The 68,919-nt window shown below is 45.4% G+C and overlaps 4 protein-coding genes across 9 annotated transcripts in view; 2 read left to right on the forward strand and 2 right to left on the reverse strand.

Moving 5' to 3' along the window:
* The first annotated feature begins 388 nt into the window (after positions 1-388).
* Positions 389-31,604, forward strand: ZDHHC23 (zinc finger DHHC-type palmitoyltransferase 23). Of its 3 annotated transcripts, none has more exons than XM_067301962.1 (4): positions 389-499; positions 1,267-1,974; positions 2,636-2,803; positions 31,520-31,604. In XM_067301962.1, exons 1-4 carry the CDS (start codon positions 393-395, stop codon positions 31,539-31,541), a joined length of 1,005 nt encoding a protein of 334 aa, XP_067158063.1. In that variant the 5' UTR covers positions 389-392; the 3' UTR covers positions 31,542-31,604. The 3 variants fall into 3 exon arrangements, with proteins under 3 accessions (XP_067158063.1, XP_067158058.1, XP_067158066.1); XM_067301957.1 differs by lacking the exon at positions 31,520-31,604 and adding an exon at positions 4,022-4,313; XM_067301965.1 differs by lacking the exon at positions 31,520-31,604 and adding an exon at positions 3,661-4,000.
* Positions 4,331-32,728, reverse strand: CCDC191 (coiled-coil domain containing 191). Of its 3 annotated transcripts, none has more exons than XM_067301886.1 (16): positions 32,652-32,728; positions 31,599-31,740; positions 29,277-29,408; positions 28,560-28,738; positions 27,831-28,054; positions 26,866-27,022; positions 24,487-24,677; positions 23,469-23,718; positions 22,049-22,524; positions 21,428-21,522; positions 19,716-19,798; positions 18,211-18,312; positions 16,187-16,330; positions 14,813-14,965; positions 14,284-14,438; positions 4,331-5,062 (listed from the first exon to the last, which is right to left on the reverse strand). In XM_067301886.1, the coding sequence occupies exons 1-16, from the start codon at positions 32,697-32,699 to the stop codon at positions 4,990-4,992; spliced, it is 2,604 nt and encodes an 867-aa protein (XP_067157987.1). In that variant the 5' UTR covers positions 32,700-32,728; the 3' UTR covers positions 4,331-4,989. The 3 variants fall into 3 exon arrangements, with proteins under 3 accessions (XP_067157987.1, XP_067157976.1, XP_067157994.1); XM_067301875.1 differs by lacking the exon at positions 4,331-5,062 and adding an exon at positions 11,655-12,740 and having other exon boundaries at positions 32,652-32,726; XM_067301893.1 differs by lacking the exons at positions 4,331-5,062; positions 14,813-14,965 and adding an exon at positions 11,655-12,740 and having other exon boundaries at positions 32,652-32,726.
* Positions 32,729-33,059: 331 nt separating this feature from the next.
* QTRT2 (queuine tRNA-ribosyltransferase accessory subunit 2) lies at positions 33,060-46,308 on the forward strand. Of its 2 annotated transcripts, none has more exons than XM_067301944.1 (9): positions 33,060-33,077; positions 34,143-34,198; positions 34,912-34,988; positions 37,783-37,992; positions 38,950-39,149; positions 41,835-41,986; positions 43,912-44,029; positions 44,970-45,227; positions 45,661-46,308. In XM_067301944.1, exons 3-9 carry the CDS (start codon positions 34,914-34,916, stop codon positions 45,701-45,703), a joined length of 1,056 nt encoding a protein of 351 aa, XP_067158045.1. In that variant the 5' UTR covers positions 33,060-33,077; positions 34,143-34,198; positions 34,912-34,913; the 3' UTR covers positions 45,704-46,308. The 2 variants fall into 2 exon arrangements, with proteins under 2 accessions (XP_067158045.1, XP_067158035.1); XM_067301934.1 differs by lacking the exon at positions 33,060-33,077 and adding an exon at positions 33,310-33,506.
* Positions 46,309-57,095: 10,787 nt separating this feature from the next.
* Positions 57,096-68,919, reverse strand: part of DRD3 (dopamine receptor D3) — a 12,545-nt gene continuing 721 nt past the window's right edge. Inside the window, 6 exon segments of the mRNA XM_067291557.1 lie at positions 57,096-57,310; positions 58,191-58,536; positions 59,423-59,619; positions 60,723-60,799; positions 60,801-60,863; positions 62,152-62,264. Coding sequence (XP_067147658.1) covers positions 57,096-57,310; positions 58,191-58,536; positions 59,423-59,619; positions 60,723-60,799; positions 60,801-60,863; positions 62,152-62,264 — 1,011 coding nt within the window.

Consider the following 68,919-nt stretch of genomic DNA (forward strand, 5'->3'; position numbering starts at 1 on the left):
TTGGGCTGTTCCGCCGTCAGGTGGATCGGGCTGGGGGGGGGGGGCGGGCTCGCCCCTTCCTCCCCCTGCACACCTCCGCGTTCGGGAGAAGCCTGGCGCGGGGGAAGGGGAGGCAGCCATTAGCGGCTGGGCTCCGCCGAGGGGCGGGGCCGCCGTGGAGGCACCTGCGGCGGCGGGCTGAGGCGCAGCCCTCGGCTCTGCCCTCGGCTCTGCCCTGCACCGGCCCGCGGCAGCCCGCGCCGGGGCAGCCTGGGCATGGGGCGCGGCGAGGGCCGGCTGCCGCGGCGGCGGTGCCGTGCGGGCGGCGTCCCGGGCCGCTGGGGCTCCCGCACCGTCCCGGTGACGGGGGCCTGAGGTAGGGGCGCGGGGAAAGGGGGTGCCGGGGGGCGGCGATGGAGGAGCCGCTGTGCTGCTGCGAGTACGTTGACCGGAAGGGGGAGAGGAACCACCTGGTGGCATGTTTCTGCGACTGTGAGGACCTGGACGAGGGCTGCGAGAGGTGAGGGCTGCGAGAGGTAACGGCTCCGCGACCCTTCTCCCAGCCGCCACTGCTGGGGCCGCCCCCCGGCCCGGCGGTTGCGGGCGGTGCCGCGGCCGCTCGCGCTGTGGAAACCGTTGGGCGCGGCAGTTACCAGCGCACCCGCGCCCGACGGCTCTAGCGCTGCCCCGTACCGCTGCGGGAAAGTCCATCTACCCTTGGTCTTTCCTCTTTTCCTAGGTTTCTGATACCTGATCAGTCCCGCTGAAGCCTGCTTCGTTTAGTAGCCTGAGAGTGCCTGTGCCTGGCTATTGCTTCAGGTGTAAAATCCTCCCAAAACTAAAGCAGAGGCTAAAAGAGAGCCTGGCTGTGTTTCTCCACAGAGCAGACTCTCGTTGCTTGTTGTCACCAAGACACCCATGCTTGAGCTGTAGCAGCTGGGTGACTTTTTTGAGGATGCCATAATATTGTAGCTAGGCTTCTGCACTGAGATGGGACTTTGTTGAAATCATATGTGGAAGGACAGAAACTAAAGGTAGAAAAGGCTTCATATTTATGGAGTAAGGACTCTTCTTAGTCTTCAGCAATTTTCCTTGGGAAACTTTCCAGCTGCCTTAGACATAAAAGAAGGAAGAGGGAAATGAGTGAGAGTTCCTGTGAGTCAGCAGGGAAATGGTTGAATTTCATGCTTTATGACAGATTTTTAAGAGTGGAGTGAGATATGGGAGGAGAAAAAATCTTGGGCGCATGATTGTCTATTAGCAAGAATCTGTGTTCTTCCCTAACAGGTGGTTGACATGCAAATCCCTGCCCCCAGGAACTTTAGAAAGAATTGCTGATACTATTGCGGACAGAGTCCGTGTCCCTTGGTTTACAGGGGCTGTAAAGATCAATATCAGCCTTGTTCCACCTCTTCTTCTGTTACCTGTCTTCCTTCATGTTGCGGCTCTGCACTTCCTGTTGGCACTTGTCATCTTGACATGTCTTCCTATGGTGGTGCTGTGGTACTACTACCTCACACACAGGAGGAAGGAGCGGACTCTCTTCTTTTTAAGCCTAGGACTGTTCTCCCTGGGCTACATGTACTATGTATTCCTCCAGGAGGTGGTTCCCCGAGGCCATGTGGGGTATTCCCAAGTGGTTGTTCTCACCTGTGGGTTAATTCTTATGCTCGCAGCCCTATCTCGAGCCAAGACAGACCCTGGCTACCTTCCCAGCGCAACAAGCAATGACAAGTCATCATGCCAGGTCATGGATTTGCCAAGCAAGAAAGTTACAGGGAGCTCTAATGGCCTCCATGGAGTTACTACATCAGGAGCTACCAGTGGCCGTGCTGTGAATGGGGAGACCAAAGGCTATTCCAGACTGTCAGCTGAGGAGCCAGAAGGGATAAAAAAGGACTGGTGCACTAAATGTCAGCTGGTCAGACCAGCCCGAGCAGGGCACTGCCGGCTCTGTGGTAGGTGTGTAAGAAGACTGGACCATCACTGTGTCTGGTAGGTTTTGCACTTCTGAGGTTATATATTTTCTTTTTTTTTCCTTTTTTTTTAAACTTCTTTTTTCCAGTTCCCGTCAGATAGGGCTGCTTTTGTGACTTGGTGACGCCCTTTTAAAAGGTAAGGTTGCTGTTCATTGCAAGTGGGATGACTTGATACCTGATAACTTGCAAGGCATATTTCAGAATTGCCTCTGGCTGTCTACTCTTTTTTGTTGGGTGTGTTTTTGTTTGTTTGTTTTTGTTTTTTTGCATTTTTTTTGGGGTGCTTAACATGAGGAATGGGAGTGTTTTGAGGAGTGTTTATTTTTTACTTGGTCTGAGCAGCAGTATTAATCCTGCAGTTAACTTGCACTGGTGCCCTCTTGGGGAAAGGGAACCCAAAGCTGCCTGTGTGCACATAGCCATGGAACCGAGGAGGAGTGGGATATGGGCATCTCAGCTAAGGACATAACACTTAAGAGTCTGGGGGACAAAAAGCCCACTACCACCACATTACTGGCATACTGACTTGTGCCTTTGTAGCTTTGTTTGAATATTAGCTTGCATCATATAGAGAGGCCTTGGAATCAGGTTTTCTGACAATTTGGGGAGGGGAGGAGGAAAGAGAAGCCATTTTTTTTTCCTTTTAAGCAAAGTAATCTTTCTCTTTCCTTTTGGAGGATTAACAGCTGCGTAGGGGAGCAGAACCACCAAGCATTCATCCTTGCCCTCTCCTTCTTCATGCTCACCTCCCTGTATGGGATTGTGTTGACTCTGGACACTGTCTGTAGGGGCCGAACTCCATTCGTGGCATTGTTCTACTGCCCCGGGGCCTATTCTGATTACAGGTGAGACATCTGTCTGGGAGAGAGCTGGGGTGGGAACCTGGGCCTGAACAGGCAGCTTAGCTCCTTACTTTTGTCTCGTTCTGTGCTCCCGGCCAGTGCTGTTGCCTGTCTAACCTGATCAAAAAGTGTTCCTTAAAGGTCTGGAAAGGCAGAGGTGCATCACTTCTTTTGCTAAGGTGGTGAGCCTGAGACCCAGAGAGATCTCACTGTATTTATCTGCAGAAAGTTGTTGGAGCTGGGATTTGAAGTCTTTTATTTACTGTGTCCTATATAGATCCACCCTTTAGATGTTTGCCTCCAGTTGCAGGTGATAAACTGACAACTTGGGATCAGTGTGCTGTCTCTCCCTTTCTTCCATCAGTGTTTATCTGGTGACTTTGTCGCTCCGTCAGTTTATCTGCTCAGAACAGACAGTGTTAATATACCTGTCTGGCTGGAAGGGTGGTGAGAAGCATGGGAGACTTGAGCTCAGAGCTTGCCTCTGCCACTGTTACACAGTGTACCTTTGTGCAAGTCACTCTACTTTCCTCTTTACTCCTTTTCCCTGTCTGTGAAGTGTGAACAACAGTTTCCTTTGTAAAGCACTGGGACCTAACCTACAATAAGAGAAGAGAGCTAGTTAGTGTGAGAGGACTGTGCAGGAGGGGCTGTGGTAGTGCTAAGAGCTGTCATTAAGCAAGCCATGAAGCTTTAATTTTGAGAAAGCTCTTTAGGATTGTCTGATGAAAGAAGCAACGTGTGTGATCACTGGCAGATGTGGACAGGGATTTGAAAGGATAGTGATTGCCAGGGGAAGTAACTGTAAAGCAGCTGCTAAACTAAATGGCTTCCTTCCCATCTTTTTCCCCTGCTGCCAGCTCTGCTCTGTCGTTCACCTGTGTGTGGTACTGTGCCATTGTAACAGCTGGCATGGGATACATCCTCCTTATCCAGCTGTTGAACATCAGCTACAACGTGACTGAGAGGGAAGCTCGTCTGGCTCTGCGTGACAACACTGGACGCAGGCTCCTGGGTGGGTTAGTGATAGACACTGGCCAGTATAACCGGGGCTTCCTATGCAACTGGGGCCATTTCTTGAGCCTGGGATCACCCCCTCCACAGCGCTCTGCTGAAGACATAGTGTGACACCCTTTTTTCTAGAAATCATATTGATTGACTTTCTTTAGCAGGGGAATGGCTCTTTCCACTAGGACTCCTTCTTCCCCCCTTCCATCCCAGGTCAGTGTATGGGCGGCCCATCCAGTCACTGGCAACGTCAGAAGCTTTCCTGGGCAGAATGGTTCTTCGCATGCTGTCAGTCAACAATAGGATGCAGAAAGCAGTAAGCCATATGCACAGAGAAGGAGCCCCCTGCCCATTTCCACCATGGGAAACTCTGTGCGGCGCAGCTCAGCAGGGCGAAGAAGGGCGCAAGGTTTTGAGAACTGGGTTTTTGTTATGTGTGAGCTCTGGCTTCAAGAGAAATCTGCTGCTGGACTTCAGAGTACCCATGGGTTTCTGCAGAAGTTAAGGAACTTCTGGCTCATACCTACATGCACTATTGGAGAGATATCAGGAGGATGACGTGAACTTTAATACAGATGACAGAGAAACTATTGTGGGAGCCTGGCTCTTTGGCTGAAAGAGCACTGTCCAGGCAGCAAGTGAGCAGCTCTCTTCTCTCTGGTGCATTTCTCTTTTCTATCTTCTGTTCCATCCGGCTGTTTACATGCTAGTGCTTGTATTAAGTGCCTTTGTGAGCAACATTTCTGTAGGGCTTTGCAAGATCCTCTCCCCCTCTTGACCCCTAAAGTTGTTGTTCCATCCCTGTCTCTCTGACTGGGTGGGAAGATGCTGCCATCTTCCATCTCATAGTTCTTTTCTGCAGGGTGACTGTGCTGGTTTGAAGGCTTGGCTCATCTCCCTCAAAATATTTCTGCTCTGATTATGGATTGTGACATGAGACAGTATGGTAAATATGCCAAGTAAAAAGGAGGTATATTTTGAAGTGACGTGGAACAATGGCTCTGAGGGGAAAATGTACTTCTGTCTGATGTTACTGTTGCTTTACAGAAACCACCTTTCTCCCTCCCTCTGAAGGAGAAGGGAGTCTGTGGGAACTACCTTCTGCTAAAGGCATTTTTAGTAGGTGGCACCTTGATCAGCTGGGTTGCTATAACATAGTGATCCAATTTCCTCTCACCCAGTCATTGTGGAGTTGCCTTGATCTCCCATGGTAGATCGCATTTCTCGAGCTGGGAAGCCCAGGAGCAGTTCAGTCTGCAGTAGAGAAATGGAGAGGAATTATTGGAGCTGGCTGCTTTTGGGGGTAACTGAACATATTAAGTGTGCCCTGCAGGATTGCCATGCACTCCACTGCAGCTGGTGACTGTCCTCTTGCCTGGACTCAAGCTTCAGCTGAAATCACAAGGTTTTGGTGGTGTGTGTGTGTGGGGGGGGGGTTGTTGTTTTTTTTCTTTTTTCTTCTTAATGCCCTTTGTGTACTTTGGCCCCACAGTAATATCATAGGCCTGGCTGGAAGAGCTTAGAACTGTGGCACAAGAGTTGTGGGTTAGGCCTAAGACGCAGAAGCAGTGGGAAGAGCCTTGTCCTAGTTGCTGATCTTTAGATGCATGTGCCACGTGCACACATCCTAGTTACCCCCAACTCCCCTCAGGTGGCAGGCAGCTGGGGCAGGTTGGCTGAGTGATACAAATTCCCTGTGGACTGCTGCACATTATCCCTGAAGAGTAGATGGATGGTGCATGGTGCCAAAAAGTAGCAGAGCTGGGGCTGTCCCTTGAGATCCCTGGAGATCTGCCATAGTTGGTGCATATGCTTCTTATTACATGTTCCAATTTAAGGTAAAAACCTTGTCCCACTTTGTACTGATCAGTTTTCTCAAGTGGCACCTGCGCTTTCTATAAACCAGCAGATAATAGAGGAGCAGCTGCACTTGGAATGCAGCTATGCAGAAACAGCTACCGACTTATTTAGTGTCCTTTCTTTCCTCCTCCCTCTTGGCTGGTGAGCAATTCTATGTGGGGAGGTAAAGGACAACTCTCTTGCCTCTTGTTTCCAACTGAACATAATCAAGAGACTTTTGACTGCTTCCCTGGCCCTGGTGTGAAGTAAAAGGCACTCAGTTGGACTGTGCTAACCTTTCCTCTTGCAGCAGAGCATGACTTTCTGACTGTTTGAAGCTGGAGCCTGACCCTAGGAGAGTAACTTCACACAAAGACCACACCTCCGCATGTATTGGCTGCAAATATTTCCATTGCACATATGTACTTTGTGGTACCTGCTGAGATGACCTGAGAGCTTGTCAACTCTGGAGACAGGGATGCTGTGGGTTGGCAGGTTTGTGATCTTCCCAGCCCTCTGTTCTGCTGGCACTTGGGAAGGTGAAGATAGAGTGACCTTCTGGGCTAAACAAACCCCTGCAGTGGCAGTAGCCAACCTTTCTGTCCCTGTGAGTTACATGCACAAAAGTTAGTCATTTGCCTATGAGCTGAGCAAGCTTTGGAAGCGTTTCACTCGTTGGAGATGCCTGTGAAGCCTGTATGTCAGTAAAGCCTTGTCCCTTGCCTTTTAGTGCGCTCTGACATGAGAGAGTTCATTTGAACTACTCGCAGCAAGACTCTCACAGTGGCATTCTCATAGGCAGCATGGACTTTGAGTGCAAATTAGGAACCAAGGATCTTGGACTAATCTAACCTGCCTATACCTTGGTCAAGCCCTCTCTAATATAGCAGGAGTAAAGTGCTGAAGTAAGTTTCATTTTTATACTCTATTCAGGCAGAACTGGAGCCAGTCAGGACATTAAAATGGCTGCAAGGCTGGGTGTCTGTAGGAGGAGAATCCAGTGCTGATTCTCCAGTAAATGGGGAGTTCACATGCCCATAACCTGCATAGCAATGTTGACTTTTTCTTTAAGGCCACTACTTTTGTTTACCATCCTGGCTTCTTCCAGAGAGGATTTACCTTGTGAATGCCTTGAGAGTTGCAAAGCACAATGTAATGGAATATGTTGGTATCTAAACGGGCAGAAGCATTCCAAGCTTCAGAGTCGCACTTCAGAGCTCTCCTTTTAATAGCCCTGAGAATTAGCCCCTGAAGGGTAGCACTTGCTTTTTTCATTTATATCGAGGGTGGGCTGTTCTTGTGACTTCTTGTGCTCCAAAGGGCAATTTCTTCCCTGAATATTTTCTCACTGGTCTTGATATTGGCCACATGGGTAGAAAAATGTTAAAATCTAGTGCAGTGTGGCAGGGCAAACAGAGTCAGTTCTCAGGCCCTTTCTCCTGTAGTGCTGAATTAGTAGCTGCCTGGTAGGTTGGAGCAACCGGGGAGGCAAAGTGCACAAGGAGCAGGCTGCCTTGGACAGATGACCTGCAGATTAGGTGTGTGGCCTTGAGGCAAGAACTAGTGTCTTACCTGTAAAGCACCATGCACACATATGACAATGAAAAAACTAGTATAATTCTGGCCCTTTAAAAGTTCTCTCTGTATGAGAAAAGAGGACCCAGAGCTAGTCAGAAGCAGGGGAGGACTTCAGTAATATCTAGCCGTGGTGTTTCTCCACACAGACTTGGAAATGAGTTCATCCTGCTTTAACCGTGACCTTTTAAAAGGGATTTGCTGTTTACTACAAATAGTATGGACTTCTGTAGAGCAAGGCAACTCCTAAAGGACCAGGGTTCTGATGTCACTGTTACTGTAGTGTTAACTGCTCTGTGTACAAATACCAGCATCCTCCTGTTTGGTGACAGTACTAAGAACTGTGCACCATTAGATGCACCCCGTGAATGGTAGCTTGGCACTCTATCTTAACTGTGTTGTCTTAAATCATGCATTTCTGTAGGCAAGTCAGTCCTCATGTAAACTGTTTCTCCACTTGTTCTCAATTAACAGAAGTTACTGGTGAGTCTGAGTCAGTGCTGACTCCTAATCACATTTCAGCCTTCATGCTATGATGGTGCTTTTTTCTTCAAAGTAGGTTGCTTTCAAGTGTCTTAAACCATTTGGTGTAAAATTTCTTCTAGAGATAAAAATGGGTACTGCCTCACTGCCTAGTGTCTTAACCATGTGCTTGATGACTTTCTTCTATATGAATGTACATTGCCTCGTTAAGGCAGGAAGTGTGTGTGATTATGGATGTGTTTTCCTATATTGCTTTTGGCGAAGAACTCTTAAGTTTTCCTAAAACTTTCTTCCACTACCAGGATGTTTGTACAGTGAATCTTGCCTGGGGACAATGAGGTTCTTTCTGAAATGTGGGAATTCAGCCTCTCAAGATCGTGTCTTTATGAAAATCTTTTTAATGATAAGAATGACAGGCTCTGGAAGAATTGTTTACCTTGGAGTGGTATGGGGTGCTTTTTTGGGGGGGAGGGGGAAGTGTTCCACACTAAACTTTAGGAAGAAAATTGGTATGAAATATATTTGTGACCTTTGAAAGGACTGGTGGGTGGGCATGTCCATTTTGCATCATATCCAGTGTTTCCAGATGAATGCAACTATCAAAATAAATTATTAGAAATGATGTGTGGAGTGGCCTGTTAATTTATGCCAGCGCACTTAGCCGGGACAAGTGACCAAAAGCTGCCATCATCTTATGGTTATTTAGCTGTGAGGTGGACGTGGGAATAAGGGAGCAACAGACTAAGGGGAAGATAGAAAACAAGAGTTCTTGCTGTTCTGCAAAGTTGACGTTTGGGTTTGTTTGTGTTGGGATGAAACTGAGACCTGTTGACAGTTCTCACTGCCCTAGAAAGTGGGGTTATTCCCTGCTAGTAGAGATTTGAACCTGGATCTTGCATCCCAAGAGCAATCTTCTATCAGATTTTGCATGCCCATGTCTGACCAGGCTCATAGACTATTTGGCCGCTGTTGTGTCTTGCTCTCCCTCATACATCTGCCCACACAATACATCCAGAACCCCAAAAAGGAACAACCTCTCCCCCCTCTTTAAACTCTATTCTAAGTCATGTTTGGGAATGACATGGATAATCTCTGTGCAGATAGTGGGAAGAGACGTATCCTTTGATGCTGTCGATATCTCAGACATCTGTTGAAAGGCAAGATGACTTTTAATGAGGAGGATTGCAGATACCTCTGACTGTTCCCAGAAGTCTGCTTTGATTCACTTGGGTGGCACTTCTGTTGTCCGTTCAGCTATTTCACCTTGAAGATGACTTTGTTTGCACTTGTTGACAACAAGGACCTTTCACCAGCAGTAAGCCAGATTTGTAGTTGGGTGAGTAGTGTGTGCAGAATGGTGCCAGACTTCTGATGCTCCAGCTGCCACCAGCTTAGTCAGCCCTGGTGCTGGTGAGGGGGACAATTGAGACTACTGTCTCTCTCCATCTTTTATTCCCTTTTCCTTGTGGCTTGCTGTGTTGCCTCCACGCAGCAGGGGCATGTCTGGAGTGGCAGCTCATGTGCTGGGGAAGGCCAGGGTGCTTGCTGTACTGCTGTTGGAGTCTAGCATACATCAGGCCTGTGAACATGTGACCTGTGGACCAGACTGCAGTGATTCATGTGCTATTAACACAAAGGTACACAGGGTCCAGGCTAACTACTGGTGTCCCTAACTAGTCTTGTTTGCTGTAAGCAGGTTGAGCCTGGGGTAAGCAAGAGGGAATGGTTTAATATGTTGGGTACTGTTTCAAACCCAGTTTGAGCAGGGCCTGGGAGATTTTAAAGGAAGAGACTAGTGTGCCAACGGGGGGAGGGGGGACATTCCAGGGGTCAAGGTTTATTGGGGAGGCATGTAAGACCTCTGCAGGACAGGTGCTGGCAGAGTATGGGGATGGAGAGTAAGGGAGTTTGCAATCATTTCACAGTGCTTAATTTGCTGTCATACCAAAGTAAAAAGTCCTCCTTTCCCTGCCACTGCAGGAGGTATGTCTGTCTACGCAGCCACCTCCCTCTTATGCTAAGATAAAGCAAGGAGCTGGCAGGCAGAAGCGAACCTGAGCTGAGAGAGCGCTGATGGCCAGCATTAATGCGTTGACATCTGCATCTAACCAGGTGCTCAAGCGGGAGGGAAGCTCTGCCACAGTTGTAAGCTGAAGCTGTTTCCTTAGTCTGACACTTGTGCATCACTCTCCTGCTGGAGCTTTAATTTGCAAAACACTAACATCATGCAAGGGATTTTAGGGGTGTCCTGTACAGTCTGCCAATGGCATCATTGGGCACAGCCTTGCTTCTGCCAAGGAGGTACAAGTTGTTTCAGCCAGGTATGAATTAATAGGAAAAGCTAAGGGGCTTCTCAACTCTCCATTGGTCCTTCCTGGGTGCAGCATGAATGTGCCTGATCACTGAATAATATCCCCATCCCACAGCTGGATCCAGCTGGGGCTTTAGCTCCATGTTAGCATGGGATTAGCAGTAGGCGGGGACAAATGAGTGTCAAAGTACAGCTCTTCCTGGATCATCTTTTGGCGTCTTGCTGCTGGAACCATCTAGCAGAAGAGCAATTCCAAGATAGTAGAAGAACCTTTATCAAAACTACTATGAATGGAAGAAAACCCTGGAATTTAAGGGTATTAGAGACAAAGACCAGTTTTCAAAAGCAAATGTTGACTTTGATTCATGTTTGAGGTAGGGAGTTGTGTTTCACATGAGGCATTATTTTCATGGATGGTGAGCGGATATTGAAGTTAGTGGGAGGTCTGGGCCTAGAGGACAAAACATGCAACTGTGGCCTTTTTTTTTTTTTGGTAAAGAGTCTGCAGTTCAGTAACTTGGATGCACCCCTGAACAGACAGTGGTTTGGGGCACTCTTAGCAGGTGGGAGAGGTAGATTCAATCCCACTTCAGCCTTGTGCCAGAGTCAAGATGACTCAGTAACCCAAGAGCGGAAGTGCCTAACTAGTTCCTGGAATGTGGGAGAGATTTCCTACGGGAGAGAACATACTAGGGGGATTGCTGCTGCTGTGCTGCCACTCCATCCTTGCTGCTATTAGCACCAAGCAAGTCTGCAAACTGCACTGCGGAATTAGTTTAGTGCCCAGTTCTGTTTCTTTTTGCATCTCTGGCTCAATCCTCTGTGGAAGATACTACCCTTCTGCAGCGCCCATTCTTCCCTGCAAGCCAAGTTACTCAGCTCCCTCTCAGCTTGTAGCTTCCTCTCACAATCTGCCTTTAATGTGGCCAGATGGTCTCCTTCTGTACTCGCCTACACTCCACACAGGCACCTTCAGCTCCCTGCACTCAGATAATGCGCTCATCTGACTTACTGGTGGTCGGGTCTGTAATCAGCTTTTGAGAGACAGTGAATGTTAATGGATGGGAGGGAGATTGTAGGAAGCAACCTGGGAGTGACAGTCTTAGTTCTTTAGTACTGCGCTAGGAGTCTGCTTGACAGCTCAGCTTGTGTGGGAGGGGAGGCTCTCTGACCAGATTGCTGTGAGCTCTCTGCAGGACCAATTCCTGAAGCTAAAGCTCTGCAGCCTGCTGCTGGTACCTGAGCATCTGAACTGTTCTGAACCACTTCATTAGCAGTGCTTAACGCCAGTCTAGGTTCCTGGCCCTGGCCTTCTGTCTAGTGCCATTCAGTCAGCTTCTAATATGCTTTCACTGACAGCTCAGTTGTGCTCATCTCAGGTTTGGGTTTATTGGGAACTTTCAGTGCACACATAGTGCATTAGATAACGGTAAACTATCTTCATCCTCGCATTACTTAAGTGCTCCCCATGCAGCCATATGCTTTTGGAGAGAACTTTACCCTTCTTGTTGTGATGGGGAAGTAATGCCAGATTCTTCCCTTATGCTATTGTTAAGAAGACAAAACATACTGCACCTTAGCTGCATTACAGTACCTGCACCGTGCTGCAAGTTAAGGTTAAACAGTGATGAGGAAGCCTTCATTTTAATCATGCCAGTTTTAACTTGTGTAAAAAGTACAATCTGCCTTTTCCTTGGATTTTTTTCCCTTTTTTTGGAGGTGTTAGATCAAGCAAAAAGGCCAAGCGTGACTTACACAATGCATTCTTAAATCCTACAGGCAGCGTGTCTAGAAAAAGTTTAAGTGACAGACAGGAAGATAGAGGATCTTAAATTTGATACTACACTTTGTCACCAAAAGTAGAGAAGCACTATGCTTGTGAGCTGGCCAGCACTGCAAATTAGACTCTCCCTCGAAAAAGCATCCAGGTTTTAGATTGTCCATGCATGGATGCTGTGACCTGGACCATTAGCAAATATGATTTGGATAAACAGCTCTTCCCTCTCCTCCTCCCATCCAAACTTCCTGGCACAGTTGGCTAGAACCTGTTCACTGTGTGGCCAAGTGTGCTGTAGGGTTTAGCAGGGGTCAGCTGACAAGGAAGTCTATTCACTCTCTGATCAAGCCTTCACCCTACAGAGGACTGGTAACAGAAAAACACCAGGTTACTGCTTAAGGAAAAAAAGTGTGTGTCAGTTCTGTGCTTCCTATGAAAAAGGCAGATTGGTGTCAGTGCCACAGCCCCATGTATGGAAGTGCACTTGGCCTTAAACACACCCCACGCTGGGCTTTGGTTACCTAGGCCCTAGTACTGTTCACTACCATGATCCAAGGCATTCCTAGGGAGACTTTGCACTGGGAGGCCTCCCTGGAGACCAAGTGCAGGGTGAAACCAACAGGCAAGTTTCCATATATCCTCAGTTTAGTCTGACCAACTTTAACAACTGCAGTGGCCACAGGGAGCTTTGCTCAGGTGTAAGGCTGCCCTTTGCATCAGACAGGGCTTCCTCTTGGGTTTGCTTCAGTCAGTAGGCAGATAGCACTGAACAGTCTATCCTTTTGTTTCCTTTCCCACTGCTTGCCATCTTCTGTCATGTTTGGAAGTCTGGGAGAATTTCAGCTACTCTTCTCCGTAGCTGGTTCTTCCTCTCCTCTTTCTCTGTTTCCTTTTTCATCAGTAATGGGTACTGCCTCCAAGCCTTGAATGTGCTCAGCATGAGTCTCCTTAGAGAAATTGGGGACACAAAGAACAAAGTGATAAGATGAAGTCCTCAGCGTGCCAGGTAATGAAAAGAGTTCTTCCATTTGGGGGGGGGTGAGGAGGATGACCTCCCCTAAAATACTTGTGGGATTTGTCCTTTCCGCTGCTAATCAGAGCTGTGACGTGTTAAACATCTGTGTGCATACTACTTCATTAATACATCAATCATCCTAGGTAAAAAATAACACTTTGCCTTTTTCTATCACTCTCCCCTGAGGATTTTGCTCCTCCCTCTGGGAGGATTCATTAGCTTTTGTTTGTTTAGCACTCTGAAGATGAAAGACGTTTCTTAAAAGCTAAATGGGGTCTCCAAAAGCAGCTGCTTTAGGAGAAGCACAAATGGAAAAAGCAGGCTTGTTCAGTCCAGACCAATCACTTGGGAGTACAGACAGATAGGTTTCGATTCTTACCTGATTTTAGGCACCCCACCAGAGGTGCCTTGCCCTGGGTTCCTATGTGGGGGAACAGTCCCTTCTAAAGAGCAGTTTACCGTGTCAAGGTCTGAACTGCCTTCTAGTAGCACCAATCAGTGGAGGAAGAGATAACGAGGAACAATAAGTGATTATGCTTCTAATGTGAAGTCCTACGTAGAATGAATCCAGTCTCCTCCTTGTCTGAATTCTCCTCAAGTCCTCCAGTTTGCTGCTGCCTTGTTGGGTTAAATCACGTACTGTTCTGATCTTACTTATTCAGCAAGCTAGAGCAGGTTCACTGTACCACATAAGAGGTGAATTTCTTTTAATTCCTCCTCTGAGGTGCTGTGGATCCTGTCTGGGCTATGCACCCATACAGCCTATACATGACTGCATGCAGCTGACATGCATTCATTAAGACAGGTAGGTGGATGGGATTCTGTTTTCTGCTGAACAGAATAGCAATTCTGCTAATTGTTTTTCCTCCTGTTAAAATGCATAGCTAATGCAGTTATGGGACAATGAGTGAACTGGGTGTGTTCAGCTCTGGTCATGATGAATAGAACTATGTGCCGTACTTCTTTCTGCAAAATCAGGCTGATGATGACAGAAACAGGAAGTTTCCCCAAGCGGAGTTTCTAGTTGGTCAACTTTGGATTTGTAAACTGAGTCATCCACTGTGGACAAAACAATGCAGTGTAATTCCTGTACAATCATTTGGCTTGTTATAATTACACTTAAAGATTTTCCTAAGGCAGCTCTTAGCAGAAGCTGCATGGCCAGATCTGCTAATCAGCTTAGAAAGTTTCAGCCACTTATCCCCTTTCACTGTATTCTCTTTCAGCAAATGTAAAAGCCCTATGAAGGGTAAGGACTAAACTCCCTTTTCCAGGCTGCATGGGAATTCTCACCATAAACATTTGCCGGTGTTTTCTGTGCATGTCACAGAAGCAAAATACCAGTAGTAGAGGACAGTGTTTCACATGTTCTTGTGGAGCAGATCATTGCTCTGTCAAAAGCAAAATCTCTGAAATATTTTATAGGGTGTATTAAACCCAAGTAAAAAGAATCACTGGCAAGGGAAGGTACTTACTTGTTACTGTGTTCAGTAGCAATCTTCAGCTTCTCCCATAATGCGCTTTTTTCCTCCACAATCAGATCAAACCATGCCCAGAAGTACTTCTTCTTGAGGTAGGCTGCACGGAGGGTATTCACTCTCTCCTCCAGTGTGGAAAGATAATCCTTGTACTAGGGAACGAGGACAGAGGAAGAAGTGAGAATGGCTTCCTTCTCCCAGGCCCCAGCTCAATAAGCACATACAGAGCAGTGTTGAGAAAATGGCAGTGAAGGATAATGGGACAAGAGTGGAGGAAAATCAGCAGGGAGCAGAGTGAGGAAGCTAAAAGGTGGAGGTGGGGAGCAGCAGGTAGGACAGGGCCCTGGGTAGAAGAGAAGGGTGGAGAGACGAAAGGTCTCTGAAGAAGGGAAGGATGGGGCTGGAAGTGGGGCAGTGTAACTCAGGCTGCGGGCACTTCACTGAGTGAAGTGGGGCTGTGGTGAGGGGGCAGTATGGCAGCAGCTGGCTGGTTTCGTATCATTTCTACTATTTGGTGCAGGCAAACCTTTAACCAGTTCCTGAAGCCCGTTCTGAGCAATGTGAGGGAACAGAAGGCCTCAGCCCGAGACACCTTCTCCATGAGGCTTTCCTGGGTGTGCTGGAGCCAAGTTATCAGGCACTTCCTCTGCAGGCCCAAGCAATGGTGCCTTTGTGCAACCTGGGCAAAGGGGGCAGATAAGGCAGCTGGAGTTACTTGGATTAGTTTTAAGCCAATTATTAAGCCCCAGTTACAGAAAATTGGATACACTGGAAAATTATCTCAGTTTCGGGGCCCCTAAAATGCAGACATCTGACAGCTGCAGTAATTTTTGGGTAGGTTGCCACAAAGAGGGCGCAGCATAAAGAACAAGACTAATCTCCCTACCACGCCTCTGCATATCCCCAGCAGTGACACTGGTCACTTCTGGAGAATATCCTTTTGAAATAGACAGTTTAACCTGTTGTGAAAGGAGCAGCAGCTGCTAACAGGAGCTAACAGGCCAGCCTGGTCCATAGTGTTGAACAGCAGGATGGACTTATGGAGCAGCTGCTATCCCTCCACTTCTTCCCAGCCAGAGGCATTGTGTATTTGGTTGCATACTTTAAGTAACTTCAGTTCTAGTGACTTAAATGGAAGCTTGCCAGCTCAACTCTGGGCTTTGGCTAAATTTTCAGGACATGGTTGAGTGTTATTATTCCACCTCTAATAAGGAATGCCAACTCAGTCGTGTAGGGAAACATTTCATTAGCAATATTTATGCATTAAATTCTCAGAAGCTACTGCTTGCTCTTCTGCACTGAAGACATGGCCACATTAGAACACACCACTGGATTATTGCCTTTGGTAGCCTGCTTCTAGCAGTGGCCAACACTGCTCCAGCAGTGACTCCGAGGAAAGCCCTTGTGATGGGCCAGTGCTAACTACTATAACTACAGTGGCTTAGCAGTATCTTACTGATTACTTTTGCTGTGGTGCAAGAGAACAGCCTCACATCATATAACTCCAAAGATTTTTTTTTTTTGAAGCATTATACTAAACTAAATACCACTGTGTTATCACTATCAAATCATTTGGCAGTTGGTACTGCAAACAAATGGAGGCCAACAAATGACAATTTCTTCTCATTAACTTGAAATCCATTCCCTTATCTGTCCTTTTGCTTTCTCTTTAAGCAGCTATAAACGGGGATGCCACTGTTGTGTTTTTTTGACCTTTCACAATTATTGTCAAATGGACTGATTTAAAGAACTAATATAGGACAAGGTGTGCAGGGTGAATTTTTGCTTTTTCCATCTCTATCTGGCTTTAGAGCCTATTAACTTTTCTTCTAACTGCTGCATCCACTCCTTTTCCCTTCCTCCTATAGCACCAGTCCTTTCCTTTGTCCTCAGCACTTACCACCAGGTTTTCCTTGGCTTCCTCCCTAAGCCTCTTCCATGGCAGCAATCCCAACTTTCTCAGCAGCACCTTCTCATAGTGATCTCTTGCCTTTTTCTGGAGCTGCTGCTCTTTCTCCAGCCTTCTCTGCTTCTCCAGTTCTTTCTATAATACAATGAGCAGTAGTTTTAATTCACATCTACTTTACAGTAGATGTTAAGCAGTGTTAACCATAAGTAGGTTGTCATATTGGAGTTGGAGGTCCTGACCTGACAGGAAATAGGAATTTGCATCATATTTAGCAATGCAGACCAGACTTGACCCAATATACTAGAACAAGTCAGCTGTGTGGTAGAAAGCAGAGCAAGCTGTCTTGCTCTGGGCTTGAAATCCTCAGGAAAGATGATGGCATTTCTAGACATTTCCATGGACCATGCATGAACACGTGGCCTTTCCTCAGTGCTGCAGTTTGGTGTTACTGTAGCAGAACATTCACATCATCTGTGGCTACCAACAATGCTGACATAACAATATCTTCTCCTGTTGGACCTTCATCAAGAGGGGAGGAGGGCAGATTTCTGTTTGTTTGTTTGTTTTTTAACTGAACTGAACATCTGTACAAAAAATGATCGAGTTTAAGCATGGACCCTACCACTTACTCCAGCCTAAACAGCAGGGAGGGATGTGAGTATTATGTAACTGTATGATATTAGTTTTGGCTGCGACTCAGCGATGAAGGTCAAACATCCTAAAACTCTCCATTTAAGTAGAACAGCACTTGTAGGTCAAATCCCTGTAGAATTTCAAGTGCAGTGCTATTTGGGTTATCAGGACAGCTCATTTCCAAGTAAGAAGAATGAAGTGAGGCTATTCCTAGGCTGCTTGTCAAGCAAGTGAAGAGTTAACAGGACTGAAGAAGTCTGCCACCTGGTATGCACAAGAACTGATATGCTCATGGCTGCAGACTGGAAGAGCTAATGGCTAAAGAATTCTGCCGCCTGACAAGGCCAAGGAATCTGCATGGACCCGCAGGGAGGGGAGAAGCAATACGGAGGTGTTGTGGTCTTGCCTGGCTAGCAGGGTCCTCCCGAGCAGACAAACAGTCCTGTGATTATGAAACTCGCAGAGGTCAGCAAAAGCAGTGTTTGCCCAGAGCCCCAGCTGTATAAAAAGAGACTTGGCAGCTAGGAGAGTTTGAGCAGGGATGGGAACATGACCTGACCATCCTCTCCGGCTGGACTGTGAGTATTTCTCCCCCCCCGCCCCCCTTTTCCTGGGATGCTGGGTTAAGGTAACTCCTCGAGGCTGAGAGCCCTCCCACTAAGAGAGTGAACAAGAAAGCTTCCAGGTAGGGATAAGCAGTGTTTCCAATTACTAGTGCAGTAACTGACAGTTTCGGGTTATCCTTTCTAAATCAGTAATTGCATTATTTCAGGCTATCCTTTCTAAATCAGTAATCGATGATTTCAGGCTATCCTTTCTAAATCAGTAATTGCATTATTTTAATGGATGTTACTAATCTAAGAGCTTGTGTGAGGAAGTAAACATAGGGTTTTTTATTACGTTACTGTCTCAGTTATTACTATCAAACCTTCGTAGCGTGACACTGCTGGATACTGCTGGTTCCAAGGAAAGGATACGCATATTCTTCAAGTGGAAAGTTGCCTTTTGATACATCTTTGTCAGGCTTGTTTACTCTTAAGCCATATGTTTGTGACTGGTATAGTTGTGTATGCTGGAGGGAGACATATGTGGAAGGAGTAACCCGAAAGAAGCAGGCCAGATATGCTGCCACTGCAGGGGCTTATGAATACACCTCAGCAGTGAACATCCACCAGCTGGGACCTGCTTATGAGACAGAGACAGTACATACTTCACAGCACATTCGGTTCACAGCCTTTCTACTAAGATGGCCAAAAAAGGGGAAGGTGGTAGGTCGATATAGCTGTGCTGTGGTATGAAACACTGCTGTTTTACATAGCAGGTAGTGGCTCTTCCTCCCTATTCCTGCTAATGTGGGGGAGATGGGTGAAGTGTTTGGTCACCAGCTTCTGCTGCCTCCTCTCCTTTTGTCTTTTTTCCCGCTGCGCTTTCTTTTCCTCAGCCTCCTTCCTCTGACGTGCTTCCTCTTTAGCCTTCAGCTGGGCCTTAAAGAAGAAAATGGATTAAAGTAAAATTGAATGCAGTGCATGTGACCTTTTGAGGAACACAGGCCTCTTAACCTATACCAGGCAAGTGGTATTCCTCTAGTACTGACCAGTATCTGAAACTTCAGAAGAAAGCAGACTTTGTCATATGCTAGATATGATCTGTGTTGGGCAATGAACTATGGAAGGGAGAGGAAGGACTGTTCCTTCTACTATCTACACATGGCCATCTTTCTTTGCCCTAAGTTATAATATTTGCCCACTTTTTTCCTGAAAAATTTAAACGGTGCTCTAAGTTATTTATTGATAACCTGACTGCTGAAGCCCATACTGAACCCCTGGAATATGTCTGTGCTGTGAAGTTTTATTTCTACAACAAAAGCAGCATTACAGGTGCTCAAATATTATATTTTCCCCCAAACACTGAAGATCAAAGAAGTTGTTTTACTTTACCAATGCTCATACTTGGCACAATATCCTTTTCTGAATGTTTACCTACTCCCACTTTCATTTTGCAAAGCTCTAGCTCTTCATGCATGCATCAAAAGCCTAAAAAACCACACCACAATGCATGATTTCTATGATCATGTGTCCTAATCTCTCAGACTGTGGCAAGTGCAGTCAAAGAAACCTACCTTCCTGCTTGCATGCCCACCCTATGGTTAAAATGTTCTCTAAAGCTTGTTTCAGCCTTCTACATAGACATATGCATCCCTCTTACTTAGAGAAGGAGGGAATATTGGTTGTTTTAGGACCTCAGTTCTGAGCTTTCTAATCTTAATGCAACTTTGTATCAATATCTCAGTGATTAATGCATTGAAACGTAGAAGGTTCCTCTGTTGGATGTATATCACAGAATTAAGTATATTAACTACACAAACATTGTCAGTATCTTTCAGCTTCAGCAGAGATTTGCTATAAACCAATATGTAGGATTTTCTACTAGGTCAGACTGCATGTCCTCAAGCTGCATATCCTGATGTGACTGAACAGGAAAGATAGGGGATGGGAAAACCCACCATTTGCCAAGTCCAATCAAACGAATCTTTGTCTGCTCTCTCACTCTTCCCATCCCTGGCAAAGAGGGTCATGGTCATGAGGTAGGTGCAAAAGAGGTGGTGGTGGATGGTAAGGGAGGCTATTTCTAGAGTTGCAATGGGAAGGAAATGAACACATGCCTGTGATATGGCAAGGCTAGTGGGGTCACTGTATGCATGTGCAGGAATAACTTCAGGGCTTGTTTTAATGTGTGCTGGACCTCTGCTTTCTCACAAGCCATAAAAATCCTCATTTTTTATAAAGGTCCTTTTCCCAGCCCCTGACTCTATTGGGTTTAAACAGCATTTCTTCCAATTTGAATGGTGTGAAAGAGACTGTTTCATTTCCCACTTTCCTTTCCTTACCAGTTTTTCCTCTTCTTTCTGTTGTTTGGCCTCTTCCAGTTTCCTCCTCCGTTCTGCCCGCTGAATTGCTCTCTCCTCCATAGCTAGAAAAATGCAAACAAAAGGATTGTAAGGCTTAGTGGAAATGTGCTATAGGATAATGGCAGAAGTTTGGTGGACAGGAAGGATGACAGCTTTTCTCTCTTGCCATGCCCCCCTTGCTGCCCCCTGGAGAGGCCAGCACTTAAGGACTCGTTTTTTGCCAGCTCTTATGGCTGGCAGTGCCATGAACAAGAAATACTCATAAAGACCCAGGACTGCCCTAACTAGATTCACCGGCCCCCCCCGCCCCCGACAGTCACAGCCACGAGGCTGGATTATGAAAGGAGCCGTTTCCAGAGCTTTTTACCCCTGCCTTCCCTGTCTGAATGCTGAGGCTCACAGCATCTGATTTAGCACCAACTGCAGTGAGGTCTCCAAGACCTCCAGTAAGCTTCCGTTGCTTATTTACAGAGGCACATCATGATAGAAGACATCCCTGCCGCAGTGACACACGAGCGCTTGGTCTCATTAGTGAGAAACTACTGCTTCTTAATGCTTCTTTTGGGAGATAAGCTGCAACGCAGCAATCTTGCTGGCTGTCAGCAAAGGTGTTACAGTGCCGACATGACCTCACAGAACAAGCAGTGGAACTGAGAACCTGGCCTCACTTGTCCTGAAGTTCCACATGAGGCACAGGCTGGTGCAACAGATAATCGGGGCCATTTCAGTCTTTTGACCACAGTAAGTTTCTTCTGGTTCTTTTCTCACCTCTCCCAGGATCCTCTGCCAAGGGAAAGTCATCCAATGATAACTTATTCACTGGGCTATCCAAACAAAAGCACTTTGGAGCTCTGAAAAACTGTTTATTGTCCCCAAGCTATACTGAGTCCAAACAAGTCAAAGTGATGGATGGCTCAGATTAGGCAGTGAGGGAGCTGAATACTTTCAGTTAATGAAAGGCAGCTATTAGTGCCCAGCCATCATGGCCAAAAAGCTTTGGTGATCCCAAGACTGTTAAAACATTACCATGATCACATTCCAGACTGCATTTCAAGCAGACTATAACCACCCCTAGGTTGATATGGAAGAACATGACTTGGGGATATAACAGAACCTGATCCCACTTTACTATGTGTGTGTGTGTGTGTGGGGGGGGGGGAAGTGTTGCATGTTTAATGTGTGCATACTGCTCCAGGATGGCCAGAGAAGGGGGGATATCTCACAGAAGGCAGGGACCTGGAGCTCCTTCCCCAGCCTAGCTACTGTTGTCTCACAAAACCTGGGGCAGGCACTTAATTCCGTTTGAAATCTCAATACCTCTGTCAAACTTGAGTGAAAATGACCAGTTGGCTGGTCCAGTTACTTGGGTGTGCAATGAAGAGAATAAGACTGACAGTAAAAAGCCCTATACAGCTTCTGTTTCTGGTGTGACAAGACTATCACAAGTGTTGGGAGTAACCACTGCCACAGCATACTGATCATGGACTTGGGGGGCTTGCAGTGCCCTAGGTTTTATAAGTGCTTAGCTTGTGCATGAAAACAGCTCTCTCAGCTCTGGTCAGGCTGTGAAAAGAGTGAAGGGTTTTACTTGCATACTGTTATCATCCCAGAAGGCTGAGGCCAAGAAAGAGTTTTCAGAGAAGCTGTTGAGGAGAGTGGTCTGGAATGGTCTTTGCTACCTAGAACGATACCTTTCAGTATGGGATGAGCTGAGGTCAGCTGGCTGGAGGGCCTCCTGCTTTGGGTCACTGCCTCTGTGTTTTCTGGCCCATGAGAAAGAGGTGAGCTGTGAAATGAAAGAGTAAAGAAACTCATCAATGAATGCAGTCAAATGATGTCTCACACCTACTACCTGTGATTAAGAAACAAGCTTTGTAGTTTCTAATCTCTACTGTGCTGCAGTTTCATTATCAGGTCCTGATACACCTTTCCTCTGTCTGAAATGGGATTGATGATGCATCCTCTAGAGGGAGAATCTAGGTCTTTTGTATTTTCTGAAGTACTGAGGATGATGATCTCTTTTTCTAACTATATAAATCTTCACTGTTCCTATGTGTAACACTCCAGTGTTGCTATTTCTAAGCAGATCCTTTATGCTTCATGTGGTACCAAGCCATTGCAAAAAAAGAGAGAAGGATGGAGAACTGGCCAGGCTGATATTACCCTTGAGACTAGGCCACAGGCAAGACCAAAGGCTGGTACCACTAATGTGACTGAGATGTTCCTGGGAGCTTCCCCCACAAATTCTGGCTGAGCTTGAGTAGGAATGAGACATTATGACTAATCAAGTTTGCTTTACCAAGGGCTTGTACCTCAAAGGGGCTGTTTTCTCGTAGTCAGACTGTGTTCTCCTCTTCAGGTTTTCCTCCCTGGTTTGTGAGACAGGGTTGTTAAGTGCTAGGGTGAGAGCTGTGGCTTGTGCTGCCTCTTCTTTAGCTCTGTTCAGTCTCTGATTTTCCTGCAGTTCAAGGATCAGCTCTTGCTGTTCCTGAAGCTGCTGCCTCTGCTTCTCAATCAGTTGTTGCTGGAAGGCATGACAGTGCTCAAAACAACTACCATAAGCAGGGGCAGTCTTTGGGCTAGGTGCCTGAAACTGCTGTGGCAGAGTGGCTATTTGATTCCTGCATCCAGCCAGGTCTTGGGCACTCAGGGTTGCATGTTTTAGGGTAATCTGCCAGGCAAATTTGGGTTTTCTGTAGGAATGAGGATGAGGTGCATGAGAGGCATCCCAAGAAGAGCGGTCTCTGGCATGGTCAGGGTCTTCCTGTATGAGGCAAGTTTCAGTTGACTGGAAAGAAAAAAAAAAAAAAAAGAGAAAGACTTGGTAGTGATTAAAACCAAGCTCTTTTCTGCCTTTGCTACACAAAAAAGTGTTTCTTCAATGAAACTTTAGTGAGAATAATCTCAGCTATGCACTCTTCATCCAGTGGCTAAGCAGGGCAGGGGGGCCCAGTTATGCACAGCAAGGGAGGATGTGGGAAAGAACTGTTAAAGAGCTGTGTGCCATCTCAGGATTTCCTTGGGAGGAGGGAATCCTGATCAGGCAAGAGCTCTGGCAGGAATATGTCCTGGCTATTTTGTTAGGGAGAGCAGCTCAGGACAACTTATTTCTCAGGGTTATCTCTCATCTAGCTCATCTCTCAAGGGTTAGCACACACTGTTTTGGACTGGGTTGTCCCTACTAAGCATTTGGGCTAAAAATAAAGGAAAAAATAGTTGTTAAAAATGAAAAATGCCAATTTAAGGAAGCAACCTCTGATTCTCCTACTTCCTTGTGATGTGCATTACTGTGAAACATACAGGGACAGCTTTTTTCCCCACACTTAAAAGCCAGAGGGCTGCACTGGCATGACAGAATCTCTTGTCATGCAGTCAAGTGTTATTCTTTCTCAGTCTAGGCAGGCATCAAAGATATAACTGTAATCTCTCAGCAAAAGTGATCTGGGGGTGGGAACTTCATTGTGGCTCACAGTACATGAAGGGTTTTCTTTGGCAGCAGTAGAGTTTATTTTAGAACTCATCTACCATCCTTCATGTTCACCTCTGATTTTTAAAGATGTCCCTCCTGAACAGTTGCAGGTGGGCATTTGGGGCTCACCCTGTGCAAGAAGTCTCCCTCTGGGGCAATGCTCTCTTTATTTGAGTGCACCAAAGCACTTCATTGGGAGAGCGCTGATCTAGCCAGTGAGAACAGAGATCCCAACAGAGAAAACTACAGGGGAAAAAAATTACCTTATCTTGCTGCAAAGGCTGATTCTGACTCATTTTTGCTGTCCCAGTCTTGCTAACCTCCAGTGGCCCGTCCTGGCCACCCTTTCCCAGTGACACTGCCTTCAGGAGCTGTGCCATCTTTCTCTTTGTCTCCCCTCTCTTGATCTGCAGCTTTTGCTTTTCTGCCTCTCCTTGGCTCCAGCACTGCCATGCCAGAAAACAGGAGCGCAAAAGCCGCCGCTGGTTATGCTCCACAGACAGTTGTTTTTTCCTGAAAGAGAAAGCACTTGTGTTATGATAGGAGCGAGGCTCCTGCCCAGGCCTGCCTGAAACAATCACACTGAGTACAGCAGTCTGGGCCATGCTGCGAGGCCCCATAACTTCCTGAGTCATTTTGCTGCTTGACTCTGGAGGTCCTCCAAAGCTGTACAGTGTTTCTGCAAAAAGGATTGGGAGGGCAGAGAGGATGCCCATTACTCTGAAATAAGCTTCCCTACTTCACATTTTGTGTTTTCCTGTGTCATCCTTGGGCTGCAGGATAGGGGTATTCTGTTCCCTTGCCAGCTGCATGGTGGGAAGGGATAGTGCCTCCCCACACAGCCTCCCACACACCTGCAAGAACAGGATTTTCTCCTGTTGTTGGAAAATTCATCCAGCAGACTCCCTGATGAAAGGCACTGGTCAAAATGATCTCTACTATAATGCTACTGAAATAGGCAGTAACGATACTCATTACAAATAAGTATGGATCCTTATATTCTCTGGGTTCTAGAGCAAGCCAGGATAAGATGTTCCAGGAAAGATACCTAGAGAGAGAGTGCAATGCAGGTTTGTTTGAAGGTACTCAATCTTGTTTATCTCTATCCTTTCATCTGCACCAAAATGTCTCTGGCAGACTGCAGGCAATGTAGCAATTTTCTCAAAAAGCTACAGTTTTCCTCCTGCTGGTTAGCTGGCAAGCCCCTTTTGCATCTCTCTGAGGGCTGCACTGTCTGAGGACTGCTGCGGGAGGAAGAATTCCACAGTGTAGGGTCACTACCTGTTTTGATCTTGGAGATGAACTTCTAATTGCTGTGTCTCCCGCTCCACTTTCTGGGCCCAGTTATAGTTTCTCCAGGCTCGCAGGGCCTTCAGTTGGCATTTCCAGTCAGCAAAGGCTCTGGCTTTTCCCATTTTAATTCTGTGTTCCAAAATGACTTTGAACCAGACAGAGAAATGTTGTTGCAGGCACTACATGGGAGAGTTTGATAAAATGAATGAGCAAGTTATAATCCATCACACAAATGCTGATCCTCTCCACCCTTCCCCTTGTCTGGCTTTCCTTTATGAGATTCTTTTTAGCATCCATGCTTTCCGTAAGTACCCTTGAGAGCAAAGAAATAATGCAGCTGGTACAGGACTTCTATGAAAAGCAGAAAGAGACTAGAAAGACAACATCATGGGACTCTGCTTTTGAATGAAACACTCTCAGTTCACCAAGTGTAAAAGGAATAAAATGGGTGAGGGATATGGGAAGAGCATTTCTAGAAACAGGGGAAATGTCTCAAAATCTAGAAAATGTCTAAGATTCTACAGGTAAGGATGCTTCTACAGAGAACACTTCTCAAATATCTCCATGGACCACTCGCTGGTTTTTGCGACTTAAACAAAAATCAAGCCACTTCCTAGTGCTAATTTATGAGATGACCTAAGCTCACCCTTGTTTTAGCAGGAAGCCAAAACATTCCCCCATCATGTAATTAGACCCACTGCCTCTGGGAGTGATTTATATTGTACAGAACAGCAATTTGCTATCTAATCTTCCCCATAATTCTAGCCCTGTCACTGCAGACACTGTTCATCTTGATCCTCCAATTGGGTCAACTCACAGGACTCAGCTGTTCCCCTTTTGTCATAATGCCTTTTATTAATTGCATTTCTCTCAGTCACGGAAATCTCCAAATGGAGACTTATGAAAAGGACAAAATGTCAATGTATTAGCTATTTCTTTCTGCTTTAAGAAAATAATCAAAGTGTCATTATTGCTTAGCTCAGCTAAGCTGTGGTTTCTCATATTATGCCAGCCATAAATTGCTCTGTGGTTTCATTTAGGCTTATCTCCTTAGCTTAGATTGTGCTGGAGAGAGAGACTGTGTACTGCTAAACAGTAGCCAAGCTCAAATCCAGTACATAAGTAGACGAATTGAGCCCTGGGGAGAACCAGCATAAAAGCTATGGGATTCTTCTGCATAAAACATTCTAGATCTAGATAAGTAGACGTTAATGATGGTGACTGCTCTATTAATTAAAAACATTATGTAGTAGCATTCACATCTGCACAATGGGAAACTTACTCCCTTTGCTGAGCCTGTTCATGTAAGATTATTCAATACAAAAAGATCTCTCTTTAATTGCAGGTATTTGATACAACTAGGTGTTTAACCCAGAATTGGTCTTGGTATCAGAAAGAGAGCAGGATAGTCTCTCTTCCTTTTGTAAACTCTCATGATGATGATATTGAGAAATGTAAAGGAAAACATGGAAAATCTCTACATTTAGGTCTCTGTCTTGGTAAAAGAGAAGTTAAAGGGGGTGCTTTCTGTCTGAAATCAACTGATCAACCAATGAAGCCACTTGCTATAGACTTTTTTCACCAAACCAGTTCCTCCAAATGTAATCTCTCAATAACAAATGAGTAGGTAGGTTCGGGATGCCAGGAGACCGTGTGTTTTTATGTCCCTTCAAAGCACCATTCCTGTGCTATTTTTCAGAACGTGGACTAAGAGGACAGCTTTGGGTCGATAATGAGGGCAAAAGTAACAGCTTCCTAGCTTTCTATTAGGAATTATTAAAATTTGCACATTTGCCTCAGAAGAGCTGTTGCACTATCACTGTCTCCCCTGCATCCTGTCGGAGGGGATCTTCCAGGAACCCATTACTGTGGATAAGATAGCAGGCTGCCACTCTTGGAGACCCAGCATAAAACTCAGCCCAGGCCTCACTGCTTCTTTTCCTCTTTCCTCTCCCTGCTCCTGCGTCAGAGCCTGCAAAGAAATCCTTAAAATGTCTTTTACAAGATCTGCAGGAAGAAAATCTTCTCATAGACAGAATAGAGGTTTTGTAGGCCCTTCTGTGCTATTTTACCCCTTTTACTTCTTTCCTCAAGGGAAAGCACATGGTTCCAAGGCTTCCTCTGTTCATCTGCTTATTTACCTATCAGGGTACACTGAGGCACAGACACCCTGGGGATGGAGGCTCTGGATTTCTTGCTCCCAGTCTCACAGCATACTACTTTCCCTGCTCCTCTACTTTCCTGATATCAGAAGAAGAGTTTGGAAGAAGTAAAAAATCCTGATAACCAGGACTTTTTACTTCAGTTCTGCAAACAGTAGCTGAGAGAGGTAGCTCAGAGCCTCGGATAAAAGAGGGTAATGCTCACTTTCCGGTTATCGGTGTGAATCCTAGTCAGCAGCTCCTGAACCTTTCTCTGTTTTTCCTTTCCTTGCTCTTCTTTCTTCAGGTCCAGGGGCAGTGGCACAGTAATCGATACCTCCTGCACTGACAGCTTCTGACTTTTTTCTTGTCTTTTACCTTCTCTGGAAGGTGGAGAACATCAAGATCTAACATAGACAATGAGGAAAACACCATAGTACAGATCTCACCCCCTTTTTGGCCAGTCCTAAGAGAATGACCTGCATAGCTTAGAAAGATGCTTATTATTTAACTCAGCCTTCTCAGAGAAGAGCCCCTGTCATGATTTGGGGTTCCAGTCATTTCCAAAATATAGCAGCAGGAAGAAAATAGTGAGATTTCAGAAAAGCCCTTGTACAAGAAGATTTAGGATCTCAGGGCTACCCAAGTAAATAAATGCCATCCCTACAGGTCATGTCTCTGTGGCAGTCCAAGCTCAGCAGAAGCAAAGATCCCGTCTCTGCAGAATTCTCAGCCAAGGATTCTCTTTTTTTCTCTCTTAAGAGAGAAAGCCTATTTTAAGCGCTAGACTTTCAACACAGACAATTGCAGGCAAGCCAGCTTTTTTTTTTTTTTTTTTAAGTCTACTGGCTTTTGTGCCATTTTAGACACTAACAAGGTTGAATATGGCCACAGAGTTGATGGGGAGAGTGCACAGCAGTGCAGACACTGCTTCGTTATTCAGTGTACATACTGGTCATGGCTGAGGGGAAGCTAACAGCAATTTTAACCTGTTGTCCTGCTAATAACAAACTCTGACATCAAAGTTAGTAACAAAGGAATGAAAGATTTCAGGAGTGTTTGGAGACACAGGAAAAGAAAATGTTTCTTTTGGGATCACCACTCCTCTTGCATTTAGTCAGAGAAACTGATAAGAGAAGTTTTTCGTATGTGATGAAGCAATAGAGAATGGATCCCATGCTCCCCTCTTACATTCTCCATGCTTCTGCCATGGTGTGCCTCTTCTCAGCCATTTCCTTTCGCAGCTTCACCATCTCCCTCTGGATCGCATCCTCCTCCTTCTTGGCCTTCAGAGCCTTCCTTCTGTCTTCTTCCTGTGCTCGCTGCTTGGCCTCAAACAGGACTGATTTTTTAAGGGCCTTTTCTTGTCTCTGAAGCTCTAATGCCTTCTGATACTTCACTCGATTTTCTTTCACCTGGGAAGGAAGAAATCGGCAAAAGTCAAAGCAGCCACCAAAGGCTGAAGTATTCCAGGTTCATTGTAAACTGTCAGGGTGGGTCACAATCCACCTTTCACATGAGGCAAGCAACCCTACTATAGGTGGCCCTGACTGGATTGATTCTGCTCTCAGACTAGCAGAGAACTCCATTCAAGAGAGTGGGATTAAACCAGCGTTACTCAATAGGAGCAAACTGAGAACTGAGGGCTGCAGTGGCTTTTCCTGTCTGTCTCCAGAAAGGGGGAAAATCTGAATAGACGTAACGAAAGTTGACAGTGCAAGCTGTTGCGAACAGCTTACACACACGTGGAAACAAGTAACATTTCTGCTAAATCTCCAAGGAGTATCCTTGCTTATTTGCCTCTGAGTCAAGGATCACTGCAGGTTAGGAGAGAATACTGAGGACCTATCACTGAGTACTTCCTCTAATCTTATAGTTCCCCATCTTATTCCTTTTAATTGTGCTGCCTTGCCTACACACCTGCTTGTGTCTGAGCTCCATGGTTATTCGTGGATCTGCAGGTTTTTGTTTTTCCTTGATGTCTTCAATTCTCAGGTCTTCCACTATCCCACAGTCTACCACTTTACTCCGCAAAAGACGCTGTAGGTATTCTTGGACAGAAGAACTTTCCAGTTCATGTTCCAGAGAGCTGCAAAAGTCTGAAATGAGGAATGCAGATCATCTCATGCTAGTCTGAAATGAATATACCCCTCTTCTGCAGATCGCAAAGCCTAACATAATTAAAGGGATCACTTCGAGACTGTGAATGCATTTCTGATGAAAGCAGACATATCGACTGCATTCCATTTATCCCCAAAGACTCTTAATCAGTCTCCCATTGAACATGCTGGAGCAATAACAACATTTTGCCCATTTTTCTTGCCTTGCTTCTGAGCATTTCAAACTGCTGCATAAGTTTGACAGGCCTCACAAATCCCCAAAAGCAAAGGAAATAAAATCTCTTTTACATAGGGAGACATCAAATGTTTATGAGGTGCATTTATGCAGTCCTACAGCAAGCTGATGTAAAAGCTGGGAAGAAAAAAACTCTTCACCTCTAATCTTGATCCTATTGAGCCCACTGTCCTGGCCACAGAGTGACTCATACCACTCAGTCTGACCAGCCAGTGAGGCCAGGCTCCCTCCCCCAACACATCCTCAGAAAGTGAGCCACGAGTTGCTTTGTTGTGCTCTCACCATCAAACTGCTGGTACTTGAGAAAGGCTGCGGAAGGCTCTTCCAGGAGGACAGATCCAACTTCCTCTTCTCCATCACTCGTCAACTCCAGTTGCAGTTTGGACTTTATCCAGTTACTGAGCAGCTCTGGAGCTACCATGAGGAAAGAGACTGATGACTTTATTTGCTTTAAAAATATATGGGTAAGTTTAAACTAGCAAGACTGTCTCTGGGATAGCTAGAAGACATGCTGAGAAGACTGTCTAAAATGACTGAAAGCTGATCTGCAACAGAAAATTGAATAGGACTAATAATTGTTTTCATCTTCTTGATCTATAAAAAAAATAGGAAGAGAAGGTGACAAACTTCTTCCCTGTCACATAGAAAAATGAAGTATTCTCCACACCATTTTTCCTACAACATTCTCTGGACATTTATATCACTTGTGTGATTATAACATTTATCAAGGAGACAGAATACATATGAGGTAATTCATAACTCAGCTTTCAAATGTTTGACCTTTGCACTCAGACACTTAGATGTTTTCCACATGTATGACCAAGGTTGCCATATGTTAAATACAACAAGAATCACTGTTTGGACAAATGGTTGCTTCACGTGTACAGTTTAACTTTTGCAAGTACAACCGCTCCAATAGCAACCAAGTCTAAAGTAAAGTTAGTCAAGTGGCAAGCTTAAGTAGGGACAAAATTAAGACTGTAAGTACAGAAATGCACCCATGGTACATTTGCTATTCTCAGTGAACTCAAATGCCTGACAAACAAGCTGGGTATAAATTCCTTCTGTGGATAAATGTAAAAATTCCTCTTTCAGAGCTGCTACTTAAGAGCAAGGACAGCTGACATGGCTGCTGCCCCAACCCACCACCTGGCCTCTCTGCTTGGTGGCCGAGCTGTTCCTGAAGCAGAGCACAGGGCTGTAAACTGCAAGGCGTCAGGAGCTGTCCCATGAGAAGCTGGGCCGGCCATGCGACGAAGTTGGGCAGAAAGCAGAGAACAGGGAGCTTGTCAGTTACTACAGTGCAAGTCATCCCTGTAAAGGCACAGAGCCTTCAGACAGGAGCATCTGCTCCAGATCTCTAGTCCTACCAGAAAATGAAGATGTTCGTAAAGTGTCCTGATATTTTTAAGGCAATAAAAGCAAAATGAACAATGGGGCTTTTTAAAGCCCCATAAAAGGGGTATTTTTTTTGAAAAAACATAAAACCAATGTTTATTGTCCTTCAAATCACTTTTGTTCTCTTTTATAATCTCTCAGGCCAATTCAGGAACAAGGAAGTATATCAGATAAGATAAAGAAGAAAGAAAAATAGCTTATTACATGGGGGAGGGGGTTAATTTTTTGACTGGGGAATGTGAGCTCCTCATAACTGGAATACATGAGTTCTAGTACTTCTCTTACTGCTACCTTTCTTTGCCAAAACAGTCCTGAGGCACTGGTAGCTGTAAAGGGGGAAATACTAACACAGAAGGGCAAAAAGAAATACTAAAAAAACACAAGGAAAGCAAGCAACTTTTCTGCCAGTGATAGAGAGCAGACTCCTTTTGAGCCATACTGTATAATGCATTCAGATAGTGCAGTGTAAGCAGGTGGGTGTACTCTGTGCTGTTAGGTGAACCTTGGGTGATTACAAGTGAAAAAGATGACTTCCTGTATTTGAATGGATGTTCTTGAGAGACTTCATCTCTTCTGTAAGGCTCACTTTTGAGTCTTAAAAGAACAGTTAATTCATAGGATTTTAAAATCCTATCTCTTATTTTTTTACACTGCAGATATACTTCTAGCACTGATGGGAGATCATATCTCCTTTGTTTATATACCACGGTTTTATTTTCAGATCGCAGTAAAGCACTTGCGGCTGCAGACATTACAAAGGGCATATTTACTTAACTAGGAAAATTTTGTGGGGGAATCAAAACAAAAACATACAATTATTCATAGATGTGAAAGTTACACAGGGCTGTTCTATTTTCACATTCCGACCTGCTGTCAAAAATGTATCACACAATTTCATCCAGTTTACTGTAGCCTAGTAACTTGTATTTGACCTTAGTTTATTCTCAAATGCAGTTTTTAATCCTTGTCTTGACCTGATATCTCCAGGAGACAGATTGTTCATCCTTCTCTTCAGTAATCTAACTAAAATCTACCTTGAACTCCAGCAATTGATTCTTCTTATGCCTGTTTCTGTTAGATGAAAGGTTCCCATCTACCTTACTATAAACAGTTTCTTTTGGTCATAGCCTGTTCAGACCAGAACCATAAAGCTGGATCAAGAAGAGTTCCTTCAAGCACCTTGTGGCAAGCAATATTTATGCTCACCTTCCTCATAGGCCTCATTATGATCTTGCAGCTGCTCCATGCTTTCCAGATTCATCACAGGACCACAAAGCCTTTGTGGATAACTTGGCTTTTGAATGGAAAAAGCTTCAGAGACTGCATATTCAGAGGCTTGCTCCACTCTCTTCAAATTAAAGAAAAGAAAACATTTCTAAGGAGTGATGTATATTCATTTTCAAACTTCCTACATCCAGGTTTCTCCTCAAAAGAGACCAAACATCAAAGAGAATATAACCCAAAACAATATCATTCTTTGGAAACACATTTCTGCTATTGCTCTTGATTGACTGGAGACATTTGACTTCTAAATGTTTAAGTAATAAGCATTCACTGGCAATTAGTGCCAATCATAGTGAATGGAGAACATGTTGGGAGAATGCAAACAGCCAGCCCCTGTGGGCTGAATGGAGACTTGCTGAGTTAGTCCCCAGCAGCCACCAACTATGACAGCTGGTATCAGCGCTTTGTCAAAACCATCTGGCCAGTGTGCAAACAAAGTCTGAACAATTTTCTGTCCCATATTCATCTCTCTGTGAGGTAAACGGTCCCGACTTGTCACTGTATTTTCACATATAACGCCCATACCTCAGATAGGCCATACTTCTGCAGAACTTCTCCTGTTGGTGATAGGGGGAACCAGAGCAAGCTGCTGCCAGAGAGGTCTAGGAGGCTGGGTGAGGAGGCAGACACACTCCTACCTGCCATAGGACACAGGCTAAGGGTGGGAGGATGAAGGCACCCAAGGAAGCAACACAAAGGGAAGTTCAGAACTGAATTCTTTCTCCTTGATTTTAGATTATTATAGATTCAGGAGAAAGTGCTTTGGGGTAAGTGTCTCACTTGCACATAATCCGCAGCACTGTTCAACAGCACGCTTTACCTTTTACCTGTAAGTTACACGCATAACAACAGGATCTCTTACTCTCGGGTAAATCACTGTGAAAATTACATCACCTTGATCCAGCGCTCCACATTGTCAGAGTCAAACTTTAGCTGCAAATAAGATTAAAAAAAAAAAAAAAGCGTTTCAAGCACCTGACTCCGTCCTGAACCAGAGTTTAAGAGCAGCAAGCTCCGAGCCATTGACCCGAGCGCGACGTGGAGCTCCTGTTCAAACCTTGCTCAAGGCGCCGGGGCCGGGGCTGAAGCGCGGCCAGGCCCCCGCGGCGCCGCGCCAGCGCCCGCCTGGCACCGGCGCGCCCTCATTGGACAGCGCCGGGCGGGGCGCCCCTACGTCACCCCCAGCGGCCGAGCCTGATTGGGCGGCGGCGGCCCCCGGGTGGAGCGTGACTAGGCGGCGGCGCCGTGGGGCGATGGCCGCTCTTCCCCCCCCCCCCGCCCCTTCCCCACAGCGCCAGCGGCCGCGCGGGGCTCCCGTTACCGTCGCTCCAGCCTCGGCCGTGAGGCGCCGCCAGCGGAACAGCTGCAGCCGGTACCCCGGAAAGGCCATGGCCGCGCTCGGTACCTCTGAGAGCCGCCTCAGCGCGGCGCCGCCGGGCCCACGGTGCACCGCGCCGCGGGCAGCTTCACCATGGCGACACCGCCGTCGCACGCCGATGATGTGGCGTGAGCTGATTGGGGCGGCTGCGGCACGCGCGGCCGCCGGTACGGGCCGCGGGAAGGGCCGCGCGGCGGCGGCGGGCCGGGCCGGGCCGGGGGCTCCCGGCGGGGCGGCCGGCGGCGGCGGCGGGCGATGAGGCTGGAGCTGCGCGGGGCGGGCGGCGGGCGGCTGGGCGCGCTGGCGGGGCTGGGCCCGGGCGGCGGCGCGGCGCTGGCGCTGCCGGGCTGCCTGCTCTACACGCGCACCGGCTCGGCGCCGCACCTCACCCGCGACACGCTGCGGGCCGTGCGCGGCGTGCCCGCCGTGGCGCAGCTCACCCTGCCCGCCCTGTGAGTACCGCGGGGCAGCGCGCCGCGCCGTCGCGGCGCCGCGGGGTGGGAGGGGGCTGGTGCGGGGCCCGGAGGGCTGCGCAGTCTCCGGGCCTGTTTGGGCCGAAGCCCTCTGAACAGCTTGATAACCTTCTCTCTGGCTTTGCTTCCGAATAATCGGCTTTATAGAAGGTCAAAGCCCTTAAAATCGGCGAAGTGGAAACTGAAAGGAAAAGTTAAGCTCATAAAGCTTCTTGGAAGGGCCTCCTCCCTGCTTTCCCCCTTCCCTGCCTCACCTAGCTGCCAGGTGATGCGCGTGAGTAACGCCATCCAGAAGGTCCCGCTGAGGGGGCCCATTATGGCCTGAGGGTCTCCAGCAGGACTCTGCCTGGTCAGCGTGGGTAAAAACTTGCTGTCTTGCCGCAGCATTATTAGCATCCCAGTTTGTAAGCTGTCATTCTTGAGCTCTGAGCCTCTGCTGTTTAGTTTTGCTAGTCCCTACTTCACTGCCTGGTAGCTAGATGGTAACTCTTGGCACCTAACCCAATCCAAATTCAGGCAACATGTAAGTAAGGAAAGGGAAGTCATGATTATGCAGCCACCTATTTTTCTTGATAGTTGTTTGCTTAGATAATGTGTTTCTATGTCTGGATGCAGGGCAGAACTTCATGAGGTCCTGGAAGAATATAAAGAAGGAGCTGCAAAATTTATAGGTAATGTGTGTGTGTGTGTTTGCATGTGTGTCCAGGGAGATACACAGGATGCCCAACTTTCAAGAAGCTTTGACTGGATTGGGACAGTTTATTCATTCAAGATGATTTGAAATCCCTTTTACCTGGAACTTCTCCAAGGCTTTAACAATTGCAGTGACTATTTGTGAAGGGAAGACTGCGTGGCATTGAGACATACTGTATGATGTTTGAAACCTCTAATCTAGTGAGGATGATACATTTCTCATTTCTGTAGCTGATATGTTCTCTCACTATATGATGTCCTTTTTTCAAAATCTTAGGCTTGAGACTTTTCATCAATTTAGACTGTCAAATGTCAGATTTTCCCACTGTGTCAGTTGAGTGGTCAAGTGAATCAGCTATCATGTCTGGCAAATTATACTAGGAGGAGCATTAATCAAGAAGAAACATAAATAAAATCTCGAAGGACCTATGTAGCTTGTAGAACCAAAGGGTGTTATTTTATGGTTTGTCCCATTGCTGCCCTCTCCTCCTTGCAGTCAATAAAGCTGGGGCAGAAGTCTGTCTTTGTTGCTGAGAGCTCAAATGAGCAATATCTTTCTTTGTCAATCCTGCAGAAGAATGCATGTGCTTATTTGTGGGATACCCTATTTCCTTTCGTGTATTTACAAACAATGTCTTTGCATTAGCTATGTTTTTGTTCACAAAACTCTACTCTGTATCTTTGTTCCCAGGTATGCCGGACACAGTGCTGTACTGCTCCCTCCAAGACCCGGTTGCTCCCTGTCCCTCTGGCTACAACACTAACAAGGTATAGTCATTGTAAAGCCTTGAAAGTGTCCACTTTAAGTTCCCATAAGAAAACTGGCAGTCTGTCTCACTCATCTGTGTGGATGTGCTGAAACTGCCACAAGATGATGTTCATGCATATAGAAAAATAACTCTGCACAGAGCAAAATGTCATTTACATGCTCATACCTCCAACTTGATGAAGCTGGACATTTTCTTACTTGACAGTCTGTTCTCTGGGTTCCTGAACAGCTAAGTGGCAATTTCGGATAGGAATGAGAGCTCTAGGCTTTCATGTTGTTGTGATTAATATATGGTAGTAAAAAGAAATGTGTATGTCTTGGCTTATATGTTGAGCTTACAGTGATTACACTCTTAAGCAATAAACTTGGAATCCTATATGTCTGGGTTTACAGTTCGCTAGAGGTCTACAAAGGGGAAGAATATAACATTTCTGCAGGAAAGTGGCTCAGCGGCCCAGAAGTGGGTAGTTTTACAGGCCTTTGCCAGTTGCATCCCACAGGCATGTGCATTCCCTGTGCAGTCTGTCACACACTCCCTGCCATGGCTGTGGCCTGGAGGGGCTGTTCCTGGTGGCATTCCTGGTGCTGGCTTGGATGTGGTCAGTCCTGAGGCCTGTTTGGGTATGGTCGCATGTGGTGAAGGGGTACTGAGTGACAGAGGGTAACTACCAACAGGCTGGGTTTTGGCAGTGTATATTCTTTGCTGCTGGGAACCAGGCTGAATCCTGTCCCTTAGCAAGAAAGGAATTACCTGCAGCTTGTTTCACCATTGTGCAGCTATGGGATACTAATGGTGATCTAAGCCTGGATGTTGCAGGCTTGATTCTGCTTTTCTTGAAGCTGGTGAGGATTTTTGTTGCCAAGTTGCAAGGCCAGTAAGTTGTCCTTCTGCAGCTGGATCTGTGCTGACATGTGCTTACGAAAGTTTGAAAGCCATGGAACAGAAAGCTCTGCTCTGTATGACACAGGCTGGATTTAAATAACCATGGTATAAAGCTCTTCAGTTCTTTAAGCTATCTAGGGCTTTAGTGGCATGACTATTGTACTTATTGAAAGCAAGTTTTTCCTCTGGAGAGCAGAATGTAGGTAATCAGATTTCATTAGGCTTTGTGTCAGGGCTCTAATAGCTCTGACTTTCTTCCTACCTTCTCTAGCTGCTCCTTGACACCCCCATCATGTAAGAGGCAGCAGATACTGACTGATCAGCATGCTACTGCAGAACAGTGTATAACTGCTGCATTTTGGGGGATCTCTTTCCTTTGGGGTTGCTACTTTTTATGGAAAACTTATGGAAATGTAATTACTTGAAAGACTTTTCTCTGTCTTTCTGTCTGTTTGTCTCTGTCTTACTCCTATATAGTTAAAATTAGCTGGTGAGGGCCAAAAGTAATCAGGAGAGATGGATGGACAGACACACAGTGTAACTGCACAATCCTTTTGTTTTCTCTGGAGACCAGACAAAAAATAATTGCTCCATTCATATTTTTTGCACCAGCTGATCAGATTTGCTTTGTGAATTGTATGCATGAGAACTGTACTGTTTAATCTGGTCTCTGGTGTATGCCAGGAGAATTCATTTAAATCCTCGCTGTACAGAAAAGCCCCCACAACACTTGTATTTCTGATGGTTGAAAACCTTTCCCAGTTTAAAAAAATCACTAATGGAGTTGCAAACAAAAAGAACTAGCTTCTGAATGACTCAAGCCCAGACTTGAGCCTGCCTGAATGCTCCCTTAAAAGTTCAGCGCCACAGTGTCACAAGACTAACAATAACGCAACAGAAGGAACTGCCAAGCTGCACACACAAGCTAATTAGAGATTCCACAGAACAGGATGAAGCATGGTAGCTTCTTGCATAGTTGCAGGGGCTCCGGTAGTTGAATGTAAGTGAATTCCAGTAAGTGAATTGAATAGTGACATTTGCTAGTCCAGATGCATTCGTATAACTTAACCACTCTGCCCAGTTGCTTTTGTCTTGCTCTAAAATCTTTTGTGGGGGTAATGATGGAAGATGGGACCCATGTATGCACACAACATGGAAAGCCTGTGAGGAGACTTAATTTTATTACAGTCCTAAAGAACACCTGCCATTTCTTAGCTTGCTGGATTTCGAGGCCGTGTTTTTCTTCTCCACACGGTATTTCAATCCTTTCCTGGGTGATTGGATTTGAGATTTAAAATAGCACTGGGTGCTAAGATTAAATTGTGTAACGTGTTTCTGTGTTTTTCCCAGTGTGTCTGTGTGCTTTAAATATACATACCTATATATTCACGTGGATTGTGAGAATTCACTGCTCAGAAGAGGAATTAGCTCATTCCTTCTGGCATTTCTGTAGTGTAGTGTTTCTGTAGACAGAATATTAGCAAGCTATATTTCCCATTGCAACCTTTGTGGCCATTAATGGAGTGACAAGTTTGAGAGGAATGAAATCTTTATTGTTTTTTTTACTTCTGCCGCTAATTTGGGTGATGATAGGCCAGCTGCTCTCTCTGACTCCCTAACACCCTTAAGTAGTCATTGTGTGTGAAAGGGGAGATGCCCAAAGGAAAAAAGGGAGAAGCAGATGTGTATGATGGTTTCATCAAAGAACATCCCAGAAATCCCAACTCAGCCACTAATCTCCTTCCTTTCCTTGTGTCAAGGGCACCTGATGGTCTGAGCCATGCTCCTGGAGAGCTTATCTACAAAGTGTCATTCCAGTATCTGGTATTTTACCAGACCCCTCCTCTCTTTTGACCCTCAAGGTCTGTTAACCTTTGCCACAAACGTTCATCCCTGTTATTCCTTGACAGACAGTGTCCCTGTGGGGGAATTCAGGGCGCATGGAAATGACACCTTCCAAGTTCATGGACATACAGCGTGCCATCAAGCCAGACTGGTTTCAGTGCATCTCCGATGGAGACACCGTTTCTGGGGAAGTCAGTAGGAAAAGGGCCAAGAAATCTGTGGATAGGTCTCTTTCCTTCCTGGATGTATGCCTTCAGCTGCTGGAGAAATCACCGGTAAGGTCCCCAAAATATCTGCGGGAGCTGCAAGGCAGCTGCTTTTCAGTCTGTGTTGCACCTTAGGCCAGTCGAAGGATGTGATTTAGTAGGAAATCTTGTCACACATTATCAGGGGATGCCCAGTGACAGTCTTGGAGGAGGCATGATCGGTAGCACCCTGGGGGTTTTTTATGCCACTCTCTTCTCTTATAACTTATCTCCTGCTCCAGGGCACTTTTCTCTACCGTTTGTGGGGAACTGTTTCTTATTTTATTCTGCTTTTGGACTCAAGTGGATGTTTTTCACTTACCTTCATGCCATATCCTGGCCAAAGCAGGATCTTCTCATTCAGATTGGGACAACTCATGTTCTAACCCTTTAGAGCTTTGATTTGCTCTGAAATCCCCCCAGTACCAGGTGAGGGAGGACTTGGCAGGATTTGCCAGTGCTATTCCTTCTTTCCTCCAGCAGGTCTGAGACATCCCCCCCTTTTGATGAAAGGGGACATGTCTGGGTCTGTAGTGGCAAGGAGTGTTTGTGACAGGAACTGATATTTGTGTCCCTTGAAAAGCAATTCAGTGTGAGCTCTGGTGTGTGGCAGCCAGGGTAATAGAACCTGCTTTGCATTCTGCTCAGACACCTTGCGTTCCTGTAGTGCTGAGGGGTGTATACAAAAAGCAGCATACAAAGATGATCTGTAATTACTGTCTCCTGTAGGGAGGTGGAAAGAACAACACAAAATTCTCAGTGATTTAGTGTCAGAGTCAGGAGCAGAATATGCTTTCTCTTAATCCCACCCCTGTGTTACACCTGGACTTTGCTGTGTTGTGTGGGGGCTCATCCCACTTGGGGTGAAACACCACAGCTCTGAAAGGTTCTTTGGAAAGCAGGGTTTAAGTAGCAGGGCTGTGAGGAGATGCTTTGGATGTCTTCGGCAGAGCATTCTCTAACATCTGTAGCTTTCTCCTGGACCAGGAACTACAAGGGAGTGTAATGATTGGGGCGATTGAAGGTGGAGATATCTTGGAAGAGAGGCTCAGATCAGCCAGGGAGACTGCCAAGCGACCTGTGGGTGGCTTTCTGCTAGATGGCTTCCAGGGACGTGCCATTGCCAAGGAGACCAAGTTGAAGCTGATAGCTTCTGTCACAGCAGAGCTCCCAGAAGACAAACCAAGGTAAGTTGTGTGGGTGACATTGCAGGAAGTCCATCCATCCTATTATGAGAGTCTGCAGGCTGCTGTGCGATATCACTGTAGGATTCTCTTGCACAGCACCATATGAGTGCCAGGCTGGGTATCCTCTGCCACTTCAGGCTGCAGACTTCAACCCTCATCTCAGTTTTTAGCTGTAACTGGCACTGAGCTGTGCCCGCAGTGTAGATGCGAGTATTCCCCATGTTTGGGGAATAATCAAGATTTGAGTTCAAATCTTTATTTTCTTTAGGTAGAATTACAGGCAGGATATGCCTGGGCTGTTCACTTTAGACCTCTGAGACCATGGTTTACTTGAAGTTCAGCTAAAAAAACCAACAACATTACTATCAACCCATTCTACAGGGAACCTCTTATTTCCATAGAAAAACTGTCATTGTTCCAGCTCTCTCCAGTCTGAACTGAAGGAGAGCAGAGAGTGGTGCTGACAGAATGAGCAAGTGCTTACATGGTCACATGGCAGCCAGCTCTGATCTAGTGCCTGAGGCACTGAGCCTGTGAATTTCCAGAGTTAGTACAGCCTCGTCCAAAATAACTGTATTCTCTGGTTAGATTGGCATAATATGGGGTTTGTAGTATATTCTGAGTGGTGGTTTGTGCCCATCTGATCCATACCAGAGCCTGGACAGTAGGAACAGCATATTTGACTCTTACAAATGACTGACAGGAACTGAAGACTTCCAAAAAGTGTGTTCTAATGATTGCTAGTGGTTCAGAGGTGGGGGAATTGGTAGCACTGGGTTGAGCTTCCTGGCTTTTTTGTGTTCTGGATTGCTTTCACTGCTTCTGTTACTACTGCTCTTGGACAGGTGCTTTTCTTTTCATCTCCTGCAGGGACTGACTTGGGCTTGGTCGTCTTTCTGTAGCTGTGCTGCCCTCTGTTAGCTGAGCAATGCTCTGACTTAATGGTGTTCAAAAGGAAATTAAATTCCAAAGCATGTGTCTGATGTTGCGATTTGTTCATCCTTACCAGTGCCTGGGGTTTGAATTTTCCTGACGATTAGGAGGTTTGCTGTGTTGTTGCATCCTCTCTGGCTGAGCTACTTTAAAAAGGTCCCCTGGGAACATTAGAGTCCAATCTGCTCAGCTAACCTTAGTGGCAACCAGTGCATCTGCCTCATCTGTCAAGTAGTTTGCTTGTCTGGTTAAGACAAGTGTTCCTGACCTCTCTGTAAGAAGCAAGCTGGTTAGCCTTAGGGGGTCTTGTACATACCTTATGCAAATTTCAGACAATCCTGCTTTCATAAATCAGCCTTGCAGTTTTGCCTGGAGAAACTGTTTTGCAGCTGTGTTCTACCCCAGTGTGGAAATTTTTAGAAGACAAAAACTTAATGTATTTCACCCAAGAAATTACCGTTTTTTGTGTGATGGTGAAATGATCTTATAAAAGTAATCTTCAGGTCCTTTCAGATCTCTAAAGACACTGAAGTCTTGTGGTAAAAATTTTCCTTTTCAATAGCAGCAAAACATTTGCAAGATCGAATCTTTGTCCTTACCTATACAAAGATAAGTTTTATTCAGGGTTTTGATCACAAATGCAGAGCTACTTTTTTAACTATTGAGTATCATTTTGTTCCTGTTGTGGGAGCATGAAACATGAGGAACTCATGCCGTAAATCTTCTCCCATCCATATTCTGTGCTCATCAATTTAATTGGAGTACTTAGAAAAGTGACTAAAAATGGCACCTTGTGACTTCATTTATCAGCCCCTGTGTATTTTCCTAATTATCTGTTTAGATCATTGCCCTACATTAGCTTTTATTGCTTTTAGCACAGCCATGCACCTGCGGGAGAGCGGGTGCTGCTATATTCTCTTCTGCTTCACCCACCCTCAGGGAAGCTGCCAGCTAAATTTGGCTAACAGCAAGATCTCTCTTAAGAGACATTTGACTGATGGCAATCCAGCTGGGCTCTTCCTGGCTCTTAACGCCATGTCCCAGAAGATGTTACAGCCCAGGCTATTGGGTAGATCCTTACTTTTGGAGAATAAAGGGCATCAATGAGGGTGAAAAGGTGCATTTAAGCAGGTAGGATGGAGAGAGGAAGGAAGAAACAAAGCAAGGAAGTTTTTCCTCTTTCAAAGGCATTTCTCATTAATGCATCCTCCTCCAGGCAGTCCTCCAAGTGCTGTACAATGTGATTGTCACCTGAAGCACTTGTGTCTTTGACCAGCCTTCTACTGCTGCTCCTGATCAAGTCTTTTAGACTGTCTCCTAACAGCTACCAAGCAAAGGAGTCCCTATATCTGGAAACTGGTAGTTAACACAGGCACAAACATAACTAAGGAAAATATCTGTTCTAAGGTGTAAGTGTTAAGTGAATCTTGAACTTAAATGCATTTGTGTGCATGTAAAAGAAACGAAATCACTTCAAACATAATGAACACAATGAGGTTTTCCTCAGTAAATGAGGGATTAGTGCTGTCTTCCAAATGGGAGATAGGGAAAAGCCAGTTGCCGTGTACTGGGTAGACTGACGGTGTGGAAATGGAAGTGCACAGGATTCTGAGTGATGACTGTTGTATCCAGCTGCCTTCTGTTTAGCAGCTGGGTTAAACTACATATGCTGGACATGTATCTTTTCCTTGAGATACCTGCTTGCTTCTACTCAGAATATTCTAAATCTGTCTTTTTGTGCTTCTCTTACAGAATCATCCATGGTATAGGCAAACCAGATGAGGTGCTCGAGTGCATTGAAAGAGGAGTGGACATTTTTGAGAGCTTCTTTCCCTTCCAGGTGACAGAGCGAGGCTGTGCCTTATCTTTCAGCTATGACTACCATCCCAATCCTGAAGCAGCAGGTAAGCTTCTTGGTGGTCTTTTCAGTGGTCATTATAGTCCTGGCTGTGTCAGCTGGTATTGTGCTAAGCATATTTTATGCTTTAGAAGAATATCCTGTAGTTGAATTCTGTCCTTGAAGTAAGTGCAGTAACAACTGAGGAAAAATGGAATACTTCTGTCAAGTGTTGTTTTTGAAAGCTGCATATTCTGGGGGAAAATCTGCTGAAGAGATCTTTAGGCCTCAGTCTGGGATCTGAATTTCTGGTTAGCCAAAATATGCTTAAGTATTTCTCAAACACTTATTGAACAGAGGTCTTTATAGACTTGACTGTATTTATCAACTCTCAGTAGGACTGTTTGTTTGACACCATTGGCAAATTTTCTGTTACCCTTAGCAGTGAAAGCTGGACCTATTTAAATGGGGAATCTATGATACCTGGTCTCTAGAATTGTTTGAATCTGTGTATGTTTGTTTTAATAAGATATTTTTTGAAATTCCTTCTCCTTTCTAGCTGACAAAAGTTAGGGATCCTATTTCTTTGGACAGTTTTCCTCTCATTCTTGTGTTTATCAGTTAATATCAGAACGAAGATAAGGCATTTATAACTCATTATGATATGAAGTAGATGCTTAAATGGGTCTCATCAAATGTGTTTCAAGCAGTCATGTTTCTGTGGACTTAGTGAATGTTTTTAATACAGAAAAGCATTTTACGTTTTTCCTCCTGGGTAGAACCTAGTGGCTTTTCATGCTTGGATAACTCAAAGCCAGCTGAACAGAATGGAACATCCTGTTTCTTTGTGCCTTTTTTTTTTCTTTTAATTGTCATTGTTGTTCTTTACCTTGTCTCACCTTATTCTTAAAACTGTAGGATTCTGGGGTTGGGACAATCTTTGTTCTGTGTCTGTATAACACTCAGTAGACATGGATAGTGCAAATAGTAATAATATTGATGTTTCCAGAGGTATCTCCTACTTAAGAACAAGCCTAAAAAAATGCAAACCTGCAAAATTATGGGATGATTTTCTTAGTCTAAGGTAGACTGATGAAAAGGCAGATGTGGAATCTATATCTTCTGCATCAGTGCTACCAGCCTCTTGATTCTAGCTGTTCAAAAAAAATCCAAATCTCAGCCTGATGACAGCGTGGGAAGTAGAATGATTGAATACAAATGAGTTGCCTGTCTGTTCTAACAAAATCTCAAGAAAATCAATTTGTTCAGGTGATTGCATTCCATTCAGCATGAAGTTCAGGTTGGAAATATTTTTGACATTTTATTAAGAATTCAGCTCAGCAGAGCAGCAAAAAGTTGTTCTGCTGTTTCAGTTCTAACTCTTCATTAGGTTTAGTAGATCAGTTTTCCCTTGTCTCTTTCCATTTTGATAATCTAAAACTGCATTTGTCTCAACCACCTATGATAATTAAATGAAAATAGTTGGTCTGTATGGGAAAGAGATGGAAACACAGAATCACAGAATCGCTGAGGTTGGAAAGGGACCTCTGGAGATCATCTAGTCCAACCCCCCTGCTCAAGCAGGGTCACCTAGAGCACATTGCACAGGATTGCATCCGGGCGTGTTTTGAATATCTCCAGAGAAGGAGACTCCACAACCTCTCTGGGCAACCTGTTCCAGTGCTCTGTCACCCTCACAGTGAAAAAGTTTTTCCTCATGTTCAGATGGAAGTGTCTGTGTTTCAGTTTGTGCCTGTTGCCTCGTGTCCTGTCACTCGGCACCACTGAAGAGAGTCTGGTCCCACCCTCTCGACACCCTCCCTTCAGATACTTGTACACGTTGATAAGATCTCCTCTCAGCCTTCTCTTCTCCAGAAACTTGTGACAAGAGCTCTTATCTGGCAAGAGAGTAGCAGAAATATCTAGTGTCAGGTTTCTAACCTTTCTCTTCCCTTGCTGCCTGTTGATAAAAGGCTTTTTATTTTTAAATAGTTTTAAAACAAAATGGGGTCCAGGACCCAGAGAAAAACAATGCTGAAAAAGACCAGGATGGAATCTCCAGAGCTGATCCAGAAATAACACCATTTGAGATATTTCTGAAGGACAAAAGGTATGTGAGTTTGTGAGAAGGATATCTGCAGCTCTGTCACTAAATATAAGGTTTTTGTCCTCTGTATTCGATTGCACGTGGTCAGTAGCTGGATGGGAGACTCGCAAAATGTAAAAGTGTTGAAGAAAATACTTCTGGACATTGAGTGGAAAGTGCTGGGCAAGTGTTCTAGCTTGATATCAGGCAGTAGTGTATGAATGAAAGCACCATCATTTGCCTGACCTAAAGCCAGGGATTTTCTGAACACTGTAGCAGCAGAAGTACTATGGCCATAGTTATGTTCCAGCTGAAAGACAGAAGCCTAGCAAAGGCTGTCTGAGGATCATTTTGTTCTTCCGCATCTAACTTGAGTTATCTTGAGACACTAGATCTTTTTAAACAATTGTAGAGGACACTTTCTGACTCAGTTTGGGCACATGCAGAGCAAGGTACCTAGATACCTGACAAAAACTTTGGCCTGCTTTACCGCTTGTCCTTCCCCCTCTCCCTGACTCTGTGAGAACAGTGCAGCTCATGGTAGAGGGGAATACTGCATACAGAAACAAGTTGTTCTGTGACTAGTGGAATCAGTAAATCCTTGTTTCTGATGGCTTCTTCCTCCATAGACTATGTGATATCTAGTGAGGTGAGTCTCATGTTGCAGCTTTTCTGTCAGGGAAAGCACAGATAAGGCTCCTCTCCTCTGTTACCTGTGTTGTGGTCAAAGTTATCCCCTGACTTGTGTGTGGCCTTCTGTCCCCATAGTGAGGTCCTGCATGCTATTTGAGTCTTTCATGTCATTGGCACTGGTGTTGGATATCAACACATCTTACAACAATGGGACTCAGGCCCTCAGGGCTTTGGGGCTTAGGTCTCTGGCTACATAGTAACTGTGAATGTTCTTTATTGCTTGAACATGTCTTCTTACCTTTGATGTTATCCAGTGTTACTTCCTCCTTAGATACCAGGATGATTTTGGTCCCTTGCTGGAAGGATGCACCTGTTACTGTTGTCAGAGGCATACTCGAGCCTACGTTCATCACCTCCTCGTGACCAACGAGCTGTTAGCTGGTGTCCTGCTCATGATGCACAACTTTCAGCACTACTTCAGCTTTTTCAGTGCCATCCGAGATGCCCTAAGACACAATAAACTGGATCAGCTGAAAAAACTGATCTTCACACAGGCACTCCAAGGTCCAACAAATGCAAAGCCAGGCCAGTGAGTTCAGAAAAGACAGTGAGAAGAAGCTGCCAAGGGGGGAAGGTTGGAAAGTTTCATCCTTATGCAGTGGGACTGTGTAAACTGGACTGCCAGCAGCGTCACCTGGGCCTGTTAGGCACTTAAAGGCCTCCCTCCCTGGAGGGAAAGGAGATCTTATTCAAGCATCCCTTTCAATTAATTGGCTTGGTGCATTCTGGGGATATGGAAGAGCTGAACAGCTCACAAGACCATTATAGATAGCTTTATTTTCAGTTACTCACTGGTGGGTTTTTGGGTGGAAGAACAGAATTACTGAATGTGGGATTGAGGAAGAAGCAGGGCATATACTTAAAATGAATCCAGCTGCCTGACAGGAGGCTCAGCAGCTGTTTGGGACTCTCATTCCAGCCTCAAAGGATATTACGGGTTTTTTTGCTTTTTTTTTCCCTAGAAAATCCCAGTGGCACGGCTCTCCCCATCATGCAACTCCTTGATGAGAGATCCTGCCTCAGTCTAACACACTTCTCCTTGTGGCCATTGCCAGCATCAGTGTCCCTGAAGAGAACTGAATGGAAGTGCTGTTTTATTCAGAAGCATGCAGGACTGTATGGGTACTTCTTTCTCATGCTGCATGCAGTGCAGAATGTTCGCTGGGACAGGCGGAGGCCCTCCAGCTCGGCCTGGCCTTGCCTTAAGGAGTCCTAGTCTGTGGTATTAGAGCCAGAAAGAAGAGAAAGTGTTTGATCCATGTCCTGCTCTAGAGGTCCTTTTTTTTTTTTTTTTTTGACTCTGTACCCTTCCACCTTTATGGACTAAGATTTCACTCCTGCACTAGTGTGGTTGATAACTAATATACTGTTCTTTCCAGCTGCCCTAGCACTGGTAGACCATGCAAATGTTTGTGTGAGATGAAGCTGTGGAAATCATAGGAAGAGGCATTTAGAAAAAAATTCTTGTGCCTCCTTATTTTAAAATATTGCTTAGTTGCATCACATTCCTTTTATCCAGTTGTCTTATGTCGCTTTCATTGGAATCATGGATTTATTCATCTTATGTTACAAAGCAACAATAAAAATTTCTCTTACTCATTAAATTGGTTCCTCAAGGTGTGACAGAGATGGTGTACTGAAGAGTTTGAATGCAGTGCTCAAGATGATGTCCCCTGGAAACTTGATCTAGCAGCAGCCTGATGGAGGACAATGACCCATCTAGGGGTAGGATCCTGTCACTGAGAAGGAGCCCATATCAGTCACTTCGGAAGCCATAATAGAAATGGCAACGTTAAAAAGACTTACACCCTCTCCCCACAAAAGAACGTGAATTAAGCTTAGAAAAATACCACAGTTAAAGTTATTGGCCTTAAAGCAATTAAGGGTTGATCTGCAATTGACTCTTTCCTGTTACTTTAATGCTGCTGTTTTAAAATTTTAATGTCTCACATCAGGATGGCTCTACCACAGAGTCTAGAGAGTCCATAGTTTGCCTGTCAGCATTGCCTGTGCATTCCTGTTTCCTCTGGCAGAGATAAAATTATGTTGGTCCCTTCTACCTTTTTAGCCTTATCCAATCTGTTGCACTATGTTTCTGTTCCACAGGATCCTAAAGAAATGATGCAATGACTGCTTGAGTGTTGTCTTAAAATGGAGATTAGAGGGGATAATTCAACCACAGAAACTGCATAAATTATGTGACTAACTTCTTTCCCTCCAGAAAGAACCTAATGATTTTTAATGATTACAGGGATTGACACATTGTTGTACACTGTGTTTGTAGGATGAGAAATAACCATGGTGCAGAAGGTTTGACATTCAGGATCCAGCTACCTTAAAGGGCAGGGAATTCTAATGTAACAAACAGGTTTCATGCGTTTTTCAAGAGAGATGCCAGAAACTATGATAGAGTAGATGTTGCAATGTTTCTGCAGTGTTTGTTTCTACAATGTTGGAAAGCTCAGTGCAAAACTTTACAGGAAGGGACATTGACTATTTTAAAACAGAACCATCTTGTTCGCTTACTCTTATACCCACATAGTCACAATCACCAAGATGCCACAAGTCTGCACAGCATTCAGGCACCAAGATACTTGTACCCAGAAGGTCTATTGAGGATTCCCTGTGAGGACATGGGGACAAGGGATGCTAGCTTTTGTGTCCTCCTCAGGCTGTCTGGGTTCTTCTTAGGTTCATAGCCCTGTTGCTGGTTTTAGAGGTGCAGTTTGGTACCCTTTGGGAGCTAGCTATGATCAGTCTCTCCTTCCTTTCCATTTCTGTGAATCATTAGGATTTATCCATTGTCTTTGTCTCCCAGCCTGGGTGTCCTGAAAAGCTGTATGCAGATGTACTGGGATCTTCATGACTTGCTAATCTAAGTGCCATCAACACATGTCATTCTTAATAACCCTTCTGCTTTTCCTTCTGATCCTTCTATTCTTTCCATACTCTTGTGTTCCCATTCATTCTCCAGTCATACCAATCAATGTTTTTGTTATGGTTCTCTACACAGTGTTTGCGCACAAGTTTTTTTATTGGGCAAAATCTCATTTGGTCAACTATAAGCTTCATCTACTCAGTGTCTTTAACAAACACAGTAATGAGCTGCAGTAAGTGGCTTTTTTTTCCTGCAGTTACCTATCTCTGAAACAACACTGCTGTGTTCTGTTTTACACAAGTTTTCAATCTCCCTGTCAGTCTTCCTCGCTCACATTGTAAAAGTAAAGCAAACTTCATGATAATCTAGAAAGTTTTCAGTTCTTTTTTCCAAGGAGAGATCTAATTTCTTTCAAAAATAATATTCTTACCCTAATGTGTAAAGAAAACTCTACATGTTTTCTTCCCCACCTTTCATGGAGAAGCAAAAATTGAAATGAATAAGGAGTGGAAAGTTTTCTGTGCTAAATTACCTTTACTTAGCACAGGAAACTCTTCAGAAACATCCTTGACTGCCTTCCATCCTCAAAGGAGATGAATACAGAAGAGCAAGGACAAGATGGTGTGATACAAAAACATTAGGTTCTGGAACACCTTCCTCTTAGTAACTTCTAGTGTAACCTTCCCCTTCGTGAAGAAAAATCTTTGGTGTTCTTGTTTGTGGTGAGAATAATTGGCAGGGCCATGTGTTAAATGCAAAGTGCTGTGCCTTTCTGACCACTTCATCAGTATTCTGCTCAGTAACTTATTTTCAGAGCTATTTTAATATTGCAGTCTCTTCATCAGTTACAAAGGTATGCTTTAAAATGCATTAAGGAAAAAAATACAAATTAGTCTGTCACAAAAATGTTTTCTCCTTTCTTTCAGGTATGTTACCTCCTCCCCCATGCATGCACCCTCTCCATCTGTCCTCTTCCTATGACCCAGTGTCCATGACAGATTGTGTCAAGCTTTGTCTGACAGTTTTTAGGTCTGTTGTTCTGTGGCTGTACAGGATTGCAGGAGCTGTTGAAGACTGAAAATGTTCCAGCAGAGAATTCAATTTATTTCTAAACCTATTAGGTCCAAAGGGCTTTCAGATCATGGTGCTTTTATGCATAGAAAAATCAGCTCCAGGTATGTTTCAGGAGTGCTTTTAAGCATTGGATAGCTGGGTATTTTCTTCCTGGACCCTGCTGATTTTTGATTTATGACCTGTCTTGGCAGGCAAAGGGCTATTTCAAAAAAATAGCCCCAATAAAATGTTTAAAACTTCCTCTCAGTAATTTCAAAGAGACTTCCTCTGTGATATGGAAGATGTATGCAAAATAGATGATGGTGCAGGCCACTTTAATGGTTTTATTTGTAGTACTCTGGGGTGATCTACATAATTCACTAGGACCTTCATCTCTTTTCTGGTATTGAAGCCCTTACTTGTTCAGGTTATTAAAGATGTTCAAGCATATGGTACCATCCTGCCTTAAGCATGTTCTGTAGGCACGATGGGACTTTTCAAACAAAAAGAGAATGAAGTTAAATCACTTTGAGAAGTTGTCTGTAGATTAGTAAAGTTGGTGCAGGCACAAAAACAGTTAACATTTTCATGCAGCAAAATGTTCTATAGTCCTGTGCTGGTGTTGCCGTTGCCAGTGTGAATGGCATCTGTCAGAGTGTGTGTTTTCCATGTATTGGCTGAGGAAGGCAATACCTTCCCTGCCACACAGTGAGATGCAGATGAACTGCCCGGTTATTTCTACATCTGTCTGATTTAATTAAACTATTAAGGAACAAAGTTGTTGAAGGTGTGATGCAATGTGATGTCCTTGTCATGCTTCTGATGTACTTTCTCCAGCTCCCAGCTTTGCTCACTCCCCATCATAAACTTCAGAGAAAGTCTGCTCTCTTCTGCAGCTGTTTGTGTCTAAACATCTTGCAGAGCTCTCTGGGGAGCAGGTTTGGATGAGAAGGGCTTATCTGGTTAACCAGGTTTATTTCAAACTTGAGCCTGAAAACGTACAAAGCTGTGCAGTGGGGACAAGGCAATATACAAAGAAATGTTAACTGGAGGCATCTGAGTTCATTAAGCAACTCATGATTAGCCAGCTTTCTGTTTTTCTTCTCCCCCTGCTACTGTGAAAGCTTTTCAAGGCCAAGGAGGTGGCTGGTGAGCTGGGAAAGGGAAATCTGGTCCATGCCTGTGGCTCCGCAGAACAAGGGTGCATCTCACCCATTCATACTTCCAGAGTGGGTTGATTTGCAGCTTGTTGGTGAAGAAAAGATCTTAAACATCAGTCCTGCTTCTGATGCTTAGATGTGACCCAATGAAGATTTTCACAAGAGAAAGGAGTTGTTTCAAGGTTCTTGGCCAGAGTTTCTCGATCTACTGTGGTGCTGTGTATCTGATACCTTCCACTCTTGAGTTGACTGCCTGTGTGAGGTACTGGGCATATATTGCAAAGTATGGAGTTGAAGTAGCTTTCTAACAATGCTTTGTACTTGTTGCTCCCTGCTTCCTCAGGAGAAAGGCCAGTTTACCTTTTGATGAGGTAAGCAGAGGAGATATTGAAAACCACCCTGTAGGAAAGCCAGACGCTAGACAAACTGGAAGGGAACAGGACACAGGAGACTGGCAAGCAGCTGACGTCTTGGAAGAGACACATAATCTTCAAGGAAGGGATCAGGAGATGGAGCATCTGGGAGGAAGGAGCAGAGGCAAACAAGATGATTAGGATCTGGCAAAGCCAGTGAAAAAAGAATTGGGAGCTGTGCAGTATGTCCACAACTAGCATTGCCAACACTGAGCTGCAGAAGACACTGGCACGTGCCTTTTTACATCCTTTGTTTTGTGCATGTCTTGAGGAGGAATGAGCATTTTGTTGTGGTTCAAAAAGTTTAGCAATGGCTGCTGTAGCACTCACAAAGGCAAAAGGCTAAAGAGTAATGCTGGTGGCCTTTAGGTCTGTGGCTTAGTGGAGACTGAGTGCTGGACTCGCCCCTGAGACTTGGCCACCCTGCTTGCTCAGCCAGTGCCAAACCATCCTGAACATCTTTCCCAGGTGTTTGCTTTGCAGGCAGGCAGAAATGGTGCTGCCCCTCAGCTGAGACATGACAAGGTGAGTGATCCACCTGCATCTTACATCCCATCTCCTCCTCAGCTGTGGCGCAAGGTGACAGAGACATAAGGTCCTATGGCAAGTGTGCTTCTGCCCAGTGAAAAGTAGGCTTTATTGTACTGTTCAATTAGCATTGCTCACAACTGCAGGGTAAAACTTATTAAAACTGACAACAGTCCCCAAGGCAGGGAATTCGAAAGGTTTTCCCCAGGTTGCTAAACATACAGCAGCCTGGTGCCTGTTGTGCTGGGATGCTTAAATCATTATACTGAAATTAATTTTTAATTATGTTCGTTTTCTTCTTTGGCTCTAGGGGCTTTTTTTTTTTTTTCCTTTACCTCACATTTCCAGAGGCATTTAGGGAAGAGATGTGACTGGTGTCTGGCAAGGAGAGATTCACTGATGTGTGGCCACAAGCATGAAGGAGGCTCAGGAGGATTCCTCGCCTGGGCCCGGGAGAAAGAGCGTCCCTGTTGGAGGAAGGTGTGGGTGGTGTCAGAACTGGCAGGTTCCCATTCTGGCGGTTAAGGTGATATGAAACCAAGGAAGGGTGGTAGGAATGATGCCATGAAAGCAGAAAGAGGAAGGCCACTACTCTGTAGCCTGAGATTAACCTTGAGCTGAGATTAACCATTTGAAAAATAATGGAGCACAACTGGATCAGTTGCATTTGAGATTGAAAGGGATGATTGGTCAGGGATGCATCTTTTAGCTCCTGTTCAATGTCATTCAGCAAAATATATGTAGCAGTTGATGCTGACTTTGAAGAAGTACCATTGGTGAAGGTGACCCCTTCGCACCTCCAGTTGCCTGCAGCTTTATAAGCCTTTCTTTGATCCTAAAGCAGCAGATTAGATGGCAAGATACCAGGAAATGACAATTATGTCAATCCATTGTTACTATTAGATAAGGAGAAGTTCAGTTAAATTGTTCAGTCAAAGGTTATTTCAGATGTGGGGTACTCATGCAAGTGTAAGACAGACCTGACATGCCCCTTCTCTCCAGGAGATGAAACTCCTTGCAGTCAGGAGTGTTTGCAGGCAGAAGGCTGCTAGAGCCTGTCATCACTTGATGAGCAAATCATCACACACTTGGCTGAAACTAATCAGGTACCAGAGTCCTCTGGGTGTCCACAATTCCCATTTCTAGTTTTCTGAGCATCACCAGATCAGCTGACTGCAGCTTGTTGATCCTTCCTAGAAATGCTGGCCTTGGTTAGAAGCATTATTCAAAAACCATCATGTCAGTAACAGTCCTGCGACAGGGCTTCATGTTGCGATAAGCTTAAACCAAGCTACGTGTGGTGTCAGGCTGCCCCCTTCAGATGAGCTGCTAACCTGAGCAGGTTGTGCTGGTCCCAGCTGCAAAGAGAGGACAAACCCCGGGAAGCAGGAATGCAGTTGTCACCCCAGTCCCTCTTGGAGAGACTGCAATACAGCAGACCTCAGGGGTGCTTCCTGCAAGTGGGAGTGCAAAGAGAGGACAAACCCCGGGAAGCAGGAATGCAGTTGTCACCCCAGTCCCTCTTGGAGAGACTGCAATACAGCAGACCTCAGGGGTGCTTCCTGCAAGTGGGAGTTGTTTGCCCGTAGCCCCACAGCAGGGTCCGGTGAGCTCAGCTGAGTGGCTTGTCTGCCTGAAAGCAGCTTTCACCAGCTGCTGAAAGGTGCAGTGACGTGTGCCAGCCGAGCAGCATCACCTGCTGAACCAGGGTCTGTGTCAGCTGGCGAAACCCGCCTCCTATATCATTTCTTTGCTTTGCAGCAGGCTCCTTTCCCTTGTGGATGGCTGTCTGACCTTCTCTACAGTGAGTCTCTGTGCTGTCCTGTCTGAAGACTCTTGCATGACCCAGTGACTGTCAGGACTGCTGCTGCCTCTGACAAGGGAGTAGGTTTTATGGTTTCTTTTCTGGGCTGGTTTTACAGGTGTTTGTTGTTGCAGCTCCAGGTAAGAACTGCTGTGGAGTGCACATGGGGCTCTTATTTGTGGCAGAGATCTCTTTTTGTGCTCGCACCCAAGTGAGTAGCAGTAGTAGTTACGACAACTACTGTATAGCAGCCTAAATGAAAATTATTTCCTGTGGACTATGAGGGGTGGTGATGAGCTATGGAGGTGCTCTCCACTTGCTTTTGCTTGCCATGCTGCAGGAGTGAGTGATCAAGAACTGCTCAGGGTGGGCTGGCTTGACTTGTTTGGTTTTTGGAAGATAGGTGCCCACCTCAAGTGCCCTCTACCATCATGATGGCTACCACGTGGCAGCCTGAGGAGAGGTTAGAGATTAGGAGGGAACCCCAAGGGTAGGCTGCCTGGCAGGCACTCGGGTGGGCAGGGTCCTGAGGTGCTCCCAGAGAGGAGCATTGTGTGCAGGAGCAACAAACTTTACACATCCGAGATGCAGCAAACCTATTGCTGACATACCCCGCAGGTACAGCAGGGCTGGGGTGCCCTAGGTACATGTGGAGGAGGCTGTGGCCTTCTGGCTTTGTCACAGTTGGTGTGCAGGCATTGTGTGAGACCTGCTAACCCAGTGTTTTTCAGTCTGTTTTTCAGGCATCTGTGTTTGTGCAGTAATTATCTCTATACAAGGAGCATCTGGATGGCCTCCTCTTACCTTGTTGTGGAGGCTGCTGTTGTTCCTGATGGGTTTTGCCAGCCCTCCTTGGTCTCCAAAGGCTCTTACTTCTCCTCAGCTATGGTTTGGTAGAAATGCTTCCTGGTTATTCTGTCCACTGCTCTGTTTATAAATGGTATCCAGCATGGGGGAGCTTAGCTAACCTGGTCCTGCTGTCTGGGGGAGCCTAGTGAAGGTGAGAACAGACCGCATGGCCCCTTGCTGTGCCTGTGGGCCCACCAAGCCTCACTGTCAGGACAGGTCTCCTGGCACTAGGAGTTATTTACAGCGCATAGCAGTCTCTGAGCTCCCTCTTTCCATCTGAGCTTTTTGTGTTCTCTAGTTCTTCTCATGTGAATATCAGTATTGAAATGAAGACCTGTAAAGTGAGCATGGTTCTTCAGCAGAGAAGGCTCCTGTGCAGAGCATAAGGTCACTGCTCACCTCTCCTCTTCTAGGTGGTCTTGGAGTCAGGATTAAAAAACAGCAAAGATGAAAATGAAGGTTAGGAGGAGACATTGCAGTTACAAAATGACAGAGTGTAGGATATTTTACCCCAAATAATGGGAACGGAGGCTTACGAAACACAGGCCCTGGGGGGCTTCTCAGCTGTCCTTCTGACTCGCCAGGGAAGGGAGGGCACTGTCAACTCACTGTACTTTTGATTGTTTTTGCTGCATAGCCTTTCCTGCGAGTAAAACTGTGGCATGGAGCTCATGCAGTACCTGAGGGATGAAGAGAGAGAGATTGTCTTATTTTGGAATTGACTTTTGTGATTGTGTATAGGTTTGGGGGGTGTTTTTGTTTTGTTTTCTTGTTTTTTTTCCTCCTTGGTTCATAGCAGGATATAGTCTAAGAGGTTGTTGTTGGTTCTGTGATCTAATAGTTCAAATCTTGATAGTTCAATTCTGGATTATTAAACGAGGAATCTTATTTTTGCATGTAGAACTTCCCTCATCCCTCATAGCTGTGTGTTGTCTGGTTACCTACTAACCTGGTCTTCTATCACATGTCACGTTCCTCATCTCTATCCTGAATCATTCTGTGAATCACTGCTTGAAGAACGGGTTCAAAATCAAGTAAGATCAGACTGAGCATGACATCTGAGAGATGCTAGGCCAGAGCTTGAAACCGACCAAGTCACCCTTTAAAAAAACTAGTTCCTTGTTTCTGCCTTTCTGACAACTGTGTGCAAAGCAGCTGAAGTTGGTGTCCAGTGAACTGTATTATGATAGCATCTTAATAAAAATTATTAGAGCAGCAATCTGTCCCCAGCTTGGTGCAATGGCAGTCTTACCTCCAGTATCCTGTGTGCTGAGTACGTCCTGTGCTGTCCAGCACTGTTGAGCAGATGGAAAAACACTACCACAGCCTGCTTAAGCATAGCAGACAAACTAATTGACCATATTTTCAGAATTTATCTGTGGGAGGTGTTTACAGCAAACATTGATTTCTTTCCCAGCTGTGCTACGGGTTCACTGCATGTGACTTGGAAAACCACTTCCCTTCTTTCTTCCCCATTAGTAAAATGGAAGTAATAATAATGACCTCTTGCGGGTGTCTGGGAGGATGATCATTTTGTACTGGGAAAGTGTTAAGAGGGATACAAGTGAGAAAGGCTTATGGAAGTGCTAGCAGTTTTCGCTGCAAAGGTACCAAAACTTCCAGTGACAAATGTGTTTTATTGGATTAACAGTTACAATGCAGTACTGAGGGCATGTCTCTAAATAAACAATGCATGCTGCTCACTAGCATGTCCCCCCAAAACCCAAACAAATTAAAAAAGAAGCTAGAACTCTGCTATGTGCTTCAGAGCAGGAGGACAATGCTTTGGCCTTGCATTAAGAAAGAGGGAGGAAACACATATCAGACAGAGGATCTGTGGCATAGATGAAGGCAGAAGCAGAATATGCCCTTATGTCCAAAGCTGTCAAACAAGTGCAGCTAACAGCACAGTGAAGCCTAATCTTGGGAGTGAGACCTGGAGCCTCTGACAAGTCAGTCTGGATCCTGTACAGTGAGGGGGAAAAATGAGAGATGTGTCAAGACTGTACCAGAGCAGGCTTTTCTATACAAGGAGAAGAGCTTCAGACTGACCTGAGATGAGCTGGTGCAGCACAGCACAGATGAGATCAGCTTACACAATATGGCAGGACTAGTCTGGTGTTTTCATCCAGGAACTATTGGAGATGACTTTGTAAAGTATTGCTGGGGAAAAAGAGCATGAATGGACTATTTTTTTCCAGCTGCTCTAAGCTAGGATTTATGGGCTTCCTGTGTGCTGAGTGTGGCAACAGGTGTATCGGCAAGGGGAGCCAGGGAGACTCATGAGTCTATCTGCACCCAGGAGTCACCCTGAAGGAAACACTGTACAGTCTTTACAGCTGAGGCACATTGAAACAGCTCTCCTTCAACAGTGTGCTGTAATGACAGGGATCATACTGGTAAGACAAGACAAATCCTTTCCTAGCAGCGCGCTTGACAAGGAGGACAGCACAGACAGAGATCGATTCCAAAGAGACCAGGAATACGTTTCAAGACAGATAGAGTATATGCAAACTGCCACCTGCTCCAGCAGAAAAAAGAGGTTTGAACCTATTACAGGCATAGTTGGGGCTATCCTAAGTTTTGTTCGTTATTTAGTGGTCCAAACAGAAGACTGCGTATATGGTAGTTAAGCAGTGGCCAATGTACTGCAGATCCTTGAGTTAAGAAAAGAGGAGACGCTGCCCCCATGACAGTGCTGCACTTCTCATGCAATCTAACCTACGAGTACAATGTACCAAAGGGATAGCTGCCACCTCTCTACCTGCAAGGAACAATAAAATACAAGCTGGCAGCACAGGGGAGTGTTTCACTTGCATTTGGGGAAACTTCCTCAAGTGCTGAAACTGCCCCAGTTGCATGGGCAAACTTTTTCAGGGAGACAATAGGGATGTTATAGTTTCTCCACCAGTGCTCCCTTTCTAAGTTTCAGTACTAAATTTGTTTCCTTGGCTCCTGCTCCCATCTTATCAAAGAGGTGATGTTTTGCCCTCTGATTAAGACTGCTGCACATGTGCTAGGTGCCTTCTGTGGGCTGAGGTTCTGGCAATGGGAGGGTAAATGAGTTCCCAGAACAGGTGTGTGGAGATGATAAATGTTGTCCATTTGGGTCCTCTGAGAGCCTGCCAAGGGCCTGGCATTTCCCAGGAATGGTGCGCTGTGGTAACTGATCCTCCACTGCACACCTAGGTTTGCATTGCAGAGCCACTCAGGTGCATGCTGCTGAGCTTGCTGCTTTGCCTCTGTTGTCTTTCCTGCTCTCCCCAGATGACAGAAGTACTTGTGCTCCTAAGCAGGAGCTTTGGGACTCAGTGGGTGAAGACAGTCATGCAGGCAGGGTGCATTTTTGCTCTTTGCTCTGGAGGAAGTGCCTGACTGTCTGAAGTGACCATGTCATGCCAACCTCCACTGCTCACAGTGGAGGGGAGCTCCACACTAGCAGTGGCTATTTTTTAGCTGAGCTGCACAGGAGCTGTGAAGCAGACTATTGCTGCCTTCTCTCCCTGGCACAGCTGAGCATGTCTAGTCACGTCACTGCAGAGACAAAACAAATTGGGCTCTTGTCCACACTCCTGGCCGTGGCATGGGAGTGCATTAGGTAGCAAGTCCCACAGTGCGTAGGGCAGAAGAAGGGAAGGGCCCACGCTTCATTCAAAGTCTGAGAGTCTGCTGTGAACTGTAGCCTGGTAGAGACAGGGAGACTGAGCGCAGCTCAGTGCCAGCCCCATGATCGGCAGCAGAGGATCTTGAGGAAGGCTTTGCGGAAGTCAGTGTTGAAGGTTGTATAGATGATGGGGTTGAGGGCACTGTTCACATAACCAAGCCAGGTGCTGGCGCTGTAGAGTGCTGGGGGCACATGACAGGAAGGGCAGTGGGCATTCAGGATGTGAATCAAGAAGAACGGCAGTCAGCAGACTATGAATGCCCCTGAGTTTAAAGAGGATAGAAAAAAACCACATGATTTTAGAGAATTTACCACTTGGAAAAAGGCCTGCATCTATGCCCTCTTCCTCCATCCTATTGCCACTTCTATGCAGCCTATTGTGCACTTGTCTGTGCTTGGTAAACACTGTAGATGAAGTTTGTTCCTGATGCAGAGGGACTTTGCAAGAGCACAGGCCTCCTTAGGATCAGTTATGTGAATTAATGGAGCTTCAGGGAGGACTGAAATGTGATCTGGCGATAGACAGCAGCAAGTGGCCACAGCTTGGAAGGAAAGACTACTGCCTTCTTAGCCTTTTTAGTAAGTTATGATAAGGGCTGCATTATCTCCCTGCTACTACTGAGTTAACTAAGGGAAGCAGTGTGTGTGGTGACCATGACAGGTGACTGGGGCTCCGGGCTCCCAGGTTCTCCATCCAGCTCTACAACCTAGTTCCTCTGCTGCTCTGTGCCTCAGTTTCCCCTTCTGTAACTGGAGTTAAGAGCTGGTGCATGTACATGTGTGGAAACTTAAGATAGTTCCAGCTTCATAATAATGCATAGCTCACTAAAGTATCAGAGAAAAAGAGAAACAGGTGTTGGCTGTTGCTACCTCAGAGGGCTTGTTGGCCACTGATTTAAAACAAGAGAGTAATAAACTGTAGCAGAATAAAACACTGATGCGCTTGGTTCTCAGCATTTGTGAGTGTTAACCTAGATTCCTAAATGTCCCATCCTTGTCCCTTGTGAGTTTGTGGAGCAGTGACAGCTGAAGTCTGGGCCTGGCTTTTTTTAATCTCCATATTGTGTTAGGAGAGATTCCTGTACTTGCAAGTCCCAAAGCATCACCCCTTGCACCCCATTACATAGAGCAGTTCTCACTCACCCAGGACAATAGCAAGCATCTGTGTGGCCTTTCTCTCCTGAAGCTGGATCAGCCAGGGTGGCTGGTGCGCTGGCCTCAAAGAGCTGATCGTTTTGCCATTGCTGAGTGTCTGTACCTCCAGCCCTGGCTTCCTGCTCTTTCTCTTCTCTTTCAGCCTGTTGTGTTGTGTAGTCCCTGGTGTCTGGGTGAGGGATGCCTCTTGGCAGAAGCTGCAGTACTGCTGTAGGCTGATGAGAGCCAGCAACTTCCTTTTGGTAGATGTCTCCTGTCTGGGGCATTTGAATGGTAGACGAGGTGAAAAGGTGCCTCGGCATCTGTTGGGCAAAGCTTTTCTTTCGATGTGTTCCTGCAAAAAAGGATGTCACAGAGCAACTGGGAACCATCCAAGCCATTCACTGGGGCAAAGGATGAAGAGGAGAGTTTTAGGAATTATCCTTTGCCCCACTCATTTCTTAGGTGCCAAGACTACCCTCTGGAGATGGTGCAAAATCCAGGCATTGGGGCTGACTTTGGTTTATTAGAGAGGTGAGTCAGAACCTGAAAACTCTCTGCCTTCATCTCTCCAAGGAAAAACATCAGGACAACAAGAGCTGAAACTCTCACTCTGCTAAACTTCACTTCTGTTTTGTGTTGGCCACAGAGGTGGTCCCTGTTCTCCTCAACATCATCACTCTTTTTTAACGCAGCTTCACTGTGGAAAAAATGAGTAAAATAAGTGGGATTACAGATATGTGTGACCAGGGGATCCCTTTCAGCCCATTGTGCCCATTCCCCATGGTTACAGATATTACATCTGGAAAAGCCAGTGGAACAAATGCTCCCATGCATCATGAGCATTTTGACCTCTTAACTAAGTGAGATTAAGAGATTTTTATTAATAACCTAGGATCTGTGAAACTGAGAATGAAACTTCATATAGTGAAAATCAATAAATGAAGAAATTGGCCAAACTTCTGCAAGGCTGAGAAAGCACAGCTCTGAAGAGGTAGTCTGTGCCCTTTTTCTAGTGGTCTGCTTCTAGAGGGCAGAGACACACATGGGATATCTTCTTTCTAGAGGACTGTAAGAGGATTTAACTGGAGCTTCTGCACTCAAATATCATGGTGGATGGGATGATAAGATGCTATGCCCCCCTTTACAGTTTCCATTCTGTGCTCTGACCCTCCGAGGAAAGGAGGTAAGGCATTCCCTGTCCTTTCTGACAGATCCTACTGCACTCATGTGGATCTTACTTTGTGTGTATACGACAGTTTGGTGCTGGCACTGTGGCTGCCCTGCAGAGTGAGGATTCGCTTCTTTTGTCTTTGTCTTAGCACGAGGTAAATCCGGACATAGAGCAGCAGGGTCACCACGAAGGGAAGGTAGAAGGACACCAAAGAGGAGTAGATGATGAAAATAGGGTTGGATATGGAACAGACAGTGGGATTCCCTGGGGATGAGAAGAGAGAGATAGGAGCGACTGAGCTGCTTCGGGGTATTCAAGGAGGCTCTGGTGAGTGGGCAAAGCAAGCCAAAAGGTGGCTGGGGGACAAAGGCAGTCCAAGGAGTACAAGCATCTCCTATGTCAGCTGTTGCAAATCATACTGTGGCCTGCCCACTCATCTAACTGATGCTTAAAATGGACTCTACCTAAGGTCATCTAGCATAACCCAACATGTGCCTGCTCTTCTGGCCAACAGCACTGTCCTCTTCTCTCACTTCTATTCCCATCCTTTCTCAGAGAACCACCATATTCCTCTGACAGTTTCTGGGCTGCCTAGATGCTGATGTGTGCCTACATCCCCATCTGTCTAGACCAGGCAGCAGTGGCGAGGAGCAGCGCTTCTCGCTCCTCCTAAAATTGAGCACTGTGCAGAAGACGGATGGGGAGCAGAGGACCTGTGCCTGGGGCTCAGTGGGAGGAAGGCTTGCTGGCCCCTCTGTCTCCAAGGAGGATGGGCTGCCCTGGCAGAGGAGAAGGAGAAAGACCTGCCTACTTCCACAGAGGAAGCTAAATTGATTGCTCTCCTTAAGGGATTAGGTGGGGAAGCACATAGCAAATTAGACTGGAGCAGATTTCTCACAAGCAGCACCAAAAATATGCAACCCTCACTGTTTAGAAATGTGGCTTGCTTGGTGCATTACCCATCAGACTTAAAATTTTGTGTCTGGACCTGCCATTATTGGCAAGATTAACTGCAGTAATTCTGGTATGTGTGTGTTGGAAATGCTGCATGTTTGGAGATTTCTCTGTGTGCAGAGTGATCATTTGGGGGAATTTCTAGATCAGGATACTTCAAAGGGCAGAGACTTGCTAGTAAAGCAGGCAGGTCTGCCCCCACAGCAATAGTCAGTGCCTGTCTGAACAAATGGCAAGTTTATAGAAGAGCACATCTTCAGCACTGGAGATTTCCTTCTCCCTTCACAGGGTACATTTCAGTTCCCTGGAATTTTCTGTAGTTTAAGAAGTTGGCAGGACCCATGTCAAATAACCTGACCATGCACAGGGCACCTCCATTTCCAACCCCTCCTTGTTCTGGATGTCACTGTTACCTGTAGTGTTGAAGCCAAAGAGGAGAGGGCATGACACTGCAAACGCCAACATCCAAACTATCACGATCATGAGAGACCCTCCTGCAGGAGCTCTGCCCAGTGTTGTACTGGTACTGAACTGGTCTCACCACTGCAGTGTATCTGTGGACCGAACCGGCTCCAGAGAAAGGAGAAGGTGAGAATGGAGGGGAAGAAGAAGAGGAAAAGGACCAGTTTTTGAAAGGGAGGAGCAAGAGTCACATAATGAACATGATGGTGGAAGTGGTGAAGAGATGGAAGAGGAAAGGAGAAAAGAAGGAGATCAAATGATGAGATCAGCAATTCATAAAAATGGTAAGTGGGGAGTAGGGGGGAAGGAGCAGAGAAAATCAGAGTTAATCAGCAGCACTGGGAAAAACACTTTGCGGAACTGTTGGTATTGTGAGGATACAAGATTTGGGATATCAGATGGATCTAGAATCCCCGCAAAACTGTACCTCAAGCCCCTAAGGTTATAGCTGCACTGCTGGGAAAGAGCAGTCTCTGGAGCAAACATAGCCTGCTGTTCTCTCTGCCTCAGTTGTCCTCCCTGGTGTTGGCTGCACTGACGGCCAGAGGATTGATTGCCTACGGGCATGTTTCTGGTGTCCTTGCCAGGTGGGGTGCCCCAGAGGGTGCAGTTCAGCAAGCCTGTGATTAGAAAGGCACAGGAGGTCTAGTCTTGAGGACAGCCCAGGGGCTGCTCCCTGCAGACAGGACCTAACTAAAATGGGGAAAAGATACCCCTGGAGAAACACTGCACCAGGCCATTGCCAAAAGTTGCTTTGTACAGTTACCCTTGAACTGTGTATTATAAAGGTGCAACATGCAGTGTTCTTTCCTTCCTTCCTCCCTCTCCCTGCTAGCAGGAATTTGAGGTCCTAAAAGCACCACATGTGCCAAGGTCTTGTCTTGATAGCATCTCTCCTTACCCTCCAGCCCTCAGTGTTGCCCAGCATCTGCTCAATTTTATGTTATAGAAAAACAAGGAAAGGCTGAAGAGTATGCCTCAATAATCTTTATCACTCCCTGTGTAAACATCCAAACTTTACTAAAACTTTGTGAAAGAGGTCTTCAGAAGGCAAAACTCTCTTTGAGAATCAATGGGAATTAGATGACCATCTCTGGTTACCACCTTCAAAAAGCATGTGGATGTGGTTGACTACCTACTGGTGATCTTTTTTCACTGGTGTCTCTCTTCGCCTTTCCTAAGTGCAAATACCTTCTTGCACATGCTGGGCAGAGCCATAGTAACAGCAGTAGTGGTAGCAATAGACTTGCAGGAATATTTATGTTACTAAAGACACTAAAAGGTTGCCTGTGTGCACCCCACTTTCTTGTCCTTTCAATGCTTGGGTGCAGGGCCTACTCCCACTCCCAGACTATTCCCGTTTTTGCTGCCAGCTCTCACCTGTCAATGCTGATAGCACAGAGGTTTAAAATGCTGGCCGTGCACATCATTACATCCATGGTAACGAAGATATCGCAGCAGATACGGCTGAAAGTCTAGACTCCTCCAGTCACCTGCACAAGCAATCACAAAACTGTCAGCCTTGTTCTGCACGGAATACTAATATGTTATATACAAGGAGGTGCTCTCCTCCAAGCATCTCAGAGCTAGACAAATGTTTACGGTGTATTCAAATTCACTGTGATGTGCCTAGGGAAACTAAGGAACCTATGTTGTGCTCAGTATCACACAGAAGCAGGTTACAGAAAATCTTATTTACTCTTAAAAAGGGAGGCAAGTTGAAGAAATAGGTAGCAGCTCTCCCTTTAAGACCTAGCATGATAAATTGAATTAAATATCACTGTACACATTGTTTGTTTAAGGATTATCTCAGAAAAATCTAAGGGCTAAAAGTGTTTCTCAGTTTAGCTGCTGGAGTTCTTTTGCAGCCAGTGAGCTGGAAAAGTGCTGCAAATTTTATGCATATATGTATGAAATACAGAACTGAAACCCAAGACTTCTCCAGAACTTTATTTGGATTCTTATCTTGGTTACAGATTTTGATGATTAGATCTGAATGAGAACACACAAGCTATTCAGATGAAGGGTTTTGTTTGCTACCATCTCTAGCTTTTGTTCTGGTTGTTTTGAATTTTTAGTCTTAAAATGTGTGATTATGAAATCTCAACTGTGGCCAGTATTTGTGATGGAAAAACACATTTTTTGCCCAGCCATCAAGTTCTTGGCAATGACCTTTTCAGAGGAAAACAATATGCTCCAAGCACTGTGTGGCGTTGCTATGGATGTGTCAGCCCTCCTAGAGGCTGGGATGATAGCCTGACCCTGAATAAGGTGGTCTGCCTGAGCACCTGCTCCGTACAGGAGATGAACAAGGAGGCAGCCTCCCCTCCAACAGATAAGTCCCTTGGATGAGTAGAGCAAACGAATCGAATACTGTGCTGCTTGGAAAGGGGGGGGGGCAGGAAAGAGAGAAGGAGGGGGGAAAATCCTTGCTTTGAGAGTGGTTTTGTCTGCCTTGTGTAGGAGGCCTAAATTTTAGCCTCCAAACTCTGCAGATCTTTCAAGTTCAGCTGTATCCTGAGAATCTATCAGAAACCAATACTAGTTTGCAGTGTCTCTACTAACATTTAAACTACATCTTGAGTACAGCATTCAGTTTTGGACCATCCAGCACAGGAAAAACATCAATAAACTGGAGCGAGTCCAGCGGACAGCCACTGAGACAGCCCTGGTGGCTGGAGCACTTGCGCTATGAGGAGAGGCTGAGGGACAGGGCTTGTTCAGCCTGGAGAAGACGGCTTTGGGGGCACCTAACAGCAGCCCCCCAGGACCTATGCAGAAGTTACCAAGAAGATAGTGCCAGGTTCTTCACAGCAATGCATGGTGGGAGGACAAGAGACAACAGGCATAAGGTGAAACCACAGAGGTTCAGACTGGATATAAAGAAAAACTTTCTGACCATGAGGACAGTGAGGTGGTGGAGCCAGTTGCCCAGCAAGGCTGTGCAGGCTCCATCCTTGGAGGTTTTCCATACCCAACTGGATAAAGCCTTGAGCAGCCCAGGCTGACCTCAGCTGATCCTGCTTCAAGCAGGGGGTTGGACTAGAGATCTCCCGAGGTCCCTTCCTGCTTGAGTTATCCTGTGAACATGTTCCAGTTCCCTACCAGGCTGGCTTCAGGGGCCCCTCAGGACAGTGAAAAGCTGGTAAGGCATCAGAGGTGAAACAGCTTCTTATAAATTGTTTCCCCTAGAGTGGGTAGGGATAGCATGCTCCTCCTCTATGCCCCCCTTGCCCAAGCTATGTTACCTACCTGTTCCCTTAACTTTAGGTCACTTACCTTTCCTAACACAAGGGCTAGATGCTCAAAGACCCATATCAGGTCAGGCTGGAGACAGGACTATGACTGAGCTTTGCTTCTAAGGTCAACCCTGTGGCAAGTGTCAGTGCCTAGAAAGGATGCAGCACCCTGCAGAGAGATGCAGCTCTGATGCACTTGTGTAAGTGAAAAATTCACTCTCTGCACAGATTCCTTTCAGGGTTCTTTAATGAATAATCCTGAGAAATTTAATTGTTTTTGATTGTTTCTGTGCCAAGATTCCCACGCATGGGCAAAGAAACTTGTTGAAGTGAGCTGTGTCTTTATGAGGTTTCTCTCTCGGACCCAGCTGCTATGGAAAAGCTTGTGTTAGAAGTCAGGTACTGAATGAAGCAGGCTTCCATGAGATGCCTTGACACTGAGTGATTGCAGAACAGCGCAAGGGAGAGCAATGGGAACAGGCTCGCAAAATGCAGTATGGAACTGTGCTTTCACCTTGAGTGCTCTGATACTTCTGGGGCTCCTCTTTTTTTTTTTTAATTTAAGAAAACAAAAGATCCCTGAGAGCTTTTTTGCACAATTAGGTGGGCTAAAAGGTGTGCAAATTGAAGGCTGCCTCTGCCAAAATCCGGGACCTTAATAGGTAGATTCTGTTTACTGTTTAAAGAAATCCCACACAATTTTTGTTTTAGTTGCAGATTTTGAGGTCTGCTTGCCATCTGAAAGTAGCCCAAAATCATAAGTGCTGAAAACTTTTGCAATGTGATGCAGTAAGGGGTGGTTTTGTAGTTTGTGGCAGAATTCAATGCAGCGTGTGTTTGTGTGATCTGTGGAGGCTGAAGAGTATTTCACCAGGAGCTGGTGCCAGGTGTTTGCATGAAAGGAAAGCTGCCACTGACTCAGCAGATGTGAAAGCAGTTAAGTGGGGGAGTTTCCAAGGTCCTCAGTGCAGTCAAACACTAAGCCCAAAGAGACGATCTGGGAATCTGAACCATTAAAACCACAGAAGGTCTTGGTGGGGATGGCTCTGAAGTGAACCCTCTCAGGATGATGCATGCAGATCACACCATCTGCATACTAAGCCATAGCTTGTATTAAGAGGATGCTTGACAGATAAAGCATTGGGTTTAAAACCCATCCTCATTTCCACCAGCCAGAACTTCTAAAATGGGGAGTAGCTCTGCTGAAGTGAGCGAAGTAGTTAATATTTACCTGGGGGGTATGAAAATTCAGAATTTGTTCCAGAAGGCTTGAAGGCTCTTTTTTTAATATAGGTCATGTTCATATTTTATAATTCTATTCCTGCTCTTTCTTTTCTTGCTCTGTGCTGCTCATCTTTGTTACAGAAGCTAGAACTTGCCAGTGTGCATTCCTGATTTTCATGTGCTGGCAGGATATCTATTCTTTATCCCTCTGCTGCTTTTTATCCAGCAATCTCAAAGCACGTCGCAAGTATTAATTGAATGAATCCTCGCAACTGCCTGGGTGAGGTGGATGGTCAAACATTATTCTCCTCTTACAGCTGATAAGACCAAAGCACAGACAGATGAGCTGATACAATCTCTCATTACCACACATTGCACATGCCGCAGAACTGGGAATAGAGTCTAAGATGAAATTCTAGTTCTATCAAAGACAATGGTAAAGCTCCATATAGACTATTGAGGTCAGGCTCTCACCTCATCATCTTTCTTGATGACCAGTCTGCTTTATCCACAAGATTGCAGTATTGCTATATTTAGCTTTCCAACACTTCAGAAAGTCTTCCAATTAAAAAAAAAAATTGTGCATTCATAAACTTATGTAAATTGATTACTCTCCTGAACCCTTAAAAATAAACAGAAGAATCTCTGTAAATTGTATTTCTACAGTGATGCCATGTTTAGGTGTCCATGGGTAAGAACGAATAAAATATGAACAGAAAGTTGCATCAGATCATGACAGGCATCTAAGTAGCTGTGCATCTAAGCATGTTCACTTAACATTTTGTGTTTAAGAAAACCACCTTTTTGGGTGTGCTATTAGCTTCCTGCAGCTCTGAAATCACTGCTTACACTTTTGCATGGCAAGAATAACTAAGAGCCTGCATGCTGTCAGACGAGCTGACAACTAGTAAACTGCTAAGCTGCAATAACTGAGTTGTTTGCACTCACTTTGACGGCACTCTAGTGAGGTTTTTGAACTCAAAGAGGAGTTGCAGGTCTTGCTGATCCATCCTGAGAGCCACAGAAGAGGAGAGCGTGTTACTCACAAGTGCTCTGAGCAGAGCTGTGGACTGGACACCGGAGACAACCATCTTCTGAAGCTTTTTTCCCCCTTTGGAGGTAGAACTGGATGTTGTGAGAAGACTGAGAAGGATGTTACAGGCCATGTTGCTCCATGTTCTCCTCCATTTACTATGTGTTGACTGTAAGGAATGATGGTATTTAATGCTATCAAACTCCAGCAGCCAGGATGCCTATTGTTACCATCTTAAAAACCTCTGTGGGCTTCAGTAGTTGTGCCAGCCATAGCATCAGAGGTCAGTGAATCACTGGGGAAGCAGTACTGGTATAGTAGACAATACCCATTGACCCCAAAAAATTGCTAGGCGCTGTGCTGATAGCGTTTTGAGCCAGAAACTCCATTAGTTGGAGATCAGGATTTTGAGATTGTAAAATGTTTCTGTGATTGATCTATCACAGCCTTCCCAAAAGACCTCTCAGAAAGAGACAGTCCTAGCCTACATGACTAATAACAAGAAAAAATTCGTGGAGAAGGTCCAGGCCATAGATGGCTCTAAAATCTAAGTGTAAAGCACAAAGTTCACATATGACATTTAAATCTTAAATCTTAATTTAATCTTAAAACCATCCACTTTTAGCTTCTCCATAAATAATGACCAGGTATCAGCTGTCTGAATTGGCAAGCATTCAGCAGAGAAGTAGGTATTGTACAAGATTTTGGAGACTGAATGATTTCTTGGGAATTTCTATGCCCATATCATACCAAAGCATGATACCATTTCCTCTTCATCTGTAGCATCATGGATTCCATAAACACCAGCAAACACTAAATCACTTTGGGGACTTTTTGTTTGTTTGCTTTTTAAATCTTAGTATTGCTACAGTCCTAAAGTCTAGGGCTGGGAGTGGTAGATTGCGTTTGAGAGGTGTGGTTCTTCTCCCTCTTGTTTTTAGAGAATCTGCCATCTCTTGGATCAGCCACTTTGATTCTCTCTCCTCCAGAAATGGAAATGAATCTTAGATGTTGCTCCAAACATGACTAGGGAGCGGACCTACCATCGCGCTTGCAAACTGTGCCCATAATACTGTATGGGAGCAGAGCCTACTCTGCAGATGTGCCTCAGTTCCACTGTCTCCACAGTGGTAAGTCTTTTCCAATGCAAAGCATATTGTTATTTCATTAATGTTTGGAAGACACTTGAGGTGATGGAATATTCTTGTATGAGCAGTCTGAAATAAAATTTAACTTTATATCTGTTGGTTGCTATCAAAATTTCTAGCCTAATTCTGTATTTTTTTTGGGGGGGGTCCCCCTTTTATACCTTGCTTTTTATCATTCTTTCCTTCTTTGTTGCCTTCTTTTCATCTTCCCCCTTCCATTCCCCTGAGATAACACAAGTGAGTTGTATACAGCTGTACTCCTGACCACCTCCAGGACTGTTCTACACAGATTAGTCTAAATGTTGCTATTGTCTTTACTAGGAACATCATCACACATGCAGTATCACGGTGCTCTCTTTGTTCTTTCACTCCACAGTGATGCTCTACAGACATAATTAACCATCAGTGCCCTTACTAATAATGCTTACAGACAGAGCAGATCCCTAATTTCTCTTAATTGCAGTCTCACTGAGAGTGTGCAATGGACACAGTTAAGGAGAGCGACTTGGATTAACATAAGGGAAATGCCTGTGTTCAGTGCCAAAGCTTAGAGTTGCATTGGCTCTTCAACACAGTCCAGTGGCAGAGGAGAGCTGTCAGCCACTGCCTGTCCCCTGCTGCCTGATCAGATCTCTTTGCATGTGCATAACAGGTCTGGCATTTACTGGTATTGTCCTATATTATTCTACTTCCTATTGATATGCTGCACAGTCCATATGCATGTGGCAGATTCCTCTCTGCTCCTGCTTTCCTTTGCAGGAAAGAGGTCAGCCAAAGGTGGGCAGCTGTCATCAGAATATTTAACCTACTCTTCAGCCTGATTCTAGCTTGCCCCTCACAGAAAGAGCATGAAGCTTCAAAGAGATCATGGCTCAGAGGCTTATTCTGTCTCTGTTAGCATGATAATGGGGTACTAGGGCTCAGCCGCAAGCTTAAGACTGATAGACATTCACTCTAATTTTTCTAGATCTACCAATTTACTTGGATTAGTGTAAAAATGGTGATGATAAAAGATAAAAATGTCAGCTGTAGCATACCTTCATGGATTTACTTTAGTAAAAATGTTTCCTCCAGGAGTGGCTTCAGTAATTCAGGATTTTGCTGCAGTGTATGGGGAATTTGGATTCCATCTTTGCTGCCCTGTATCTGATGGCGTTGTTCATACTGTGCATAGTCATTCCAGTACATTTTTACACCAGCCCAATGTTCAAAGACCAGGGAAATGAAGATTAAGCCCCTGAGGGTGTTATGAATCCTTTGAAGTTATTGTGAAAATGCTCATATGACTTCAAGAGATTTTGGAGCAAGCTCTTCACGTCTATGTCAGCCTGCCTGGGGAATGTTGCATGGAGCTGACCTAATGACATGGACATGAAGGCTCTTAAACTTCTCAGGAGATGAGGATTTGACTGTTCTCGCCCGTTTTCTGGCCAGCAGAAGCAGGGGTTGATCTGGACTCTAAGATACCTTCCCGTAAGATATTTCTACCCCCTTGCCTCCCCTG

The sequence above is a fragment of the Apteryx mantelli genome, chromosome 1 (genome assembly GCF_036417845.1).
Source record: "Apteryx mantelli isolate bAptMan1 chromosome 1, bAptMan1.hap1, whole genome shotgun sequence".
In the NCBI taxonomy this organism is placed as follows: Eukaryota; Metazoa; Chordata; class Aves; order Apterygiformes; family Apterygidae; genus Apteryx; species Apteryx mantelli.

Excerpts from the sequence above, each read along its gene's own strand:
- QTRT2 (XM_067301934.1), top strand. The coding sequence starts at position 33,310 with ATGAGGCTGGAGCTGCGCGGGGCGGGCGGCGGGCGGCTGGGCGCGCTG. Across the intron at positions 39,150-41,834 it reads CTCCCAGAAGACAAACCAAG|AATCATCCATGGTATAGGCA; the intron begins GTAAGTTGTGTG and ends CTTCTCTTACAG. Across the intron at positions 45,228-45,660 it reads ACAAATGCAAAGCCAGGCCA|AAAATCCCAGTGGCACGGCT; the intron begins GTGAGTTCAGAA and ends TTTTTTCCCTAG.
- CCDC191 (XM_067301875.1), bottom strand. The coding sequence starts at position 32,699 with ATGGCTCGGAGCTTGCTGCTCTTAAACTCTGGTTCAGGACGGAGTCAG. Across the intron at positions 29,409-31,598 it reads TAATGAGGCCTATGAGGAAG|CTCCAGAGCTGCTCAGTAAC; the intron begins GTGAGCATAAAT and ends TCCTCATGGTAG. Across the intron at positions 14,966-16,186 it reads AAGCCAAGGAAAACCTGGTG|GTTGCACAAAGGCACCATTG; the intron begins GTAAGTGCTGAG and ends CCCTTTGCCCAG.
- ZDHHC23 (XM_067301957.1), top strand. The coding sequence starts at position 393 with ATGGAGGAGCCGCTGTGCTGCTGCGAGTACGTTGACCGGAAGGGGGAG. Across the intron at positions 500-1,266 it reads CTGGACGAGGGCTGCGAGAG|GTGGTTGACATGCAAATCCC; the intron begins GTGAGGGCTGCG and ends CTTCCCTAACAG. Across the intron at positions 1,975-2,635 it reads CTGGACCATCACTGTGTCTG|GATTAACAGCTGCGTAGGGG; the intron begins GTAGGTTTTGCA and ends TTCCTTTTGGAG.